The following is a 63,553-nucleotide window of genomic DNA, read 5'->3' as shown; positions in this document are numbered from 1 at the left end:
CAGAAGTGTTTGGCCTGTAGTTGTTGGCGGAATATCTATCATTTTCCCCCGACGTCAACGTCACAATCTCCCATATAATTAATCTATCCCATACCTTTGCGAAGAACAAATACTTATATATATATATATATATATATTAATCAAGCACTTAAATCCACAGCAGGAAAGCCCAAAGAGAGAGAGAGAGGGGGGCGGCGACACGTGTCAAAACCAAGGAGGAAAGCTAAAAAGACTCCACCGTCTCCGTCCGCCATTTTTTTACGTTCTTCCTTCCCTGGAGTTGGAATTGGAACCCCACTGCTCGTACTATGTTTCGTCGCTATCGCCACCTTCTTCGGCCTCGAATTCTATAAAAAAAATTAAAGTCACTTCTTCCAGTTGTTTGATGATAGTCTATTAGTCTCACTTCCTTTTCTACGGCTTCCGTTCGCTCAGCCATAAATGTCTATTCCCTGTAAGAAAGAGGAAGTACCTTTAATTCCGTAGGAAGGTGGAGCGTCTTTAGTACTTGTTTCCTTGTGCATGGAATCGGAATCCTTTAATATTATTGAATCAGCTATCAGTGGGCAGGACCATCCAATCCCATGATTTAAAGTTTTCAGACTCCCTGCCTCCTCGACTTTCCTTGACCCACTTCTGCTCCTCCCTTCCATGGCAGACCTGCTGCCGTTGTGCGGGGTTCTCCAGGCCTTCAGACATAATGCAGCAGCTGTCCTCGGCAGACTAGACCTCTCCACCAGTGCATGCATGGAGACTTATTTCCATCTCTCTGCATGTAATGTTTATGTCTTTGTTCACTTCACAACTTTAAACAAAATTACTTTAATATTAAGCAATGGATAAATCACCTGAACTTTAGTGCAATTTTGGGCATGATGTACAGAAGAATGAAAAATATTATTGGTAGGTTCCTGTTTATATAGTCCATTATTATAGCTGTGTGCACCGAACAACGTACGTAGATATCGCGTATTATCGCATGTTATATGCATAAATCTCAAGAAATATGGTTAATGATATTCACAAAAATCTTGGGATCCACTGTGACTGACATTTAGGCCTTGTTACTAAGATCTTCCAGAAAGGTATCGCTACCGTAGTTACGAGAGAAACGGAGTACTTAAAGGTGATCATATGATGCAATATTTGAAGGTGATTATGTTCTGAATAATATTTGCTCCGAGCTTCTAGCTAGCTGCAGCCCTAATTGATTTCCACCACAATTTTAATGTTGAGTTTTCGAATAAATTTTTTCAATATCCAAATAGGGTCTTGAGGCAAATAAGAATGGTGCAATAACTCACCAACAAAGAGCAATTACTAGCTCCTACTTGCACAATGATATGTAATGGATTACTATGTCAGTTAAGCCTACTCTTCTTAGCAACATAACAATTCATTTTCATTCATTCCTTATTTTTTCCTCTTTCAAAAAATGATTGCTAGACCTACACACATATACCAATATCATGAATATACAAGTAATGCTATCATAAAGCAATTCTTGCAAATTCAAAACACAAAGCTATACAGCTATATTTCAGCACTTTTATTGCTCATTTTATTGAATTAGTATGGTTTCAAGTATGAATTATCGGTCATTGGCCGAACACGAGAGTTAAAACATCAGACATGTAGCATCTTTTTAAGATTATAAATTTGTCAAAATGTAAACATCACATATGTAACCTTCTCATATGAGGTCTCTGTGTTATCCGTGTATATTTTTTTTTTTTTTGGGTTAGTTTTTCACCATCTATGGTAGAAATTATCGTGCATCCCACAGTCTCCTTGCATGCTTATCGCATGAGGAAAAAATTGAAAATGAAGCCTCTTTTCATAACATATGTTTATGAATAAAAGAAAACTTAGAGCCATCCACTTGCATTACATGTATCGAGATCAATATGTATATATGACTCCACACTTTTCACTTTCTGAAGTGACCCACAATTTATTCATGTAGGTCCAACATCTTGCATCCCTATTTACGAATTGGGTCATAGATAGATACATTTCACCTAAACAAGCATATAAATTTAGCATTTTCTTTCTCACACAAGAAAAATAAAAACTTCTCTATTTATAACTTTTATACGTATACTTATTTTTCCATGTTGACGCAAATTTCTTTGCAATAGAATGACATCTACCAAGAGGAAAGTATCATAAGTATATCCTAAAACATAATAAACTCTACTTATGGTAGCGTTTAAAAGCATCTTGGGCTTGGAAGGCCTCAAAGGAGGGTGATGTTCTTGAGGATGCTTCCAAGAGGAAAACATTATCCTTGGAGCAAGTGTCATTGAAAAAGAGACTGACTTTAAGCACACTGTGAGTGTGGATCCTGTGCCCATGCATGTGTATGTAAGTATGCGCCATACATCGAGACATACATCGAGTCCTTTTGCGCTTCCTTGATGTTCTGCGTAGGCCTCGGTGCATGACCCTAAGTACCTAACCTAGACAATACAAAACTTTGTGACCTTATCCTTTGGATTAATTTCTCTATCTATGGTCATTTGTTCCAATGTTTTCAAATCTGGACTGTTCATCAAACAAGAAATTAAAATTACTAGGCTAACCATGGGGTCAACCAAAAATAAACCATGAAATCACCATGATATAATAATATTTGATTCCAAATCCTTTGGTGCTGCTTTTGCACCTTACACAGCTGTGCATATTCGGATTGTCTCCATATCGCCAATCTCTAAAAAGGAGGGTTCTCGCACAATCTGTCTATTCAGCATGTTTGCATCCCAACATAATACGTCCTTCATTTTCAAGATAAGTGACATAGTAGCGATCGATGCATGAAGATGTATTGTAGATGATCCTTGCTTTATATGTATTATTCTAGTAAATTAATTATAAAATAAAAAATAAAAATTATGTATAAGTATGTATTATTATTTAAAAAATAAAAATTTTATAAAAATGAGAAGCGAAAAAAGAAAGAAAGAAAGGATTCACCAGGACTCGAGAGTCATCATGACTAAACTTATTAGGAGCTAATAAGTTGTGGAATAAACAATCATGCGATCATTCACTGTTTTCCCCCCCTTTTTTTTGTTCCTTGGCTGAGGATCATTCGCTGGTTCGAAATTAAGTTTATTAATTTCTATGATCCAATTGAACTTAGTAATAAAAGAAGACCAAAATAGGCTCTAAGGAGCCAATAACAAAAATGCATTCTTCCATCTCAAAATAAGTAAATTAATTAAATAAAAGACTTTATGGAGAAGCTATGAACCCATTTAATTTGTTGAAACCAACTGACATAAACAAAGAAGGAAATAGAACTAAACAGCTCACCATCCACGAATATCAATTTTTTTTATTGATAGGTCTATATATGTGTGGAGAGAAAGAGAAAGAGAACACAAGGAGATGATGCGGGGGAGAGAGATGGAGAGAGTCATCCGTAGAACCTAGACGTGTGTTTGCTGGAGATTCATGGCTCAATCACCTGGTTGAGAAGAGATAAAAAGCAAACCCTCAACAATGAGATTTAGGATCCGGAGAAGAGAGATAAGAAAGCTTATAAAGCATAATATTTTTTTTATAAAAAAGGTAAATAATATATTTTTTGGTAAATCTAATTATTAAACGAATCTAAAATATATAAATACATTTTTGTAAGCATCAGAAAGTAACATGTCTTACAAGTCGGAAAGGATATCTGTCACAGTCATTCGTAGAGTAAGTCTCATATGATCAACAACATATGTCATTATCCAATCTGTAGCTCTATTAGTTTCTCTACAAACAATTCCACTTCAAGAGACCAAAAAAATGTTCCTATTTTCAAACAATTCTGTCTCAAAGAATGAATATTGATCTGTAAAAGGTGTTGAATTAGCAAGCCACCTAATAACAGTCCAAAAATCCACCTTAAGAATAATATGATACATCCTCAAAATTCTAATTATATATACAATGTATAACTAATCATGAGCCGTCTCGAGTTTAAATTATATTCATTTTTTATCATATTCAAGACTAAATCTATTTAAAATTTGATATTTTCTATGTTCAACCTAGGCCGCTGATCAAATGCAATACCATTCTTTCCCGTACAGGATGTTGTTCAGTCATAGACGCTAAAGTATCGGACAATCAAAAAAAAGTTCAACCAGTTTGTCACAAATCTGAAAGCTCCATTCGGTCATTCAACCACTGATATGAGCGGGTTTCACCGATAAGAGCGGTTTTTCCTTTTATTCCGGTTCCAGGGGTTATTCCGGGCCAATTGGTTGTGGTACGGCCTACGACCAAGTTAATGAAGTCCAAACTCCAAAGAGTGGGTTAACAAACGGACCAGAAACAGTTATGGGCGGCCTTTATCTTAAACCTTGTACGAACCCGGAGAGGGGGGCCAATACAATTAGAGGTATAAAACGGACTCACTAAAAAATATATTTTTATTTTTTATTTTATCTTTGAAATCTTTTCTGCAATGGGCAGCCTAAGACAAACTCACTATAAAAAAGACTTTTTTTTTCTATTTTATCTTTGAGGTCTTTTCTGCAATGAGTCTTTGTTGGCCCAGGGTCTGAGGTGCCTCAATCGTGTAAAAGCTGGGCTGTCTTGTTCAGAGGAGTGAATTAATGAACTTATTTCAGGCCAAACATATATTTAGAAAAATTAATAAGGCTGCAAATTGGATGACTGCTTATGCACCAGCTATTCTAATAGTATTCTCTAGATCAATGAGAGGAAGTCGTCTATCACATTCGGTGATATTTTATTAGAACAGGGGCCACGCCTACCATGTATAGGGCTGTTAATGAGCCGAGCTGCTCGGGCTCGGCTCGGGCTCGACTCGTTAGTCAAACGAGCCCGAGCCCAATATGAGGCTCGTTTACACTCAAGCCCGAGCCCGAGCTCGAGCCCAAGCAGTTCACGAGCCCAAACGAGCTCTAGTCTCCCACTGAAAGATCTTATTTCAGCACCATAATTCATAAAAATCTGACCACATAAAGAAAAATAGCTTATTATCGAGCCCGAGCCCGAGCTCGAGCCTGATTACGAGCCTGAGCTCAGACTCGTTTTGGAGCTCGTAATTGAAACGAGATTTACGAGCTCAAGTCCGAGCCTTTGCTTTGCCAAACAAGTCCAAGCTCGAGTCCAATATAGAGCTCGTTACCGAGTCCGAGCTTGGGCTTCTGTAAAATGAGCCGAGCCGAACTCTTTCGGGCTCGGCTCGGCTCGGCTCGTTAACCGTCCTAATCATGTACCAGCGGCACGAAAGGTCGGGTAAAATGAGAAATGTGATGATATCTAGACCGTACAATGAGACTCCCTTCCCACGCAATTCGCCGGATGAAACGCACGCGGGTCTTAATTATGCGCCGGGGCCCGGGCAAGGAAACACGAAAATCGAGGCTCCGAGGCGACGGAAATGACCCGACGGACGGTCAGGATGAGATCATGATCGGTTCCGGCGCGTACGAAGGCAGCGTGATGCGGTACGCCGACAAAAGCTGCGCCGGATCACATGGGATCCGATACGGCGGATCGGATAAATCAAGGAGCGCGAAGCGCATCGGAGCGAGCGCGGCAGGGCAAGTACTTGTGTACACAGCGTATACAGTTGAGTTGATATTATTGTCTCTTTATAAATCATCACACTCTGCCACTGATCAAGCTTTAATCATGGAGAGGGTCCGCTGTGGGGATGGACATGTATCACACCAAATATAGGGGTCTAGTTTATCAATCATGGATCGTCCATTGTATCCCGTGATGGTATATGATTGACCGACATGCAAGACATATATCTTGTTGCGTCCCAATCTACTAGATCATGACCGTTGCATGATATATAGATTTTTATTATTATTTTTTAACAGGTTCACACAGGATGAATGTGGCCAACAAAATTAAAAAATAAAACACTATATAATAGTCTAGCCAACTTCCCACCTAAACAAAATCACCGAAATAGTGGATCACATAGGAGACCACTTAGCCAGTCATCCCATTAATCTTCCTGAACATGTCTCCTAAGTAGTCCACCGGAGTAGTGGACCACTTAGGAGACAAAATCTTATGGATCAATAGTCGACCCTCATATGGATTTTTTTTTTTTTTTTTTTTCAGTAGCTCGAGATTGAGAAGTGGATCTTGTTTAGTTCAGTAGTGAATCTCCCATGATATTGGACTTCTTCTACCAACTTGTAGTTGAAACTTAGATTTCTTCAATTCAGCCGTAAACTTGCACACAATATGACTTTACTGAATCTTGCATGATGCATGTTTTTTTTTTAACAGTCGGTGATTGAAACTTAGATTTCTTCAATTCAATCATATATCAGAGGATTCAGAGCACAATATGACCAAATTTACAATCTCTTAAAATAGAAAAGGCAACATTTTTTTCGAAGAAAAACGTTGAATGACCTAGAGATTGAATATATTGGAGGCCAGGATTCGTAAGAAAATTTTATACTTTAGAAACTTCAGCTTTTTATAGTGAATTTTTGCTATGGTTTTTGTTTATGAATATAGGTCAATAGTCCGAACTATATAAATATTTCGTTCTCTTTTTTTTCTACATTGTTTCATTTTTCTTCGTGTTTCTTGCAATAGAATACGATTCTTGCATGCGACCTAGTGTCAATCCATAGACATAACAGTCCTTTCAAAATGTTTCTTATGATTTTTGAGTGCATATATTTCAGTCTCAATCCATAGACCTAATAGAACTTTCAAAATGTTTCTTATGATTTTTGAGCGGATATAATTTTAGATTGATATTTAGATCCGAATTGGCTAAATAGTTTAAGGTTTTGGAGTGGGAGATACAAGTTATATATGTACGTGCCATCGAAAATTGAAATGTCGCACCTGGTACAAACAATGCGTGATAACCAAAACACATAGTCAAGAACACTAACTTACATGTGAGACATTATCCAAGAACAGTAACTTACATGCGAGGAGATTCTACTTCTCATCTAAAAACAAAGTAGGATGATTGAATATAAGGGTAAAAGTGTTACCTAAAAAACACCACAGAAGCAGCAGGGGAAAGGAAGATATCACCACATGACTATGTTTACAATTGTAGACAAAATATATGAGACTGTAGCCCCTTGCAGTTTCACTCCACAAATAATTTGCTCTCCTGCAAGAATATTTTGATGTTTGCATGCAAAATGGGTCGCAATAATATTATTTGATGCACCTGTTTATGGCGACACCCAGGCTGCCACCTTTTTTCACCAACAGGGGTCAGAAAACAGCCAGTCCAAGAGGCATGGGTGAGATTGTTTAAGGAGTAGATGCAAAAGCTTTGTTAATTTTCCGCTTAAAGTTTGAATAAGGAATGAATTAAGTTTAAATATATAATACCCAGTGCTACCCATCCTATATTGAAATCATTGTGAATTGAGATGATTCCGATGAATGACATGTGTTCCCTGAATCGTAAACTTAAGCTATTAATTAATTTTTTTAAATTTGAGCAGATTAAGATATGTCAACAATGTACAATTGGCTGTATATACATAAGCAATATTGCATGCTACTTGGGTGGTACGTAAATGGCACCCTTAAGATTTCTAAGTTCTCTCGTGTTACAAATCGGCTATATTGGTCAGCTTTGCATGTACCAATTTTACTTATATAAGATTTGAAGGTCAAGGTTTGATTTTCTGAATAGTTTATAGAAAAAAAATGTACCAAAACAACTCTAAATATCATTATATTAGCTGTATGGCAAAATATATTTTTCTTAAAAGAATATATTAATCATTCATTAATAAATGAAATGCCTCTTTTCTCTAATCTTTTTCCAATTGTTGCTTCTCTATCTAATCTTCATTCAGATTTTAAAAGATGGACACATGTGATTAATCTCAACGTAGAATTGGACATGCATCTATCTGATTATACCACATCTTTCTCCAGCATGCAGGAGGCTACACCCATCTCTCTCTCTCTCTGGCTCATCTCGGTTTCTTGCTCTATTTCTCTCATCTACTCTCTCAATCTTCTCTCAATCTTAGATCTCTCCTTACGCTCTCTCATTGAGAAAGCAAGATAAGATTAGCATAAGAGAGAGAGAGAGAGAAAGAGAGGGGGAGGGGAGGGGGGTTATGATAGAATAATACGTCCCCAGGGCTTGAGAGGGATACGAGAGCATGCATGCACTGGAGAGGGACTCCATGCGTGCGTGAATAGCTTGAGTGGAGATGAACGGCATGATGGACGATCAAGGGGCAGGAGTGCATGCGATAACAAATGCAGATTAATTGGAGCGAGATTGTATCCAAAGTTTTACACAGGATAAAAGTCTTTCACATGTTGGGAACCCACAGATCACGATGATAAGTCACATAAACTGATAAACAACCTCTAAAATAGCAAAAAAAAAAAAAAAAAAAAAAACTTTACTTCTCTTTGCCTGTTCTTATGAGGTATATTAGGAAATAATAAGAGAATTTAGCCATTATATATTATATAAAATTAGACAGCCATGAGAAAAAGTGAAAAACTATGAACCGGAGAAGAATCTATTCTAAAATTTAGTTGCCAAGCAAGTTTCTAATTAATGCACTTCGGATCGAGGCATGGCATGGGGTTAGAACGTCCCATCAGCTTTGCTTTTGTTGGAGCGCGGCGCATGGCCTCGGTTGGAGGAGATGTTGTCTCCATCTAGTGGGAAACTCGGTGGTGTGAACCGTGTCACATCAAATCTTGATAAAGATAAAAAGCTATACGTACGTACTGGAATTTGACAGTGTTTGATATTTTTTTATCAGAAGCCAATATATTGACGAGTGATATGCGGAAAGAACCAAGGTAATGCAAGCCATCGAAACAATGAGGGCTGCAACGAAGAGTGCAAATGATTCGAGTGATACATTCTTCAGTCTATTTGTAAACGACCAAGTCATTTAATTGTATTTTTTTGAGAGACTAGCCTAGGTCCCGCTTGCTTCTGCATGCATAGATCAGCAAGAATGCCCCATATTGCTAGTTTTGATAAAAAATTATTCTATTTTATTTTCTACTCAAAATATTAAAAATAATATATTTTTATTTTCTACGCATGCATTCATCCATTCTTATTTTCTTTAATCTTGAGCTAATCACTTTCATTAGGGAAAATCGGCTTCATTGATGCATTAGAATTGATATGTAATACCCAGTTTCATGATAAATTAATTTATGAGCGACATCCTTAGCTGGCAAAGGCTGATTTGGCAAGCCATGAACATACCTGAACTATAGAAAAACAAAAATTAAAGGAAGAACAGCTAGCATTTATTATATTATAGATTAGCCGGTATAGATTTTTTTATTTTTCTGAAGCTTAGGTAGGATTAGAGATGAAAAAGATGTCAGCATTAGCAGAAGATTATCGATCGATCATACTTTCTTGCCTCAGCCATTATTGAGTAAGAAAGATTTCTGATACATCCCTTCGAATGAAAACAAAGATACACCATCATCTTCTGGTTTTTCTTAAAAAAATATAATTAGTGAAAACAAATCACGAGCATTTGTAAGTGAAAATTATGATTAGAAGGCAAGCATGTCAAATGGTACCAATTTATGTTTAGACCCAACTCATAACTGAAGTGGGGACTCGGGAGTCATGGGAGGCATGATCCAAGTAAGGAACTCACCACCATCAGTGCCGAGCGTGGAGATGAAGACGGGTTAGGTCTAGTTTGAGGACATCCAAGGTTTTTATCAGAAATATCTTGAGGACCCAGTGGGTACAATATCAGATTAGGCTTGTAGATCTCTTGGCCTGTGTGTATCCTCGGTCCGGCATGGATCTCACGAAGACTTTGATGGGAACCAGATAGAGGTTTCGAACCAACTTAACTGATGTCATTCAAGTCTAGCTCCTTAAAACTTAGATCCAACCTCCCAAGTGATGGATTATGTCCAGGTTTAAATCTTAGACTAGAAGCTAACTTGGAGCAAGAATTAATTTAAGAACTGAGTTCTCGTAGTTTTCTGCATCAATCTTGCTCAGGCCAGGCATAACAATTTAAAGGAAAGGTTGTAAGCTATTCCTAGCACACAGATCGACCTTATTGATACCTCTCTCTCTCTCTCTCTCTCTCTCTCTCTCTCTCTCTCTCTCTCCAAAAAAAAGAAAAAAAAAGAGTGATGAGTTATTCTAGAAGCTGTAGCCAAACAGAAGTAGGATAATTGGTGGAATAACTATTCCCTTCAAGCCAAACCAGCCTAACAATCTAAGACAGAGATGAGAGAAGGGGAGCTTGCAGAAACTATTCGAGTAGATTTCATGGGATAAAAAACAAGTATTAGGGAATAAGGGAGTCTGGTGCTTACTCACGTATGGCGAAGCTACCCCCGCCATATTAGTGTCGTGCTCTGGATGTAAAAGTTTAGGCATTTAATATCCCCATCCACGCGACAACCTTCCCCTTGTCCCAGTTCAGGGAATGCTTTGAATATATTCTGAACCAGAGACTGCTATTTAAAAATTAGAAGTCACTTGCTGCAATGGAAGGAATGTAGTAGCATATTGGTACATGCCAGATGGATCGTTCTTCTTGACTTCCCTTCATTGAGTGGACCTATGTTTTTTTTTTCTGTAAAAAAATTGTAGAAGACTATTATGGCCATTAGAAGGTGCAAATTCTCCAACAACTTGCATTAATGCGCCAAAGTATTAGTAATTTGTTAAAAGAGCAATGCTAAATTGACCTGCCAATGTGACTTGAGGTGTGTATCCCAATTAATGTCACACCTTTCTGTTTGGCAATTAAAGATTATGCGTTTGAGCAGTATTTGGAATTTTGGATCTGGATAATTATAGTGCAGGTGTATTATCAATTAAAGATCTTCTTTTCTTGGTGGAAGAAGAACAAACATCTAAATGGATAATTTTTTATCCCTAAATCGTTAAAGAGTTTCACACCTTTATTATTATTATTATTATTATTATTTTGGAGAACTTAGCACTTCTTTCCATATGCACAAAATTATTTATAACTATGCACATATTAGGAAATAAGTAAGCAGAGGCTTTGAGGACAAAACTTTGAAACTTGAAATGGGTGTCAAAATTCCGATCAAACAAAATAAAAAATTATAGTCCGATGAAGAAACCAATTATTGAATATACATATTTTTTATTTACTACTTGTCGATGTGCCTTGGGGAGTATATCATTCCCCAAATCATATATACAGAGAAAATAACATTAATATTTCTTGATATGCAGAATATATACACGAGCACTTAGAAATCAGATAAAACATAATATATTTAAACAATTTATCTTGCAGTGCAACTAATTGCTTCATTTGAGCTAAAAGTAGCCTTAAAAGGGTCCCACTTTTACTGCAGAGTTATCTTTCTTTCTTTTTTCCGCTCATGACAGCTTGCATAATTAGCACGAGAGACGCACAACGCAACACACATCCCGACAAATTCAGGGAATGAGACTAAGAGCGAGCGAGCGAGAGAGCAAGAGGACTCGATTTCTTTTTCAACCCTTCTCAAGTTCGAACATCACCATGGAAGACCACAGCTCTTTGAAATGTGACGCCATGGCTGCCATGTAAGCACAACCCCCATATAGAAAACCAAGAACTAACGAAGACTCCCCAAAGACCCAACATAAGCATAAACAAAAAGGAAAAGGAAAGGGCAAATAAATATTAAAAAAAAGAGAGGGAGGAACAAAGGAGGAGGACCCCATTTCACACACAGCTCGAGAACCCGCTCAGGACTCGGCCGCCCTCGCCGGGTTCTGCGCCGCTTGTTTCACCCCCGGCCCCGCTCCTCCTCCTCCCGCCGCCGCCCCCCCCGCAGCAGGCCCACCGCTTCCATTCTCGCCCGGCCCCGCTCCGCCCGTCGCCGCCGCAGCCGCTTGTGGCAGGCGGAGCTCCACCCGACCGTCGATGCAGGCGGCGCACTTGCGCTCGATCCACCCCTCGAAGTCGTAGCCGTACCCGAATATCCTCCGCCCGGAACAGAGCCGCCCTACGATCCCGGCGATCACGCCGAGCACCGCTATCACCGCGAGCACGCCGATCAGCGGCCCGTACGATCCCCCACCGTTCGCCGTCGATGCCGCGTCGTACACCGGCGAGGGTGGCGATGGCGGCTGCTGCTGCTGCTGCTCCAGTGGGTACGACATTTCCTACACGCCAAAAAAACCCAAAAAGATTCGTTTCTTGAATGCCTTCCGACGCGGACGATCCAAAAAAACGCAGAAAGATCCGATTTTTGATGAATTTTTGACGCGAATAGGGTTCCAAAAGGCGAACAAAGCAGAGAAAAAGGGGGAAAGCGCTGGATCTCGAACAAGATTCAGAGGCATCTGGTGATGAACAAAAGAAATAAAACCCGAACTCTCTTCCTTCGGGTTCTTTCGGAGCCCAGAGAAGGGATTAAAGATCGAGAAAACGCGAGAATCGGAGCAAACCAAACCTCAATCCCGGGACGAACTCTTCGAATGGATTTCCGAGAGGAACACCTCTAGGTTCTCCGAGAGCGAAGAGCGAAGAGCAAAGAAAGAGTTGAAAAAAGGGAGGATTTTTAACACTAGTTTTGGGTTGTGGGGGGGGGGGGGGGAGGAGCTCGGCTGGGGTGCAGTACTCGTTGGAAGAGTTCGATCCCAGAAGGGTTTGATGCATGCCACGCGTCCAATCCGACGGCTACGATGGGGTTCCAAGGGGAAGGTGGTACCTCGGCAATAAATTTACTTTATTTGGTCTGGTTTTCGCTTTTCCATTTGGAGCACCGTCAATGGACGCTCCCTCCGTTGCCGCTGCCTTGGTGCCCACCGTGAGCTTTTTGATGATGTATCAGTGTGACAAAAAACGTTGATGAGGTTTGCTTTTTAAATTGCTTACTTTAAAAACACTTCCATTACATTATTTACAGGCATTGTTTCTCATTATATGGGCTCAAGAATGCCCACTCATTGGGTTATTGGACCACATATAGGGAGAGTGGCATACACTAAAGAATTGAACATGGGTGGGTGCGAGGCTTAGACAAAGAGAAATGCTTGATGGATTCATTATTTCCATCACCAACTTCCACATCCTCTTTTGTGGCCTGTAGGTAGGCTCCATTACCTTGTTGGATGAATTCCCTGCAGTTTGTTTATCAAGTCCTTTTAGGCGTAAAAAAATTGCTATATTGGATTGCAAATGATTGGAATAAAGGTGCGAAAGATACTATGATGAAAGCATCATATAAGATGGGAACTGCAGTTGAATCGGACAAAGCTGAGAGATATACTAATAGAAAGATCGGTTAATATTTGATATACATATGCGTGCTTCTCGGACGGATTGGAGGTGGCAAATAGTAAAATAAGTTTCTGAAGTATCGAATCATTTCCACCTAGATTGTAGGAATTGAGTATTTGGTAGGCTGTGACCGACTAGAGCAATAGGGTAAGATTTGGTTTTCCAATTAAAGTTGCACATTGATGAATGAATCGGACAAAATTGAGAAACTTGGGGGATAGTTAGGGTTGCATGTCGGCAAAATAATAGACAACTATACAACATTTCGAGATGTATGCAATGATATGCTTTTTAGAGAACTCGAGGTGGCATGCATAGAGACTGATGGAACGGTCAATTAATATATGCCACGTTGCTGATATGTATACAATATCATGCTTTTTGATGAATTGGAGGTAGCAGACACCAAAATAAGATTCTAAAGGATCAAATCACTTGCATCTAGATTATCGGAGTTGAGTACGTGGTCGGTTGTGACTAACTAGAGTAATGAGCAAGATCTAACTTTTAATTAAAGCTGCATATTGATAATTGAATCAGACAAAATTAAGAGATCTAGGGTACAGTTAAGGTTGTATACCGACAAAATAACTAGCATCTATGTCACATTTTCGATAATGTATGTAATGATATGATTGCTAGAGAATTAGAGGTAGCATTAAGACTGATAGAACGATCAGCTAATATATGCCATGTTGGTGATATACATATAACGACGTGCTTTTTGATGAATTAAAGGTGGCGGATACCAAAATAAGATTCTAAAGTATCTAGTCACCTAAATCTACATTTTAGGAGTTCTATATGTTGTAGCTTGCGACTGCCTATAGTAATAGGATAAGATTCGATTTTATTTATAGTCGTACTAATAAATAGATCGGATATAATCAAGATATTAGGTTAATTAACGTTGCATGTTGACAAAATGATTAGCACATGTGTCATGTTTTTGAGGAGCATGGATTGATGTGCTTGTCATAGAATTAAAGGGGGGGCATAGATTGATAACATGGTCGATATATATATGCCAAAATTTTTGATGTGTATACAATGATATGCTTCTTGATGAATTATAGTTGGCTATCATTGAAACAAGATTCTAAAGTATTGAATCACATATACCTAGATTGTCGGAGTGAAGTACATTGTAGGTGGTGAGTGGCTAGACTCATAAGGTAAGAATTAATTTCTATTTGAAGTTGACACTGATAAATAAGCTGGACAAAATTGAGAAAATATGGATGTTCATAAGGTTGGATGTTGACAGAATGATCAATGGCTGTATCACATTCTCGAGATGAATGTAATGACACGCTTGTTGAAGGATTAAAGGTGGCAAATAGACAGAGTTAAAATTTTAAGCATCAAACCAATTGAACCCAAATTGTGGGAACTGAATACTTGGTAGCACATAGTTATTGAAGTGATAGGGTGAAGTTGAAGCGACCCACATAGTTATTGTGGGTTGCTTCCTTCGCGGCTCATCACTCGGTAGGTTTTTTCTGGCTAGATCACGGGGTTATGCCATGCCTTTGCGCAGTATTTTGCTTTTTGATTTTGTTGGCTGTTTTCACACTCGCCAAATATGAGCCACCGATTTACCAAAAAAAAAAAAAAATAGGGTGAAGTTCTCTTTCTTTCTAAAGTTGCATATTGATGACTGAATTGTACAAATCATAGGTAGGCCAGGGTTAACATTTCATGTTGTTAGATACATGCTACATTGTTGAGATAAATGCAAAGATATGCCTTTTGACATATTGGAGTTAGCAAGCACTGAAACAGGATCTTGAAGCGTCAGATCACTTAAACAAAGGTTGTGGCAACTGACTACATGGTGGTTTGTGACTCACTGAAATTTGCTATCCATTGAAGATTGTGCATTAATTAATAGATTATACAAAATTGAGAAAATCAAGGTGCAGAAAGGTTGCTTGCAAACAACATAAATTGTAGTTGCGTGTAGTTTTAAATACCCACTATGTCATTTAGATGCATGCAATGATATGCTTCTCGAGAATTAAAGGTGGCATGTATTAAAAAGATTTTTAGGCATTAAATCATCTACATCCAAAATTATAGGAATAGAATAATGTCATATTGTGCGATTAGTTGAAGTAATATGGTGATAATATGGTTAAAATTTCTTTCCGCCTGAAGTTTCATGTAGACAAATGAATAGGACAAAATTGGGATTAGGGCACAGTGTAGGTTGTAGGCTATTAAAATGACCTACAATTATGCAAGAGTTGAATATATACCATGTTGTTGAGATAAAAGCAAATATATGCTCCTCAATGAACCGGAGGTGGCAGTGGAGCTGATCGATCATTAGGCAGGCCTCAGGCTTAAACTATATTTATTCTCAGTCGGATTTTGGGCCGAGTTTATTTGAAATTTGACATTTCCAATGCCCAAGTGCAGCCCATGATCAGCTCTAGGTGTTAGACACTAAAACAAGATTTTGAAGTATAATCACCTAAACCAAGGTTGTGAAAATTGACCATGTGGCAAGTTGTGAGTCGTTAAAGTAATAGGGTAATATTCGCTATCTTGCACATTGATAAATGAACTAGACAAAGTTGAGAGAATTAGGGTGTTGCTAAGGTTGCACGCCGGTGCTACGCGTGGCTTGGTATTGCACAATAATAAATTGTTAGACAAAATCAAGAGAATCAGGATGTGGTCAAATTTGCATATACATGGAAGGGTATGCAGCTACGTATAGGTTGAACATATGCAGCATTGTTGCGATCCATGCAATGTAATACTTCTCAAAGAATTAAGAGTGGTACATCACTATTTAATTATAAAACAATGTAGTATCATTCCATTTCTTGAATGAAATGATGAAGTTTTTCACCTAGGAGTTGAACATGCAAAAATGTGAGATTGATTGGAGTGAATGGGTGAAATATTCTCCTATGGAAAGTTGCATGTCAATAAATAAACCAGACAAATTGGGAGTAGGGTGTAATTAAAGTTTTAGGTTATCAAATGATCTGCATCTGTATAAGAGTTGGATACATGCCATGCAATATGCTTCTTGAATAATTGGAGGTGAAGATTATAAAGTACTACATTACTTAAACCAGGGTTATGGGAGTTGAGTATGTGGCAGGTCATCACTAGTTGAAGAAATGAGGTAAAATCCTATTACAATTTGAAGCTATATAGTAAATAGATCGAATAAAATTAAGATAAGTATGGTGCAATTAAGGTTGCGTGCCTATAGAATGATCCATCGCTATATATGGGTTGAATATATGTCATGCACTTGAGAATTGAGATGCATACAGAAATATGCTTCTTGAAGAATCAAAAAAAGTTCATCCCAAAACAAGATTCTTAGGTATTAAATCATCTAAATCCGAGTCATAGGAACTGACTCGGATTTTAAAAGAGTCATAGCATGTGTTCAGTTGAAGAAAATTTTCTTTCTACTCAAATTTGCATATGGTTAAATAAATCAACCAAAGTTGGCATTCTGGTGCAATTAAGGTGGTTGGCTGGTAGAATAATTTGCAGCTTGCAATATATTCTAACTTGCTGAGATGTATGTAATGATATGCTCATGAGAGAATTGAAAGTGTCGCATGCCAAGGCGGCATCTTATGTGTCAAATCATCTAAATCCAAACTATATAAATTCAGAATGTGCTTAGGTTTCTTTCCAAAGTAAATTCATGCGAACTTCCTGCGATCTTATGAATAAAAATTCCATTCTATGTACATACATATTTGCAAATATGTGTACATATTTGTATATGAGTCAGATCTTATTTGTATATGTGTACATATTTGTATATTCCGCAAGCCATTGAACGTTATCATCCGAAATGGACTTGATCCATAGGCAAATAAAAGGCCGAAAGAGGGACATACTTCGTAAAAAAGTTAAGGCCGATTTGAGTGATTGGGCTGAAAATTCTATTGAATTCATAGATTGGGCCAATACAATCATCCCAATCATAGGATTACCCGGTCTTTTTTTGCTTCTTGTGAGATTTGGCATGTCTACTCCAAAATTATTCTTGGATACTTATGAAAATAAGCCTAGCCCAGTCTATAATCCGATAATTTTGCCGGTTGTCATCCAAACAGGCCTTTAAGAGGCTCGTGCCAGGCCAATTTCCCCCGACAATTAATACTGCACTATAGGCCAGGCCAATGTCCCCTTCATTCAATCTATGGGCTAAGGTATGATATTGTTGGGACGGGCCGCACTTGGGCTCAGGCTTTTTAGCACCCAAGGTGATTGTAGATCGGGCCTACTACGTTTTCATGAAGCTTACACAAAGTTAGTCTCACCGTACCAGAGTTGGGTTCACGATGTGCTCAGAGTATAGCTGGTCATGAGCCGAGCTTAGACACAGAAAATATCAAATTTTATATAGATCTGGCCTGAACTCTAATTAAAAATAAATAGAATTTAGGCCTGAAGCCTGCCTTAAAAATCAAGCATGTAAAGCGAAATAAAAATATCGGCAGATAACTTATACATATTTATAACAAGCACTTAAATGGTGACAGTTATGTGACATGTATGTGCACTTTTTTTTTTATGAATATAATGATATTTTTAATTTAAAATTGTATAAATTTACCCTAAATTTGTTCAGTTTCCATTCTCAGATTACAAGGGTTGCAATTGCAATTAATTATTTTTTTGTTATAATGCTGCTATAGTGGCTGTTATTGCAATGATTTCAGTTTAAAAACTGAGACAATTAATGGCCACTGTAATTATAACAATCAAGGTAATAATAATTCTGTTATTGAGTGAACAATGATTTAGACATGCGGTTATTGCTGCTATTTTTAATAATATATAATCTTAGGCCACGTAAGAAACGGAAAATAAAGGTATGTTAATGTAATCAATGTTATTTAAGTCCTCCTTTTAAGAAAAATGCTTTAATAACAATTAGTGGAAAAATTAATAATAATTAATAATTCTTTTATTCAATGATCAAAATATGATTTTTTTAATCTTATATTATAACTAGCAAATGACAATATCTTTTTTTTATTTTTTTAACTATTTTTGAAATGCAACATAACAATGCAACAAATTATAGTAAATAAAAAGTATCATAACCAAATTTTTGTTGCATATTAAGCAATAAGCTTTAATTATGATCGAGTAGAAACTTTCATTATGAATGCTGGCATTCATTTGATAAATATAGAATTCTGCATGAACTGAGTCTCCACATAAAAACTATTATCATTTATACTGTATCATTAATATTATCCCATGCAATGTGTGATATATAACTATTTTTATTTTTTTCAACCATTTCGTAAATATAATATAATAATGTAACAAAATATAATCAATTGAATACTCCAATAAGAATTTGTTGCTCATTAAACAATAAATTTTAATAATAACCAAGAAGAAAGTCATTATTAATAAATGCAAAAGCTTCCGTTCACATGGCAAACGATGACTCAGTCTGCTTGAAACTTCTATCATTAATAGTAGCATCTCTGAAACTTGACCAATGCAATGCATGGTCTAGTTTTTTCTCCTTTTCCAACTTTTCATTAAATGCAATAAAACGATGTAACAAGTTTTAATAAATGGAAGACTTTTCAAGCCAAATTTTTGTTAGTTATACATTAAGTAATAAACTTTAATGATCGAAAAACTTTGTGCAAATTGAACTTGAGTCTACCACCCTTGTGCCTCTTGAGTTTTTACGCCAGTAGTGAGATTCTAAGCATGCCAAAGCCTCAGCCATTAGGCTAAGGAAATGAAACTTTGGAGCATATAAAAATGTTCAATATCATGCTTTCATCAGCAAAGAAAAAATCATGGGAGATCCTCCATTTCAGAATTCTTTTCATCAGCATAATCATGAGGATCGTCAATTGTAATTTTTCTCTCTCGTCCATTTTCAAAGTAAAGAACCATATGACCTAAATTAATATTTAATGATTCACCTGCATGGTTAGGAAGGGTGTGACCACTAGAATATTTTCTAGTTAGCTTAGTAAATAAAGAAGTTGTTGGCACAACTTCCATCATATAATGGCAATAACATGGTTAGACTATTAATATAATATGTTCCTAGCATTAGTGCTAAGAGCATGATAATTTCTTTAATAAAGATAAAGCTATTCTTCCTTTCCAACCTTTCATGCGAGACTCTTCAAAATTATCGAGAGTTTTTGAATATAACTTAGAAATTATCCAATCTAGAGCCAAGGAAGAGGTTTTACTAGTAAGCCTTTTTTTTTGAACAAGAAGAATACCAAATGAGAAGAAAAGCAAAGCTCAGATATAGTTCCAATTATCCACCTTTCCAATCTTAGCTCAATTTGTTATGGAAACCATAGAATAAGCTTGAAGCCATAAATGATGAAGATAAGGGGAAGTATTTGAAATCAAGACAGCTGAAAAATACAAAATTTACAGAGATATTCAGGAAAATTACAAGCTTTTCAGAAAAATGAAAGCCGATAAAAGTTAACCGATATTTTGTTTGCTTTAGTCTCTTTATATACTAATTAAAGAACATATTAGCCACCAATATTACAACACAAGAAGCTTTTATATAATTTACAAAATTCACGATATCCTGAACTACTGATTTAATGGTTGTAGTCAATAAATCAGAGAATAACATGCTTAAATACCATTTCTCCAATATATGTGGTTACAATATGTACACGATGTGAAAGTTTCTTGTGCAATGCTACAACAACTCATCTTTTTCTGTAATAATTTGGTAAAAATTGAAACTTCATTCGTACCCAGAGGAAAAAAGAAGAAAAGAGTTCTTCCCCCCCATGGTTAAAAATATCAGTCTTTTTCCTTGTCTAGCAACACTTCATAGAATTGTTTCTTATTTGCAATTCACAAGCAGATAGCAGGCGGGCTGCCACCTTTTCTTTCAATAAAGGATCGATAAAGGAACATTTAATAGAAAGGAACAAGATTACCATAAAGACTTGCATCACAAACTATATATCTAAAGACTAGTTTTATCTACAGTTAATTACCTCTTCCCTTCCTTCCACAATCACATATAATATCTATGGTTCTATGCACCACCGATGCATGCAAACATCCGACGACTCCCAAACCTTACATCCTTAGCTAAACGGGGACGATCTCCATATTCCTTTGGCGAGTAGAGATCGCCGGAGAACTCTTCCAATGACCGGTACCGCCTGTGTGTCTTGTGGTCTTCATGGAAGGCTTCAAGCTTGTCCGGTGCCGGTGGCAGGAACTTGTGGCCGTTCGCATGGAGGTCGGTCTCGGAGCCGAACCTCTGCGCCATGCCGGAGGAGAGGCACTTGTAGTACCGCCGGGTCTTTCTTCTCTTGATCGTCCTATAGATGAATGGAATTAAGCCTTCCATGTTTTGTAGGTGGGGGAAGGTAGATTGGAGAGTTTGGAAGGTTGGAAACTTGGAGGAGGCTTTTTGTTTTGGTTGGCAATGGAAGTTGTGAGGACCTGTGCGCTCCTACGTCGATTATTTGTCGATGACATTTTGGTACTTATGCTAGGCTAAGAAATCAAAAAAAAAAAAAAAAAAATCTTCCAACTAGATTTTTTGAGTGTAATCCTATATTGTGACAAATGGTATTAAAATAAATTTGGTTCATAGCATATGTGGACTAGAATACACTGCATGCAGCACGAATTCATGAAAGCTGATATGAGCCGATTATGGTGCTTATGAATAGATTTGAACAATTAGCTGATCGATGTTTGTGATTAGATTTGAATAGATTTGAACCAATCTAAATGTATATTTCAAAATTTTTGCAGTATATCAATTAAATTCTGAAAAATTAGGATGCCAGCTAATATATTTTTTTTATCTATTCTAATTTAGTATGCATAAAAAGACTAGATACATTCTCATGTTTTGTTGACAGCTTCTATGCATGTGATCGAAATTAGTCCAAGTTGATGACAGAAAATGAACCGCTGGACTGAGGGCATTTTAGCCTTCGTATCATATTAATTTAGACCCACAAAGTACGGATGCCAAATAATGATTTGTTTTACAATTTCTATATCTGCAGATCTACATGCATGATCATATTTTTTTATAGACAGCTTCCATGTGGTATGACTCAATTATTTTTTTCTTATGGTTTACATGCGACAGGCTGTATCTTTTGAGCAAAAGAATAATTGATCTTCCTTCGCCATATCAAATGTTGGATCGCATTTTGCACGTATCTCAAAATATTCCAATCTCCTTTCATCCATCTGCACAGGTGTCAAAGCAGCAATTATGCGATCCAATAGTTAATATCGTGTGAGCGAGGGTGAATCATTTTTTCTCGCGAAAGATACAATCCGAACCAATCGGTCTAACATGATTAGGATAAATTGAACCACATCTAAGCCAGCATGGAAACTGGGGCCTCCTTTGGATTGGAGAGTACAACTTCTCAAGCATTGCTGAATGATAGAGACTGAAAGTTCTATGGAGACGCAACATGGATGTATTAATTAACACTGCTGGGTCCTGATTAATATAATGGCATTTATTTTTCATCAACAAGGCATCAGGGGACAACATTTTTGTGTTTCTTAGAGAAAAAAAGGTGGTATTATAATCCCAAGTGGTCACTATTTACATAGCTATTCCTTTATAATAACACTATGTTTCTATATGATGAGGTTGTTATTGATAATTTGAGGTTGGTTGCCCATGCCTTCGGCTTGGCACGCTACGTTTCTAGAGAGTCTTCGCGGAGAGAGTCGTGCATGAAAAGACCTCCTTCGTTACCTAACGCGCTTGGAAAGTATCATTGACTACGTGTGATACCTTCTAACCCTCACTCCAACTCTAGTCTAACAATGCATAATATATAGGGTACAAGGTGCAACGCCACCTAACAAAAAAAAAATCTTCACACTTTTAAAATTCTTTTCAATAATGGGATGACACCAAAAGCCATTCATTTTCTTTTTTTAATCAAGTGAATGGATAAAACACGAAACGATTTTATGGCACGCACTCTCTAATGCTTGTGTGTGCTACGAGAAGAGGGTTAATCTTTTGTGTGAAAGAATGATCGATCTTCTTTTGTGATGCCAACCACTGAATTGTACCTCGTGTAGATCTTCAAGCAGTCCGAACTTTTCTTTCATCACCCGTATGGATCTCGAAGTGGCTATTGTGAGATCCAACGATTGATATCATGAAAGAAGGTGAATCATTCTTCGACACCAAAGATACAATCCGAACCCATGAGGCAGGGGGTTGGTGAAGCCCTTAACTATCAATTGATAGAGAGGGTTGACTTATGTTTCATAAGATTTGGGCCAAATGCATGAGGAGAAACAGTCTTAGCAAGAAGAGTTGTTTAGAAGCAGCCAAAACCAGCAGGGTCCACAACCATCCTCATCCCATCAAATACTTCAAATACTGCAAACCTACCACACCATTAGATGAATTTTGCAGGGCAAAAACCTGCAACGCAAATGTTGGACTACCTACCTCTTTGTGCAAAACCTCCTCAAACTCTTCCGCGATTTAGTCGAGTCACTCAACCTGAACTCAATCAAATTCTCCAAACTAGATTGAATTTTGAGTCCGGTTAGACTCATCCATTGAGAAAGTCGAGTCAACCTGAAAGCTCCGTACATTTCAAAGTTTAATTGAGCAATTCAAATAATTGTAGATTTTTTTTTGGTTTTTCTTTCTTTCTTTTTCTAAGTACAACCTTCTCAATAAACATCTCTGTTGATGTCACTTTTCATTTGTTTGGTATTTATCCAAAGTTCTTATGTTGCCTAAATCTAGAGTTAAATCAAGACTTAATCAACTCAGTCCGGCGAAGGAACAAGTTAATCCGTACCTTGAGATTATCAATATGAGACTTGGAAAAAATTTATGATTGGCTCCCAACGTAACATCAATCCATTTGTTTCTTATTTCTATGTTCCTTGACCAAAGCTACGAGGCAGGTAAGAAGGCTCTATCTTGGTGATCTTGGGGTCTAATATTGGAAGTTTGTTCAACGCTGTCTACCACTAATGTCATGGTGGATATGCTCAGATTAAGACAAACAAATGGATGGTGCCAATTGGAAGTATTGCAAGAATAAAGTTGTAGACAATTTTCAATCTACAATCCTAATAAAGTTATAATGAACTTTCTGATCCAACGACTCATGCCTTTACATCATGCGAACAGAGTCATTTGAGGACAAAAATCTATGGTTTTGGAACATTTAGTCATCCTGGTCCACACACTGAGAGAGCCAATGGCTTTATGCTGTAGAACTTGACCAGGGGAGTTGGTATATGCTTGAGAGTTTTCTGCCCTGCACCGGTCAGCTGATCCAATCCAAACTCCAGCATGGATGACAGAAAAAAGGGGGACCCATCTTACCTGCCTCAAGAAGGAAAAATTTATACGGCAGGCTTCAAAGGAGAATTTCTCAAGCAACTGATGCCTCTGTTTCTTGATTTTCCTGGTGATTGATTCCCAGAAGCAAATCCATTCAATCCACAGACTCAAAGAGATAAAGAGGCACAAACAAAAATATATAAGAGCTTAGGCTCTTAAGTTCATGTTAGTTCCAAATCAGTTTGTTCTTTAATTCCTCAATATAGGAAAATGAGTCAAGATGAAGTACACCATAAGTCCCAAGGCTAATTGGCAGGTGATTAAATTCACCAGTCCCAAATCCAATCTTCTGTTCAACTACATGAAAGTAAATAGAAAGGCGATACATGCATCTCAACCCTCAGGACATCAATCAACCTACTGCACCAAATCCACCTGTTGCAGGGTTAAGCATAGAAAATTTGGGGATCACAGGGAGGTAGCATTAGTGACTTCCTAGTCACCCAAACCCAAAGCCGGATGCATCTACCCCACTGAAACTATGTCTTTACTGCCCAACCTAATTTTACCAAATTAAGAGGCGATAACTGGTGCACTTTATAAATGTGGTGCAGGCTCAACAGGAAATGAAAAGAAGAGCAAACCACAGGATTCAGATGCATGAACTACTTAAGCTGCATATCATAAAAACCAGCAACTATATCGAAAGAGGAAGAGATTCTACATCATAACCACAAGGAAATACCGCAAATCTTAATTTTAAAGCATGACCACTTTCCATTTACAATGCAAACAATGACCTGCATCAAATAATACATTCATCCTTTGGCGAGTTAATGCCTGCTGCTTCCTTTCTTTGCCCTGTTTGCTTTACTTTATTTCTCTTCTTCACATTGCTATTTGAGTTACACTACAATTTCAAATGTGTTGCATGCTTGGCACTGGATGTACAAAGCAGTCAGATTAAACATAGTGTGCATGCAGAATTTTGGTGTTGCTCTGCATCCTCTGTCAAGATGTTCTATGTGTACTTCACCCAATCGATCTCGCAGGAAGTCCAGGGTTACCTTATCATTTTCAAGGTCAAGCCGCAGCTTGCAACAAGTACAATAGATGAGATGATAGGCCTCTCGTAACTCTCCTCGTTTGCAGATCGGGCACCATACTCTGTCATTCTTCACAGGATAGCATCAAAATATTGTGTTAGCAAGCAAAAAGTGGCGAAAGGTTTGAAACTACACCATAACCGAAGTGAGAGTAAATGCAGTGCTCTGAAGTACATAATAGGAAGTGGTTTTTGAGGACCAGTATGTGCGGTGGAAAGAAAAAGGGGAGGCAAAGACACAGAGAAGTGATTTTCTTTCAATATAAAGTTCCATTCAATTGGTAACAATTGTTCAGAAGCGGCCAACGGCTGACCCACTACTTCGTACATCATTTAGGGCCTCTTAAGATTTGTCAGCAGTTTAACAGTTCAGGACATTTTCTTTTTGCAGACAATCTGACAACACACAAGTCAATGAATCCTTGTGCCGCATCAGAATGTACATAATCCACATTAAAAAACAAAAGACCGCAAGTTGGGGTGGGCAGAATTTGCATCAGGGAAACAGACATTAGGGATGAGGTCTTTCAAAATCTTGCATCGTCATAGTTTAGCTTCAACGGACCCAAGTGGAAACCTGGTTATAATTAGCAAGTATATCAAAGCATTCTAGATTGAAGATTAAAGATTCATAGCAGTGGGCAGGTGTATCCTGATCCACCCCTATCTTCCCTTCTGGCAAGCTATTATATTTCCTTCAAACCTTTTAAGGTGAAAAGTTGCCTTCTTTTCTTGAAAAATTTAGGAGGTAAGGAACAAACAGGAGCCCATGCTAGAGGAGCTATTTGCCAAAGGAGCAATTATACCTTGTTGCCCATGCTAAAGGCATCTAAGAAGAAGCAATGTTGCCTCAGGATTGGGGATAAATGTGGTATTTAATGTTGTGCAGCTATTCTCTATCAACCCCCCACCTCCCCCCCCCCCCCAACACACACACACACACAAAAAAAAAGAAAAAAGAAAAAAAAGAGAAGCAAGTAATAACAGGGTGGCGTGCCCGTTAGATTGAAATCCTGGAAACTTTCTGCATTGGCTTCATGACATATGGGAGTAAGGTATTAACCCTGAAACTGGCATCCTGAGTTCCAAGAATGATAAGCGAATTTAGAAAAGCTGACTCCTAAATGTCTCGGACAATATGGTATCAAACCTGTGAAAGTGAATCTACTCTTCATGTCATCAACAGTAAGCAAAGTAATTTTTAAAAAAAAGATGAATATGTACATTAGCATGCATATGTTTTACATGGATACAAAATGAATAGGCCACGAGTATGATCAGAGTCCATTTAACTTGCATTTTTGCCACATAAGCATACCTAAGTAAAATATGAAACATAATTTATTGGTTTCTGTACATAGCATTGTTTGAAAGAAGTGACATCTTCATGTAGTTGCTCATAATTTAATAAAGACCCAGATTGCTTATAAGCTGTTCATACCTGGTCATCATTAAGTTGCATGCGTTCAAAAACTGCTCGAGCTAAGTATTCATCCTCTTCCTCAAGAACCTCCAGCTCTGTACATAATTAATTAGCCACTCCTTAAGAGACAGGGATGAGTCATCAAAAATTTTAATCAAACAAGAAATTGAACATCTCGCTGTTGCTGCAATTAGAAAATGATTATTGAAAGAAAAATGCATTGGCAGTACTGATTTGCTTAAGAGTTAAGACCATAGGTTAAGTGCTGGTTGGATGCAGTTGCACACAAACCCAATATATTGATATACCTATGCAGTTGCACGGCAAAGCTATCGTATAGATATTGTAACATTAATTATCTTATCAAGTAATATGGAAGGATGTGTCTACATGTGGTCTAAAACTACAAAACTATAGAGCATACAACTCAAGTTAAAATACTTCTAGAGTTTGAGTAGTCTGGTCCTATTTGCACCTAACACTAACAGGAGTTTGTCGAAAGAAAAAGAATGCTGTTTCAATTTTCCAAGGGAAAGAAAACATTTGAACAACATATTCAAATAGATGCAATTCCAGTGTTATAAATAAAATAGAACTGGGCAATTTATCTTGTAGTAAAATCTGCAGTTGATCCAAGAGAGTGAAGTAACAAGTAATAGATCAACCAGTTGCTGCATAAATGATTGCCCTGTTGATAAATATAATTATGTATGACTATCAATTACATGAAAGAATAGCCCTGGTTGCTAGATGATGTTCAAGCCATTTGCGAGCACTATGTTAACTTTTGATATCATCTCACAGGCCTCACGATTTTATTTAGTTAATTCAGTACCATATTGAGTTGGTACTTCTTAAGAAGATAGGTAGTTCCTCTAATTCACACTAACAATATTGTGATTCATATTTATCGCTTGAATCTTTTCAACAAGTTACACACAAATTCATTTCGATGAATTATCATTGCTTCATAAAAGGAAACAGATTGTTGCTTATTCCTTTAATGGTTATTGACATTTTTGTCATACAAAAGAATAACAGAGAAGAACAGGAAGATATCTCTAGAAATCTAGAATGGGGAATCTAGAAGCTCTAAGGAGAAACTAAGAAACAAGGTCTGACAGGTATTTTGAGGGGAAGAGTAAAGATAAGCTGCAAAGGTGCATGTCACTGTAATGAATGAATTAGAACATGAGCTTACAAAGAACAATAGTATATACAGAGCACTGAGCATCTAAAGCTTGAATTAGGCCTCTACGTATTAAAATGTTCCATAATCTTCCCTAAAACATGACCTCATCATCCTACAAAGTCTGGTATATTTCTTGAGCCTTGATTATGTCAGCACACATGATTAAATAGCAATGCTGCTTGTAATTCCCTCTAAAGCAAACATGTGCAGAACACTATGCATACTTCAACATACTCTAGTGAACAATGCAAAGTGAATAATAAGAGCATGCTGCCAGATTTACCTCTCCTGATCAATTCCTCTCGCAGATCTTCATAAAGAAGTCTCTCCATTTCTAACATTAGCTCCTCACTTTCAGTTTCCTTTGAGCTACTTGTATGCAGACCATCAAATTCCCATATTAGTTCACTATTATTGGGAACAAAGGTAATCTGGTTTTTGCTTGAAGATGACTGCTTAATCTTCTGCAGCTCATCAGAAACTATGTCCCTGAATGCAGTTTCCACAATCTCCTGTCAAATTTGACAGAAGTACAGCACATAATAAGAAAAGAGGAAAAAATTACAAAATTTCATCGAACAAAAATAACTTAAACAGATTAATGAACTGATAATGCAACTGATTTAGCTGCTGAAGACAGTTCAGTGAAACAAAGAGATTTCATAAGCTTCAAATTGGTCAACAGAGGTTAGTGCACTATCTCCAGACTATTGAAGATAAAAGAAACTCTTGAGACTAGAGGAAGCTTTTTTAAAGATTTCAGCAATCGACCAGGACGGAAAAAATCCTTAATGGTTCTATAGATGTCTTTTTTTATTAGTGGCCACATTTGTTGGTAGAAATTGCTAAAGATCAACATAGCCTTTCACAGCACCACTAAAAATTCTATTTCTTTCTCTTGAATTACTAATTATTTTATACTAATGCAGCTCCTTAAGCGTACCCCTATTTGTCTTCTTTGACTTCCTCAAGCTCTGTCTCCCACTTCCCTATCACTGTTTGAAAAGAGCTTTTCACCAGAAGAGAGAGAGCCCGCCATAAGCCCATGATTGGACCTTCTTACCAAGAGGGAGAGCCCACCTTTTCGCTTACAGTATAAAGATCAAAATAGAAGTGCAACAAACTCATACTTTCAAAGCAAACCTACTCATACTACAATTTAACTATGATCTCTTGAATCTGCTTCAAGAAAACTGAAAAAAGAAAAAGAAAAACAACCTTGTGCCTCAAAGCACTTCAGAACCTTAAAAACTACCACTAGTGATGGAAGCTAGTCACAATGTCATAGTCCACCTTACACGCAATTTCATTTTATGTGCACTTCAAGTGCATAAGTATACATATGCATGCTAAATTATAGCATAAATGCTGATCCAATGCCAGTCATTCCCAAAAGAGCCCAGCTTTTTTTGTTATTTCACTGTCCTGAATGTGGATTAAATCACCATAATTACTCAAATATCATGCCTTCACTGGCTAAAAGCGTTCAACAAAAAGAATCTCAAGACTTCCACTAGTGGCACAAATGATCTTGCCGGACCACCCTGAGAACTACAGCCTACTGTATTTTCCAACAAAAGGAATTCATCCATAACCTCCACATTGGCACTCTGCTATGCCAAGTACTGGCATGCAGCCCAGTGTCATGCCAGCACTGCATGCTAGCAAGGCATTTGGTAAGTTCTGCATTTTGCATGCTGCAGTGTGCCTACCACACTTAAAACCATGAATAAGAGTCATCAACCTTCTTCCTGTGCACAGCATCCACTGGTAGTTTATCTCCCTCGGCATGGCATCATTGACACTAAAATGTCTTTTGCATGAATGGCATCCATCACTGAATGCTGCTTACTAATAGCAATACATGCCTGAAGATCTCTAGCACCAGCCGCTGATTCGAGCTGCAATTTCTGTTGCATGTCAGCTTTCATTGTTGCCAATTGTCTCTACAAGCTGAGGTATTTTGTTTACAAACTTCATCAGCCAGCATGTTTACCATCACTTCATCAACCTCCTTATTTTTTCCCATATATATCGCAAAGGTCACAATTTTCAATAAATCCAGGAAAAAATTGTATTAAGCATTCGCACTGCATCAGCTAAATTGACACATCAAACAGCTCATTACCACTCATCCATGGCCACTTGCCATTGAGGATTGAGAATTATCTCGTAACCCTTATAGTGGCACTCGGGCCACCCCTTATTCTGTCTACTCGTGCTTTAATAACTATGCTACCTTGCCTGTTTTCTCTTTTTGTCTCAGTGGATCCACTATCTACTGCATTGCTGGTCTGTTTTTCTTGGTACCAACTCTTGGCGCACCGTCCAACATAAAGGAGGATGTTAGAAGTATCTATATCATAGATTCATAATGCACAGACACTATAACATGTTTCCTCCAGTACACTGTCCACATATGCGTTCAATTACTTTGTATGCATGCCCATGAATTGTATGTGCACTTTTCCCAACATACATGAAACCCTGGTTTTTGTGACATGCTTACTGCAAGTAAATGCATTAAGCATGTAGCTTCGACTTCATGTGCTACTAGAATTGCACCCACTCGAATGCTTGCTTCTCAAATCTTAATACGTTGGTGGAATATTGCTTATCCATATAAGCTGAAAAACAACTAGCGAAATGAATATACATATAATGACAAGAAACTGCCCTGCCAGGGAGAATGAACTTTGGAGTTATAGATTGAAATACTTATGCATGACTTGTAAATATCTGCGTCAGTTTTTTTTTTTTTTTATAACAAAATGTCAGTTGTGTGATTGGCTCACCTAACTCATCAATTAAATGTAAATGAATATGATAATCTATATCAGCAGAATAATTATTATAACATCAAAGTAAAAAACAAGAAAAAACTTCCCACCTTCACTGACTGATAGTCTTAATGATATTCGTAAAGCCTCCAAAATGAAAACAATCCTAATAACTCATCAGGAGGATTAAACCTATATGAAGCTGCTTGCATGCCCACCTTAACAACAAGATATAAAGCAAAAGTACAATTAAGTGGCAAAAGTTAATAAGTATAACAGCAATCACATAACAAACCTTCTCATTCAGAGATTGCTGTCCACTTGACCTGATTTTCCAAAGCAACTGGGCTCTCTCCTCCTGAACTCTTCTCAGGCAATTTTGCCTAAGCTGCGTAAGATACAATTAGATATTATACATTCATGCGATTAAAATAGCTTTTAAGGATTCCCAGCCAAAACAACTGAAATAAGTAGAATCTGTGAGCAAAATGAGAAAGACAGTGATAAGCAGAAGCAAGAAAATTATGGTATTGGTCTGCTTAGAGAGTTATACATGCATGGCCTAATTTGTTAAGGTGAAATGTGAACCAAATCAAATATCATGGAGTGGTAACAATGCCATTGTTTAAAAGAATAAGTTTGTAATTTGAAAGTTGGTTAGATGTTGAAATGAAACAATATTGGTTTTTAGAATGCACCAACTAACTGCAACGGCACAATCCGTCATCCTCACTTAGATGCAAGAAGAGTTTGTCATTTTCAGGGAGACATGATTCGTTTAACCCTCTTTCTTCCTTTTTTTGTGACAATTGTTTAACCTTATTCAAGAACAACAAAAGTTAGAATCATCCAGAAACTATGAAATGACTCGTCCATGAGTCTAAATGAGTTTAAAGTTTGGAACTTGGTAAAGGGATGATCCAGTATTCGCAAAACAAAGAATAACCGAGTACTGGATAACCAAAAAGCAGCACAGAAGTAGCATTTGAATCAAAAAAAAAAAAAAGAAGCGCAGATTCATGTATTCATTGGCATCTTATCAGATTAAAACAACCAGGATATTGTTTTTCAAAAAAAAAAATCATAGAAAACTATTAAAAATTACAAAACCCCCAATCTCAAAAGTAAAAATTAACCAGAGCTCTCGAAATGACGCAGAAGATCAATACCTTCTCCTTCCAATTGGGGTGTTGGGCTTTTATAGATGCTCTTTTGGCTCGATTCCCATCCATGAAATTGGACTCCTTCAGCACTTCAAATCAAAATCCCCTTCTCTTTTAGATTGAGAGAGAGAGCGCGCGCTTCCTCTTCTCGCGCTTTTGGTGGGAAAGCGGAAGACGGGGAGAGGATGGGTCGAGTTAGGGAGCCGATCTCTGGAAGACGACCACCGTAGGTACGCTTACCCCGAGTTAACAACCCTTCGAAGCCCACGAGTTGGCACGGTCGAATAATAGGCTTCCGGCTTGGGCTGTGAAATTTGGTCCACAACTCACAACCGACAAAGCTAGGCCCAGTCTGGTACATCAAAAAAATAAAAAAACAAAAGAGAAAAGAAGGCTAGGCCCAGTATGACAACATATTGGTTTATAAATTGACATATCAAATAAAAAAAATTTATATGCATGACTTCAATCATTGATTTGGCGACTAAATGACAAGTTTGGTAATCGAGTTGCACCAACTTTTCCTGACAAAAAAGAGAGAATAATTTATGCGCATGTACAAGAGCCACATAACATTTCTTTATAAATAATAAAATTTATGTAATAGCAATGTCTGTGTCCAAAAATAATTTGCATCTCTAAGTCATATGCACCTCATTGTATTCAGCACAAAACTCAGCTTACAAAAGGCTCATTTGATTGGTAATAAGCTACCCATATTTTTGAGGTCGAAATCAGATAAGCCAAATATAAAAATTTGAACTTTACTTGTGTTATAAAATAGAGGTGGTTCTAACATATTAAAAAAAAAAAAATCTTGCGTAGCAGCCGGAAAACTGAAAAAAAAAAAACTCCAGGCTTAGAACTAATAGTTTTTTTTTTTTTTTTTTTTTTAACACAACGGATCCAATCCTTGGACAAACATCCAATGGCTAAAGACATGATATAGGCTTTCCGTCTTTTTTTTTTTTTTTTTTTTGATGAAGCGGACGGGCCATATATGCCTAGTATGAATTCATTCCATAATCAGAAAATAAAATATCGTTAAACGTGGTTGAAACAATTAAAAAATTGGTCCAAAATTTTTTTCTACAATGCGCTGCTATAAACGAGGCAATTCAGTCCACTGCATTATTTATAGGCATGCCTTAGTGGCGGAGAGCACGCCTCTGTCATGTGGTCGAAAATCGGCTCTTGTCGACCATTCAGGTGAGAAGGTGCCTTCTATATCAAGTGAATGCGTAGGCATAAGGGAAACATACTTCACCTGCAAGAGAGGCCAGGCATGTTACGAAGTCCCACAGACTACTTTAACAAAATCATATGGAATATTGGAAGGCCTCTGCATTGTAATTATACAAAGTCCACGGTCCCAGAAACTTTTATACAAAGTCCATGGTCCCAAAAACTTTCGCAATCTACTTTCTAGCTTATTTTCTTTTTTGTGATATAATCAAAAGAAAAAAAAAACTTTGACTAGTTGCGTGGTGGGCAGTGATTGTCGATATGCAGTTTACTCACGTAGGTTTGGTTTTTTGATAGCTTTCTGGCTTCTGATACTTTCATCTGGGTAAAATTTGTGATTGGTGCCTATGAAATGAAGAATTAGAAAGTGACTGGAAAAGAGAGAGAGAGAGCCAAAAACTTTAAAGCTAGATTATGTGTTTTAGCTAACTCATGTGCAACTTGTATTGTTACATGAGTTACCTCGTAATACAAGATTGGAGGATGTTGCCTCCCTGTTTTTTATTTATCTATAGTAAGGAATGCGGCCTCTCTGTTAGAGAACTAAACCTCCTTCAGCCTGCATTCTTTACTATCGTCCATGCACAATTTCCTTTCTCATGTAGTTGACATTGAAGAGTTATACTTACTCTAACCATTCAATGGCTAAAACTAATAAAGTTTTTGAAGAAAAGAGGAGAGGTAGAGAAAAGTTCAGTCACACTATTTAGGTTCTTGGGTGTTAGAGGGTAAGCATGCAGAGCCTCGGGCATAATTTAATGAATTCTCTTAGGGTGTTTTCAGATGCACCATCTGCTAATCTTTAAAGTAACTTTATATATGGTAATGTGCTTTTCTTCAAGAAGTCTAATACAGAACTTTTCTGACTGTAATGTTAACTGGCATGCAGCCGGATGCTCTGTTAATTTCTAAGAGCATTATCTATTTACTCCTTGGAAATCTTCATTGATCATAGAATACATTTATTTACCTTGCCCATTGTTTTTATAATCACTGAGTACTTTATGCATTTTTTCACTTTGATGTTCATATTTTACCCAAGCATCAGAAAAGCTCTTTTATTCTCTCTCTCCCCTTTTTTTTTTTTTTTTGTTAGAACAAGAAGTTCAAATTGAACTTTCCTGCTACCTCATGTGAGTGGGTCTTTTCTAAGGAAGCCCTGATTAAAATCCTTAGCAACCATTGTATTTCTCGTTCAATGATATATACAAACTCAAAGTGTCTCAGACAAAGATTTTGGAACATAAAGGATCCCTAGAAATACTAAGAACACAGAGATTTAAAGTGCATCAATAAAGTTCCTGGGAAAGTTATTGTCTAACTTTTTTTTATATCAGTATAATATCAAATAATTTCAATGAAAAGTTTCGACAATTTCATTCAATGAAGCTCCAAAATACGTTGCTTTGCTCAGCCCCTTTTTTTTACAGTGTCAGTCAATTGGCCAATACAACTTAGCAACTACATGATGCCTAGTTAGTTTTCAAACCTTGCAAACTTTTTATCAGCTCAAGTTAGCAGATATGACCTCCGAGGAGAAGGCAACAAAGTTAAAAGATTGCTGTAACTCCCTCACCCTCTCAAAGATCTTCCATTTTTCCAAAAAGAGAGAATCTCACATGGCACTGTCCACATCCTTAATTATAACCTAGAGTGCAGAGCTAAGCTACTTGATGAAGTTGTTGCAACTGCAACATTGTTTGAGATATTAATCATATTATGCATGCATGTGTCCTCTTAAGTTCTTACTGCATTGTTTATCATCCTACTTATATGCTGAATGACCACCGTGCTGATTAATGGGGTAGGGAACGGATAAATTCACTGATCTTTTGATATTTTCTTGGCTTGTTTGATATCATATTTCCCACTTTTAAATTCTAAAACAAAATTTTTGATGCAATTCAGGTTGACATGAGAGCAAGGATACATGGGAATAAGGGCTACTAGGTGGAGTAGGTCTATTGCATACACATGCACCATGAGTTAAAATTTTGTACACTTAATTCAGTTGGAGCAACATTTCTGGTTGAGGAAACAAAAAACATTTACACTTGAGGAAGCTAATTACTGAATCAATTGATGTGGTCCAAGATCTGATCCAAGGTTTTGTTTATTTTACAGTAAATTTGTCTTTCAACATTACAATCCTTATACAACATATTTTGTAATCTGATATCAGAAACAAAGTTATAATTCAGCAATTCTTGCTCCTATTTAAGAGATGGGATCTTCTCACAACTCTGGCCAACTGATTTATCCAGGAATGATGGCCTACCAGCTTTGTAGAAGAAAAACGCCATTATCTTCGACCACTCATCTGCCGTCCGAACCACTGAAACAACAGAAAAAGGTAATCACTTTCAGACTCATTCCAATTATCTATTGTAGGCCATCTAGATGCCCGTAATAATATACCTTTATCGCGGTGCAGTATCTTCCCTGCATGCGTGAAGAGGATTTCAGGGAAACCTGACACCTGCAGAGCATCTACCAGATCATGCTCGACACAAGCATCTACAGCTGCGCACTGCCACCATATAATTCTTGTTAGAATGAGAAAGACGATCACTTCTCTAGTCTTGTAATAGGAGGCAGGCATTTCGATGTCTTACCCTCGGCGAAGGCAACCCAGATTCCCAGAACATCTGCACTGCCCTCTCCAGCTCACTCCTTGCCCTCTCATTCTCTTCAGGCCTGTATACAATATCAAAATGCCTTCAGCGACACACATTTGTCAATACCGCAATGCAGCAATGTGGATCAAAGAGAACAAGAACCGACTTTTTATATCGATGGTGAACAAGTATTATCAGAGGATTGAAGTCCTTAAACACAGTGTCCTCCCACTGCCTTGCAGTTATGTCATGGATCGGCCGGATGTAGTTATCATCCTGCCACACAATCTCCTTATCACTGTCGTAATCTTCATCGTCGTCCTTCCTCACATTCTTGATCGTGATCTTATCGAAGAATTGATCAAAATTGAACCCCCACCCATCGGCGTCTTCGGGCCAGTCAGGATCATCCTCTTCAACAACTAGAGGGTAATCAGCTAAAAGCTTTTGCATCTTAATCTTCCTCTGGACTGGGTCGGTCTCCTCTTCTGCATCCGGTGCATTGTCGAGCACCTCCCTGATCTTCCTTCTCATCTCCTTCCTCTCCTCCTCGGTCATTAGAGACGGGCCATCATCACTGCCGTGGTTCTTTTCTTCCTCGTCAGAGTCGGTGTCTTCATCATCTTTCCCATCGCCGAGGACAACTTCAATTGCTTTGGAAGCTCTCACCTTCTTCTCAGTAGCGGCACGTACAAAGTTCGATGATTCATGAGCCTATGTTTGAAACGACATGCAACACAATGGACGTGGGAAGCAGGAAATCTTTTACCAGTTTTGGGGACGTGGGAACGAAACCACCAGCAATTGGTGAAGGGGGTTTAAAGCTCCCGTGACTCTTTGGGTGGAGAGGAACAGAGCGAGCACATAGAAGTGGGACTTGGAGATGGGTCTCTTCTCTTGGAACAGGCGTCGAACAGTTGAGGAGCAATGGACATTGTAGCGCCATTCTGCGAGCAAAGAGATAATTATAGATACTATTAGCAGCTGTTCCTTTTAATCTCTTGGATAGCTTCAGCGAGGGGAAGGAAGAAGTAATGCCTGCTTGCCTTCGGGTAGAGCTTGAGCCAAATCAAGAAGAGAGCACTCTCGGTGGCTTTGTGGGATGAACAAAGGGTAAGCGCCCACAGCTTTCGAAATGGAAGTTTTTGGCTTTTCAGGAGTGTAGACCAGGTACCGTGAGATCGATTGGATGAGGATTCCAAGTGAGCCGAGTCTAGACGGACTTCACCCGGGCCTCACCTGACTCGGACCTCGGCCCGCTCTCTCTCCAGCACGATACTAAGCGGCATGGTTGATCGTTTTTGAGTTTTTTTTTTCATGAATATTCATCTAAAAATTTAAAATTGTGCCAATACTTTCTTAAAATTTATATTTATTTCTATACCCTAATAAATTCTTTTAATATCATTAATAAAAACCATATTTATTTTAATTAAAATAAAATAGATTTTTTTGGTCCCCCCTATATTTTTTTTTATACTTTTACCCATTAAAGATATTTTAGTAATTTTAATTTAAAATTGTTAATTTTTTAACGACGTTAGATAGCATGAATACATATGCAAAAATAAGAATAAAAAAATAGCAAAACAAGTGTTTTACGAAGATATACATGTAAATATTAAATTTAAGAAAATATTCATGCAAAATTCGATATTTAAAATGGTATTCGTGCAACAAAAAAAAACTCTTTTTTATTATCATTTTGAGTTTCTCTAAAATTTTTTGTGAAATAATTATACTATTTCTTATTCTACTTTTCACTTTTAGGATCTGTGCCACGAAAGCTTTATAAATTTTAGGATCAAAAAGAAAATCATCGTATGTGCTTGCACTCTAATTAATTTTTCTTTTAGGATCTACAGAAACAAAAACAGTACCAAATAGGTCCACATTATCATAGTCCTGTTCCACTCGGATAAGGAGTTTCCGTGCATTTACTTTGGTTCTGGGTTAAACGAGAAAACTCAAGCTACTTTAATCCATTTAGACCACCGTAGTCCCCCAAAATGATAGAAAATTACCAACTTATTCAAAGAAGAAAGTTGATGTTGGCAAAAATTGATAAAACTATTTTTTGACTTCGGATATTTTTGATTGCAAGGAAATCCATAAAACCAAGACAAATAGGACTTTTTCTGGAGAAATGAAAGTTTAATGGAAAACTAGAGATAGTTTTTCCGATTTATATTTTCTAACGAAGCAAATAATCAGAAGATTAGTTTTTTCAACACAAATTAGTTTTGCAAGCAATTCTCTTGGAAACCAAACATACCCCAACTCCTTATAAAAAAAAGTAAAATTTCTAATCAAGTTAATCAGAAGAAATCAACCATTTACTCAAGATCAGCTTATTCTGCAACCAAACACAGTTTCTCTTCTGTGTCATCTGGGGCACATCACTCCCACATGGGGATAGTACGTCTTGCAGAATTTTTATCTGATTCAGAATTGATAGGTCAAAACTCGATTCGAGCCTTCCAAGATCACAGAATGCTTTATAAAAAGCTATTCCATGCTCTGCTTCCTGTTAAGTACAATGTTCTTGTACATACCTATCTTCTGAGTCTGCATATCAACTTAAAAGACTCTGTAACTCCATGGCATCACATCGGCCCTGCTAATGTTTACACTTGCTGCCTGATTTTCTACAGACCAAATAGCATCACTTCTGGCTGTAAAAACAAGCGACCCAGCAATCAAACAGCATACCATTGTCCACACAAATAAGAAGACCACAAATCCCAAACCCTCCACAGAAATGCATGTCTACTGCAATATCCACAAGCAGCTTGGAAAATTCAGCGCTCGCAATACTATGAGCAAGCAAGATTTATTCTCATAACTTTCTTTTTAAAAAAATTGAAAAGATTCACGCAAAATTAGTCTTATCATCTTTACATTATCCATCATTTACTTGAGATGCCTCTCCAGCATACATATCAAGCCAATGATGTTAAAGATTAGCAGCATATATACGTGCCATCAGGAAAACAAAAGAACATATATTATGACTGCCCCGACAATTAGAAAAATCCTCCTAAGTTGGCAGAATTTAAACAGAATATTATGACTGCATTCCACACCTCCCCCTCTAACTCCCAACAACCTTCACTCCTGGCAGAGAGTAATAAGATTACTGATAGCTATCAGGAAGTGATATAGCCAAATTATAGTCAAACACCAAAAAAAGAGAAAAAGAACTAAATGAGTCGCACATTAGAAGAAATAAACTAGAAAATTTTAAAAATCAATTCCATTTGCTTCTGAAGACCAGCTGAAGAATGACACTACTCTGACATATATTGCACATCTCTTGTGCTGTGATCAGGTAAGAGCCAAGTTAAAAACCCGACATTAGCCTCCCCACTTAACCTTTGGAATGAGTATTCAACTATCATGCTCCACAAGTCACCCACCGTCCATCCATGCAGCAAGATCCATTGAGTCACCTGATTTAATTGTCATTGTGAAATCCACCACTAGCACTATTTTTCAAGAAAATTTAAACAGTAAGATATATAAACCACATCAGCGATCTTATTGACCACATTCAGTACCACAACAGTTAAGGAATACATATTTGAACAGAGGAATGAGTTAAATCACCATAATCCTAAGCTCTCACACACACACACACATATAATATATATATATATATATATATATATATATATATATATATAGAGAGAGAGAGAGAGAGAGAGAGAGAGAGAGAGAGAGTTGTCATTGATGCTGACTGCAAACATTTTTCCAAGTTCATGCAAGATTTCCATCATAAGATATGAATTTATCCAGTGTACACGTTGAGATTTTCATAATGTCAAGCTAATATACTGTATAATAACAATAAAAGCAGCAAGCTTACCTGTTCTAGTCTCTGCAAGGCTGCTTCTCCAAATGTGTAATAGTGGATGAAAGGTCTTAATGCCTGCAACATGAGGAAAGAAAAAGGAAGGGGAAAACATTATAATCTCATGATCTACTAGCCTTTCATTCAAAAATACATGATAACTAAGACAGTCTGCAGACATCTAAAGCCACAGGAATACAAGAATTGGACTTCAAATGGAAAAGAAAATGAACTAGAAAACCCATAACTTTTATTGTTCTAATATTTTGTAGAAGAATGCATACTGTGTGAATGGCTAGGACTACAAATGTCATCAAGTCTATAATGAACAATGTGAAGAACTATGCGGTGTCATCAGCCACCAGATTATACCAGGGGAGAAATGAAAAGTCATTCCTGCTGAAAGATGCATGGTTCAGGAATATATTCCACCATTTACAACTTTCCCCAATAATACAGACTCAAATGCGATTATCATTAGATAGCGGCAGAATCTCACAAAGAGGATACCTGCGATGCAGCCAGCCACTGGATCATACTCTTAATTTCAGGGTCTCCACCAAAAGCTCCACAGCCCCAGTTTCCAGTTGCAATCCCAATATCCTCCTGGGAGTCTATTACCTGACAGCTTTTATTTTCAGTATTACCAATCAAGTCCAAGTTGCTTGCACTTTCATTTTCAGAAATGTCCGGATCTTTGACTTGTTCAGTAGTAGTAGTAGTTTCACAAACCTGTTCATGAAGTAGATCAAAGCATGAGGCAGTTACTGCAAGCAAACAACATCAGATTAATCAAATTCATTATAAGGCAACTGCATCATCTGAGCATGAATAGACTTCTAGACAAAACATATGCAGTCCTTTAAGATATCAAGGTTAAGTTTTGTTTGATTGCATGCAGAAACCAAAAAAAAACATAATGATGGACAGGAAAAAGGCAAAACTTTGGCCAAAATGTGTAGGAATAAGAGAACCTAATAGGACAGGCCATCTGGTATCAAGAAAGCAGAAAAGGAGAAAAGGGACTTAGCCCAATTAAATCAATTTGTGGAGCCCCTTTATCAAGGATATTTGAGAACTAACCAAAGTAAACATCTTATTGACAATTCTTACTGGAAAAATGTTGCGGTTAGCAATGGAAACTTCATTACTGTTCTCATCAGCATCTTGAAAAATCTTCAAGCAGTGCTGATATATTGAACTATCCAGAAATCCACAAAATGCTTTATTTGTTTCCCTGTTCAACAAAAATAAAAAGAAAGGGGAAAAGCTTGAAGTCAAGAAAGCAATAAACAAGAACTCTAGTTAGGGATACAGACGACACACAATCAAAAGATATGTTGATGTATCAAGACAACATTGAAGCTGAAATAGGAACAACACTAACCATGTTCTTATCTAAGGATATAATTCATACAAACACCATGACAACATTCCAAATACGATGTCAAACAATTGATGTTTCAGGAGTGAAGGAAAGAAAGTACTACAGAAAAAACAAAGACCAACAGTAAGACATATTACAAAGACGTGTAATTATTTTGGCCTTCTCTGCCAGGGAAACACATAAATTTAAGTACGGGTATTTTTCCTTACACTTCATGCAGAACTTTCCTGCATGAATCAAAAGAATAACAAAAATTATAAAAGTTTGACATATTGTAGGTTCAAGGCTGACAATTCTTTAGATACAACTGGTTACATTTTATCCTAAGCATATATAAGGAACAAAGGTAAACCACAGAACTGAGTTTCATTGATCCAATTTTTGATGCTTTGCACCTTGACATTTTTCTATTCATTAATTGCTAGGTTTTTACAATTCTAAATTTCTTCTACATAGCCCAAATTTTATGATTTTACCATGTTCTTCGTTATTACATTGACACTTCTTCACTTTCTAAATGCTTATTAAGCTTTCCTCTTCTTTTCTACATTATCTTACATTAGGTCGATCTGGAAGTGACTTCAGAAATCAGCCTTTGACTATGCAGATAATTAATAGTTTGTGGATGTCGTGTGTTTTGTCTTATTGATTCAAGATGACTCAATTATGCTAAACTTACAAAATCTAAATGTTGAGATCTTTTTTTTGATGAACAAAGGTCAAAGGTCATATTAAAGAGATGAAGGAAAAAACATTATAGGTCTTCATATCAGAAGCCATTTGATGACAACAAATGTCCTGAAGATAGCGAATATACTAAAGCATGACAAAACAAATGTCCTGAAGATAGACAATATACCAGAAGCCATTTGATGACAACAAATGTTCTGAACATAGACAATATACTAAAGCATGACAAAACATCTTCAAGTTGGTATATCCTAGTAATTTCGACTGATATGCTTTTTTATAAAATATTGTCCTGAAAAAGCTATTATACCAAGAATAAAAGTTTGGCATACCTAACCAGACAATCAACTTCATACTGCATCATTCTTGGACTGCATAAAGCATCTATTGCAACAATCCTTGTCTTTCTCCTGCCTATTGAATCAAATAGCTTCTTATCCAGGTAGTCACCCGCAAAACAGAACGAGGAGCCATACCTACAATACAGTACCATGACAATGGGCAGAATTTCAATCAAGCAGCCACTATGTAGCTGTAACATTTAATAAATTCTTAAACTCAAGGTAACAAATGTAACAATACAAAATAAGATTAAATTCAATAAATGTATAGGTTGCCTGCGAACACGACACATGCATTACATTCCATATATTGAACGAGTGTTGGCTAAAACCAAATGATTAATGTTTCAGAAAGATTATGATCCTTGTGTATCTGACCAACATTTGTTACCCTACTCGACCATTCATGCTTGTAATAAAGTCAATTTGATCTGAAGCCTTATCTTAGATAAATTAATGTTATTTCCAATATATCCTTTTTTGAAGCAAGGCTTGTGGGAAATCGACTAAAGAAGCATATTCTCAGCATTGTGGGTGAGGGAGGCTGAAGGGCCAGACTTGATATAAGTGCTCTGGTGCAGTAAGGAATCACATAAATCAGATATAAGTAAATAAATGGGAAAGGAACTTCAAACCTGGAAGGCCTCCTTAATTACAAGTAACTCAAAGGGCCAGACTGATGATGTTTCACCAGTCGCACATTTATAGTGTCAGACTGTAGATACCATGAGTAACTCATTGCAGCCTAATGCAGGGCCCATTTAATATCCATCTTGAGATTCTCACCTATTTTGAGGAAGGTGAGCAGGGCAACTCAATGGGCAGACAAATGATATGAAGGCTACTTTGGTATGATCAACATGCAATATACGTTAGATCAATCCATCAAAAGGCAGGTTCCTCACTTCAAGATGCAGATTTCAATTTGAGCATAATGTCACATTCATAGTCATGAGACACAATCTTAAAAGGAGATGAGGTGATCATGAAGCCATGCTAGCCATAATACCATAAGGGCATAAGGCATAAAAGGTATTAAAAAATGTTTAAGCCTATTTCAAAGGCATTAGAGCTCAATATAACCAAATTTTAGAGTTGGAATTTATTTGTCTGGCTTCTCTCTAGGCATGCCACAGAACTTATTGACCTACTGGCATGAGACACAATCTTGAAAGGAGACGAGGTGATCATGGAGCCATGCTAGCCCTAATACCATAAGGGCATAAGGCATAAAAGGTATTAAAAAATGTTTAAGCCTATTTCAAAGGCATTAGAGCTCAATATAACCAAATTTTAGAGTTGGAATTTATTTATCTGGCTTCTCTCTAGGCGTGCCACAGAACTTATTGACCTACTGGCATGCCACCAGCACTAGAGCAGCTAGAAAAGGAATAATCGAAGGGAGGATATAAGAGTAGCATGGGTCTAGGTGCCTTGATCTTCAAGGATTTTCGCCTCTGTCACACCACCATTCGAAGAAGATGGATCTGGTTAAAGATAGGGTATAGCTTAGGCTACAGTAGTAAATATCTAAATTAACAATACTCCTAAGGTAGAGTCCTACTAGTAAATAAAGTATAAGGTAAAATAAAGCTAAGATAGGATAAAATAGAATTCTGATATGTTGGATATCCAAAGGTTTTTTCGGAGTACAACTCTACTTATTTATACATAACAAAATAAATGTAAAACAACTGCTGATCTCTGTAAACTGCCCTGTTGCCACAAACCTCAGCAGTTCCAAAGGTTCGCTCCCATGATCCCACGTGTAGTATAACTACGAACCAAACCACAAGCTAACATCCTTCGGGCTGTAACTCGCACCCGTGCATCGTGGTTGATCATGACCAGATTTTGATCCTTCAGCCTATTTATCTATATCATAACCGAATTCTACGTCTTCAGCTTGTGCCTTCACATTTGGTGAAATTTATCACGGCCAAAACCGGTTATCTCATCAAGGGTCATGCGACTTTCATCTGCTTTGAGCCTGCCTAATTTTGTCCACATGGCGCTTGCCTACAGTCTCCAGCTAGCTTGTTGAGATGGGATATAAACAGAAGTACAAACAACAATCTATTCTATTTGTCTTGGTTCTGTGAATTAGATCACAGGATGCACACCTTTCCAGGGAAAGGTGCTTCAAAATTCTTTCAAATATTTTGGCTAATAAATTGTTCATGCAGAGCAAAACTACTTAAGAGCTATTTGAGAGCATATTTTAAATAATACATGGAAAGTTGGCATCTTTTAATATTTTAAGTGTTCATTTTGCAATAAAGGTAGCTGATCTCCGCTTACCATTCAAAACTTCCAGTGTTTATACTCCCATGAATTTATCCAAGGCACATTCTAGTTTGAGCTTAAGTAGATTTAAGCCTTTGTAATGTTGAGTTTTTAGTACATAACAACTTAAAATTTCAAACTCTATTTTCACATGTATCCGTGACATCTAAGAAAAAAGAAAATGTATACCATCAATAAGAATGGGAGTACAAATTAAGCTTAACTAGAATAGGTCAACAACAGCAAGTTGCAGAAAATGGCATGAGGGCTCAATACGAGAATAGTCCACTCCCAAAATACACTCTCAGACTGATATTCCTTTCAAATCCATTTCTGACACTAGCAACCTCACTAATGGGAACTAACCATTGCAACCATTATCCCACTTTGCAAGTATTCCCTCAGTAATGGAAAAAAATTGGTTCCTTTAATACAATACATGAAATGGCAAAAAAAATGGCAGCCCCGTCAACCCAAAATACCTCAAAAAGTATAGGAGAAGGGAAGCGCAACAGACAAACACAATCCCCCTGGTCTGGCTAATTGAACATGCAATGATACAATAGCATATGTGCAATGGAACTCAGAAGGAACTCTCTAAGCTGCTGAGTATGCTATAAACAAGAGACACAGAGTTTACCCATTAAAAGTTCTAGGATTACACATGCTACGAGAAAAAGGCAGTGCTAGCAAACATGAAGACTACCACTTGTACAAGGTGCAAAAAAGAGGTGTATAAATAGCCATCGCATTAAAACAGGAAGGTTAAGTCATAATGGAGCTTGGAAAAAGAAAGAGTTACAAGCACAAGGTTTAAGATACTCAATAGCAGAAAAATGAACACAATATGAAACAACTCCAGAAATAGAAAATATCTTTGAAATCAGTCATATGGTCAAACCAGAGGTGGTCTATGTCATAATTTAAGTCTCCTGTTTTGTTTTGGCCATAGATCAATTTAAGATCATTCCTGCGCTTAATCAAATAAAGCCTGGAACCGCCATTAGCAGTTTTAGTTAGCAAACCAAGGTAAGAAGCACCACATTATTGAACATGCGTCACCATTATGTGCTAAAAGAACTCTGCATAATAAATTTTTGGAAATGAATGAAAATGTTTTAAGCACATAAAGAATGATCACTTGCACATTCCACCTAATTCAATTAAACCACCAAATCACTTGCACTAACTCTATACAGAACCATGTCAATTTTATGTTTAGTTCTCAGCCAAACAGTCATCCAACAACATGTATTCTTGGTGCTTTTACAAAATTAAATAAAAAGAACTTACCCCACATAACATGAAAACCTTTCTACACCAACAATTTCTATTGCCTCATTATAACCCATGGAGGCCATGAAAAGCATGCCAATAATTAATTCTGGGTTGATCATAAATCGAATCTCTTCCTGCATAAACAAGGCAGTGAAAGAATATTTAATTTAAAAGAAAAGAAAACAAATGGCACATTTATATGAAATGTCAGCCTTCGACTAGATCAAACCATGGCAATAGAGAAAAATGCTTAGTTATATTTGCTAGGGAAAGGAACACTGATGCTCAAAGGATTTTTTTTTCTTTTTTTTCACTCTTTTGAAGGGGTAGGGGGGAAGGTTTCCGAACAGGGCATATTTGGGTTGGATACAAGAAAGATCCAAAAACAATCCCGATAATACACTAGAGTTCTGATTCAGATTCAGATTTTTCCTACTACATTCAGGTTGAATTCAGATTCATAATAGGATATCCATTAGTTCTATAACAAGTTTCTGTAATTATTTTTTTATCAATATTTTTCCCAAAACTAAATATTGTTAACCTAAAACAACATTATAATGGTAAATCTATTAACCCAATGCAATTTTCAATTTTTCAATGTCATTTGTTTGGTTTCGATAACACTAACAGAAACCAACAATAATAGCCTTTCATACAAATTGTAGGTTTCATTATCTTATATTCCATAATTTGTATCTAAACCAGAAAATGGATTTTATAACGAACTGGCATGCTACAAAGTGCATATATTGGCCTAAATGATACACCAAACTGTATGTGCACAGTTATCTGTAAATTATAGTCAGATTAGTCATCTGAATACTGGTTTTGACAAAGTCCATATCTAAAATTGATCTAGCAAGCTTATAGGTTCTAGAAACTTGTTTTTTTCTGATCATTTCTTAATGATTGAGTGCCCGGCAATTGTGTTATCCTCCAGGGTTGGGGTTCCTCCACTTCCTCCAGAGCCATTCAGGGTATTCTATTGTTGGTCTAACTTCTATAATGTAATTATGATGATGTATCAGTGATACCTAGTCTCATGCATCCTGAAGTGCTAATGAAGATATGTACAAAAATTAAACCCATTGTCAGCAGGAAAAAATATTGGAATTAAGGCATACCTTTTCATAATATGGACATCATGGCAGTTTAGGACATTATGACAAATGAAAATATCCTAAAATTTTAGGAGTAAAAAGTAACGAGCTAGACTTTCTCATATTTTCATGATAGCAAGTCCATAACTTTAAAGCTCCCTAAGTAGAGAATGTTGCATCCTTGACTTGCAGAAATGCCCATACTGTCTAGAAAATCTATAACAGAAAGCAAGACAACATTTAACAAGTAATATACCAGAGAGAGACTTTCCAATATGCTTAAGATAATTGCTTCAAAACAAACATCTGACAACAAGTCAAAGCAATGGAAAATATCCACTCAAGTTCTTGAAACATCAGCATCTTTAACAAAGCAAGATATCTATACTGATTTATATTTGATATGGAATTGATGCAAGATCAAGGGCATCACTGTGCATACAGTATGTAACATCTAGATTCAAAGTAGCAGGTTAAGGTCTCAGTTTGGCATGACTCAAGTACTGTTCCTTTTAAATTCATGTCCATGACTGGACTCAACCTGACACCTGTTATTTACCTGGATCCTTCAGTTTACCACAAAGGACCTGCACCCAACACTCATGAGTATGGGTCTGCAAGAAGAAGTTCTTAATGATGAGAAGAATCCAACATGTACACCCAACACTCATACCTCAATCCATGTAATATAGCACACAAATTTGATGAGCATATTCAGGATATATCCAAACATTTTGAACCATCTTCATTAAGTCATATTCAGGATACAACTCTTCTACCTAAGCATAGACAATTCAATTTAGAAGTGAGATCAAGCTTTAAAGACCGAAACCAAACACATGAATCTTATAAATAGACCTAGGACCACCTCGATGAAGTTTGGGCTGAAACAGTTTGGGCTTCAGGTAGATCCAAGCCTACATTAAAGCCCACAAATGATCTTTGGCCACAATTCAGCCACCAATGGCTCGATCCAAACCTGGCAAGAGACCTGGCAAGTAACTACGTAGAAATAATTGTTATTTATAATGATACCTACTCTCATAGTTTAGAATAGATGCACTCCTCCTTCTATGTAAAAGTACAGACACAAAGGAAGTTCTCAAAGGATCAAGTCACTGTACACTGCCAGCCCATACCATGTGAAACATATTATGCTGGAAAAGTACAGGAAAAATACAGACATTTGTACCTCTAAATTGCATCCTGGTCCATGTTGGTCCACATCAGCCTGTGCAGGACTAGCAGACTGATATGGACCAGCATAAATCCATTTTCTTCGTCATCAGCCATGAAATATGCCTGAACATGCGATTAGCAAGGCATGGCACAGCATGATATATCTTATCGTGCCAGCCCAGGACTGGGACAAATTTAGCACATAAGATACTTTAATCCTAGGTCCTCGCCAATCACTACCCAACTATTGTTAGACAACATTAGGTTGTCATCCTACTGCTAGGCCACCATCCTTCCACCTAGCAATCATATTGTGAAGATGCTATCATTATGCTCCAGCCTTCATATTCCTACTGTTGTCTTTTCTACCCTCTCTCATTCACTCAACCAATTAGGCATTATTCATGCTAGGCTTGTGCTTAGGCCTCATAATGGAATGATGGGCCAAGCCCATGCTTGCCTGGAATTTTTATAATGTTCCTGATACAACTATGGGAAAAAATCAATTATTGTAATCTAAGACCAAGCTTCAAATGAATGGGCCCAAGCCCAGCATGTTTATAGGCCTTGTCATTAGTATGACTTGCATAATATAAGTCAAGGATGATCTTATAACAATAGGTAACATCCTTATACCAAGAATATGTTTGAAATCTCATTAGATCAAATAAAACTTGCAACCAGCACATGACTAGGAAAGCATTTAAGAATGTAAGAATGAAATATCACGTGTCCATATATAAATCTCTAATTCTATTTCTCAACTTGATCAAGCCCAAAAAATTAATTTAAAGAAAAAATAGCAAAAATACTAAAGTTTATTGGTTAAGGATATATTATTCAGCAGTGAAAAGTTTAAATGATGACTACCATGTTCGTTAAAATCGGCAAAAGACTACCCACACCCTCAAGTAAACATAAAAACTGAAGTTCTGTCATTTCTGCCTAACAATGTTTTGTTTGCATTATTGCATTTGAATATTTGTTCCAATCTATGTACTAATCAAGTTGGTTAAAGGAATTTGAATGAGTTTCATTGATTACAACAAATGTGCAGTAGTAAATCTCCCTGTTTTGTAAAAGAATATAAAGACAGAGCAAAGTGGCATCTACCTATTCAAAAAGTTCAAAAGGAAAACCTGCACACAGCCCCTGTTAAGAGCACCTCCTCCCAAATATTCATTTGCAAAATCTACTTCAAGAGCTTCACATTGTTGCTCTTCAATCAAGCCAGAAGAAAAGACCTGACAAGAAAAGGAAATGATTATGGTGGTCAATGTTTGGAAGAAGGAAAATTCGTTTTGTTTTGCTTTCACAAAATTTGAGCAACAAGATCGTGGCATAGATGCCTAAATAAAAAGCATCTGAAGTCTAACAAGCACGAGAAAGGGGAGTGGAGTATCCGAAATTAACTGTGTCCCACGAAAAAAAGGAATATCCCAAAAAATTACAAGAGACATCCACATAATACTTGCTCAACTTGCATTTGCCTTCAAAACTGTTTCCAATTGTTTTGCAGGCTCAGGAGACTGAATTTAATTGAATTAAGAAAATCAGGCAAAATGGTAATATGATTTCTTGGTGGATACGCTTATGAAGGCAAGTGTTTGAAATACAACTTCCAATTTACCTCAAACGGGCAAAGAGAAACAGTAGATTTCCTCCAAAAAGCAGCCTTGGGATATGATATGTCATGGCAACTTTGTTTCAGAGGAAGGGATTTCCGTTCAAAGGAAACAAAACCTGTAGGCATGCAGTGGCATATCCTCTCAAAATAGTGAACAATGCACTTTATTTTCTGTTCCTGGCTCTGTTTACCATGAGGATGAAGGGCCCTGTAAAGTGTGATAATGGAGTCACTTATAGCTTTCGCAAAAAATATTGCCTCATGGATCTACCAACAATAGATGAGGTGTATCACGTAATAACCAAAGTGATATTACCATGTCTACACAAGCTCTGCACATTTCAGCTTAAAAAGGTATCAGGTACAGAAGGCAAAGAACTCAAGGCTCAGTTATACAACCTTTTAGCACATAATACAATTCAGTAATTCATAACATTGACAATAACAACTATTTTTTGACAATGTAAGCGAATATGGCATATTTGCATGGATGTGAGAAAAAATATATGCCACCAATCTACGCACCTCCTCTGCTACCAAGACAGGACTAAGCCAATGGAATCAGTTTTGGGAAACACAATTAGCCAGCTAAATATCAACCACCATTTCCTTTCACTTTTGAACAGTGTTTTGGACAACTTAATCGCAACATTAGTGGGATAGGTTGTCATAGTAGACTCTTTCTTAATTGCATAAATTGACTATACAAACCTTTGTAAGTTCTAACCAAGACAGAGCATGTTTCATAAAAAAAGAGCAAGTGCATAACTGACGAGTATGTTCGCATAATACTATAAACATCCAAGGAAAAACAACAACTGCAAGAGTCAGGGAGAAATGGCTTACGCAAATAACTGATCGAAGTTAATGAGTGGAAGATATCTGACACTCCTTTCACTGGTGGCAAACAAGCAAAACAGTGAGCATGCAAGAAGAGCAGCTATTAATTCCTGAAATAATAACAAGATGTGTCAGTATAATGGGAACCCACAAAATATTTAAACAGTTCTAAACAATGTGAGATTTAAAAAAGAAAGGACAGATAAAAATTCGAGGGAAGAGGACATACTAAACCATCAAGAAAAGCAAACCAACTGCTACAAAACGCATGAAGACAATTGAGTAAATGGGCTAGACACCTCTAAAGCCATTAAATTCTTACAAAACATCGATAGATTGATCATAAAGAGAAAGCTCACCTGACTTAGAAACACAATGCCTGCTTCTTGTGGGCCCATTATGCGAAGCCCAGCTTTTCCTTCACCAAAAACTTCATCGGCATTCTGATAATGGGCTTCCAAAAGAGAAGGCAACCGCACCAACAACTTTGCAAGGCTCGGAATGACCTCTCCAAACCACACCCTCGAATCCACCCTAGACATCAGCTACCCAAAGAAAAGAAAAACAAGTCCACAATTTACTCCCAAATTGCAAACTTTTCTATAATCTTTTTGACCTTATTCACTAAACTAGTCAAATCCCAATCTTTATTTCACGAGAAAGCATATTGCTCGACCTAATATTTCTTCGAATTATCGATTCCCAGCACCAAAAAAAGAAAAAAAACATAAAAACAAGGGAAAAGAGAGTCGAGAGGGGGGGAACCTCGTCGAAGAAGAGGGCGTATCCATCGGCGGCTCTGGAGGCTAGCCGTTCGGAGGAGAGGCCGATGGCGTCCCTGAGATCGAGGATGGCGTCGAAGAGGACCTCTCCGGAATCGACGCGGCTGACGTCGGGGCCGAGGGCTAGGGCTTTGAGAGATTCTAGGGCTTTCGAGGGCCAGAATAGGGAGGAGGAGCGAAGGATGATAGGAAGAAAGGGGAGGATGGAGTTCAGATCCTCCCTCTTCTCCATCGCTCGCGAAGAAGACAAGGGGAGCAGAAGGTTAGGAAATATATGCAAGACTATCGCGGGAGTCTTGAGAAAAGAGCAGAAGGACGGAACTGCGTTAAAGAACGTGGTTTAAATAACGGCCACCATAACAGTTTCGTAGATGAACCGTTTCGTTAACATGTACGAATATTTAATTATTTAATCATTATCATGTCGATGTAAAAATTCAAACTTTTTACGGTGAAATGCCGGTAATCAAATTCCGGTCAAAATGGACTAAGCACAAAGTTCCATGCAATATGATCCAAGGAAATCAGAGCATTTCACCGTATTGAAGTAATATGTGGTAAAGATGCGATGTAAAATTTTTTATCAGGCATAGCGTTGAGGCATTTGTAGATATATACATATGCAAAAGATGCATACTTTATGCATTAGCATGATAGTACCATATCAATGCATTACTAAAAGAGATAGACCGAGTGAACAGTGTTGGTTTTCTCTATTTTTGCCATCACTCTTCCATCTCCTATTCATTTTATGAATGACTGATTTGTAACATTTATGAAAACTCCAACAACATAGAGCTCTTGTCCCTGCCGTCTCATCTCACTCTAGGCTTAAATTAAAAATCTAGTAAAAATTAAATAGAGACATGCTTTGAACCTAGCCTAGCCCAAAAGTATACCCCAAATTAAGTTGATTTAAGCAAAATATTCTTGGGCTAGGTTCGGATGAGCCCAAGCGCATGCTCGAGATTTAAATCTTAACTTGGTTTTAGGCTTGAGCTTATTGATAACCTAAACTAATTTTCATTCTCTTTTTGCATGTAGACACACACGTATGCATTCCATGTGCGAAGAAATATATGATATAATAATAATTCAACATGAGAGTCGAGCAGTGTCATGTTTAAGTCTACATAGCTGATCTTCTTTTTTTGGTACAACAGCGGCTCACACAGCTCTTACGTGAGTATAATTAACATTGTTGAGAGAAAAAAAATGGCGTAGAGGGAGAAGGGCAGCTATATAATACGTTTAAAATATTTTTTTCGAATGCCGCGCAATAAAGAAGACGATTCAGTCTCTAATCCTATTTGCCTCTCAACACATATGAATGGCTTTAAAAAGCCACAATCTTCCACCAACTTGCGGATGTTACTGGGCAGCGGGTGTCCATCTCTGCGTTGTTTCCGCTCTCACCATAGCACATTCTAGCGGGGGAATAAAATTGAATTATAATGTAAAGAGTTCAAATTCAAAATCCAGCATCCTCCCTCCGTCGAACGGCCGTGCTCGTCCGTGATTAGTTTGCCTCCCGACAGCCATTTTAAGCGGTTATCGAAAGGAGAGGCAGAACGAAGAAGCATGGCCTTATTCGCAGCAACCGAGCTCGGCCATCTCATTCCACTGCCTTCGGTGGCACCAAGGAACCCTCGATCTACTCTTTTTCTCTGCTGCCATTCTCCCGAGAGTTCCCTCATCTCGTTCTCGTCTTCTACTCGAGGTGCGCTTTTGCCCTCCTTAGCTCTTTATCTCCCGATTTATATTAGTTCCACTGTTTTTTTCCCCCCCAATTTTCTTAGTTGCGATCCGTCCAGCTCCTTCCGCCACAGCGGGCTGTACTAGGAACGGCCGACCGCGGTGCTTAACTACGATGGCCGCCCAGAACTTGGCAGGATCTTTGTCCGGAGCTGAAAGGCTGCACCTTGGAGTGGTGAGGTTTTGTTCTTGTGGTTTTAATTCCCAGTGCAGTGTTTCGGCGTAATTTTTTGGATAGGGACTTTATGAGCATAATTTGTTTGCTGAAATGCCACACCAAATCAAATTCATGACTTTTAGCTAGGGGTGGCAATAGGATTGGGTTGGGTTGGACATAGGTCAAGTTGGATGTGGGTCAGGTCAAAAATTCGTTAACCCGGACCCGACGTGCTTATTAAACAAGTCAAACTTTAGATACGAACCCATCCTGTTTATTAAATAGGGAACCCGATCTGACCTGCATAACATATTTATTAAACATGTCAAGTCAGGTTAAACAGATTAACTAGGTTAAGTGGATTTTTAACGGGTTAAATGGATTTAAGCAGGTTAAACAGGTTAAGCAGGCCAGGTTAAACATGACAGAAACAGGTTAAACAGATTTTAAACAGGTCTTCAACGGATTAAAGGAGTTAAACAGATTAAATAGGTTACCTGACCCAACTTGATCCAGATATTAAACAGGTTAAATGAGTCTGATGTTTGAAATCTGAACTTGACTCGAATGTTGAACAGGTTAAATGGGTCAACCTATTTACGACTCGAACCCATTAAGTCCAAACTCAAACCTGCTTATGGCATGTCGAACACAGATCGGGTTGACGTGTTGGGTCACAATTGGCCGGCCTTACTTTTAGATGGTGTTTGGATGCTAATTAAATTGTGGAAAGTATGAAGCTATCCAACTAACCAGTCAAAAGCTACTCAAAGAGTGATGAATAAACTTATTCGGTCGATGGGTGAAAAAAATACTTAACCGTGTTAAAATTATTATAGGGGAGGGTGAATTGACTTTAATCACCCAAAGCTCATTCTCTCCCCCCTCTATTTACCTATTCGCTTTTTTTCACAACTTTACCACACTAATTATAGGAGTACCAACTAAACAGTGAACAAAATTTTTCCCTGGATAGCTTGTTAGGGGGTGGGTACCAATAGATAAAGTTATTTAAGAGGTGCTTAGTTATTCGACATCCAAACACAGTATAGATTTAAGGAGAAATGTCTTCGAGTAAAAGTGGTTGTGAAGATTTTGCAGATATCTTTAGATTGAATGGCTCTGAAATAGACTCTGGTTGATGATTTCTAAACTAGTTTTTCACATTACCTGTTTAACCCCTCCATTTCCCCAACCCCACACCTCCCCCCCCCCCCACCCCCACAACACACACACACACACACACTCACCTACAGATACACTTAACAGGCCATAAGATGTTGACGAAGCAAGCAAAAGCTTAGATCGTAACATGACACTAACTATATCTGACGGGTCATGTAAGAGAAGTGGAAATGCATGCAGAGCAATTTGAGTTTAGGGGTTTATGGAATAGGAAATCCAAGTTGGATCCAGGGCAAGAAACTAACCTGTGTTTAAGCACACAATAGGGCTTGAAAGTTCCTCTCGCCTAATAAAGGGATCGAGTAGAAATGAAGCATAATACCAACAAAGAGAGATACTTATCAAACTGTTTATGGATAAAGAGGTTGGAGGATAGCTACTGATAAATCAACACCTCCACTGAAGAACTTGCTTCTTGATTCATACAGGATGCATAATGAACTGTTGGTTCATTTCTTCATGTCCTGGTCTACATTACCACTTGGAAGTTTCACCTAAGAAAATCAGGCTGGGAATGCAAAAGAAATATCCAACCTATGGCACTCCACTAATTGTCATTGTTTTTTTGAGGTGTTGAAACCATCTTTGAAATCTTAATTGCTAGCCTCATTTCCCTTATTTGACCTGAGTTGCTATAATTTGAGTATGTTGTCAGTTGCATAGTCTTATATTGGTGGTGACACCAAGAGATTATGCCATGAGAGCTGTGAGAGGAATATCACATTAGTTATGGGATCAATTGCTAGTTAGATTGGTGAAAGAACATGGAGATGAAAACTTGTTTATTTTGAGAATTTGCATAATTGAGATGCGACAGATTAATCATGCTTCTCATTACTATTACTTTTTGTTTATTGGATATGAATTTTTAATATCTATCCTTTTGATTTTACCAAATAATTTTGTTACACATTCATATATCGATGCATTGTAGTTGGGATTTTATTTTCTATTAATTAAAGGATTCTAGTTAACTTTCTAAATATCGTATATTTATAGAAAATGCTACTATTTTTTGTAGCAAAATATAGCGGAGGGAGTTGATGCATCACAAACAGCTTGTAACCAACAAACCTCCCCAAGTACTGGAAGTCAACAAACTTGCAAAAAATTTAAATGGAACCTGGAAATGTCCAAGTTTCTTCTAAGATTCCTAGTTGATCAGGTAGCAATTGGCATGAAAGTAGGCATGTCATTCAAGAGAAGTGCTTTGGTAGCTGCTGCAGAATCTGTATCTCAAAAGTTTAAAATAAAATGTGATGAAACCGATGTGGAAAAAAGATTGAGAACTTTGAGGACCCAGTGGAACAAAATACAAAAGCTGAAATGTCTAAGTGGAGCCAGTTGGGATCCTGTTGCCAAGATGATTAGTTTGGGAACTGGTGGTTACCAAGATTATGTGCAGGTAAGCAACAACCTTTTACTATTAAGTGCTACACTTCTATTATCAGGACACTTATTTTATTTTTATTTTTTTTAATATGTTGCTTTGCAGGCTCATCCTAGGGATGCTTGGTTGCTGAATAATTCTATAGATTACTATGACGAGCTAGCTATCATATGTGCTGACGATCAAGCCATTGGGAAGTTCATTGAAGATGGAAATCAATATATTGGCTCTATTGATAGAGAAATTGAGGAACAACATCAGAAGAATATGCAGTGGCCAGATGATATTGAAGAGGTTGCGAAGGCTTCAAACAGTCAGGTTAGAGGTCTATGTCAGCAAGAGCCAGCCGTTTCTACACCCGCTGCATCTCCCAATTCATCGCCTGAGTCACGTAGGAGGGCCACATCCTCAAGGACCAAGAGGCAACAGGCTGCAAATGTTGACATCCAGAGCTTGGTTATGAAGATAGGAGAGTTAATAGATGTGATAAAGACATTAAAACCTAGAAATTACAGTGAGGATATATGGGAAGCAATAAAAGCATGTGGTTACAATGAACGGCTGTCGGTAACAGCCCTTGAATACTTATTAAAGAATGAGATTGAGGGAAAGATCTTTCTAGTCCGTAGTCCAGAATCGCGCAAGGAGTGGTTATCTAAATTCTTCTCTAGTTTTCTATGACCTTTTGACTGGTTTTATTGTGCTCTTGATTTCCTTTTAATTTTTCCCCTCTTGTATTCAGTTGCAAACTGCAATTTTGTCATCTTGCTCTTTGACGTTAACTTGATCATTAAAAGGTTATGGTAGTTATCGGGAGACTTGATGTATGTTCTGATTTATTAACCTTTACTGTACGTCATTCTCTATTTGCTTTGTAATATATCGCTACATATGGCTGCATGGAATGTAATGCTGACCCAGAGTTTTATATTAATCTCAAACTGGAATCAGAAAAATGATGATGGTAGATGTCAGAAAGTGATTTTATGACAAGCATGACCTTGGCTGAATTCATGGCTTGACAATGCTTTTTCTAATATTGTCATCCGGAAAGAAATACCAGCAAATGGTGTCTGCTCATTTCATGGATATGATTGGATGGGGGGTGCTAAACAAGCATATAAAAAGCTAATGTAGAATGCAATTGATTCTTTTTCCTGGGGATATTGGCTGATATCGTTTCTATGTCGGATGAGGTGAAATACAGTTGAAGCTCTATTTTTAACGGTTGACATACATATCAGGAATTTGCTTTATATAATCATAAAGACAACTGCAGATATTTAATTTAAACTATATTCGAAATAACAAGAAGTTTAATTGCTATTCGATATACAAAAGAAATGAATTATGCAAATCAATTGGCTTGCAGAAAGTCACAAGGAATCAATCTCATGTTTATTTGGAGTTAAAAGAAAATGGTAGGGCAAATCCAATGGATTTTCAAATATCTTCATGGCTTGTAAACTTGCTTCCTAGAAGATAGCTGTAGCAGTTCTGCAGCAATAAGACAATCCATCTAAATTCCTCATGCTTTAAACATCATCTAGTTGACAATCCATCATCAAGGAGTAAAGCCTCCACCTACTCATCACAGTCGAGTAAAATTTTAACAGAAAAGAGTTCAAATACTTCCCAAGCTCGATCCACATCCAATGCACAATCCACAGAAAAGCATCTCATGATTAAAGAGGTCCTGCTCACTAAACAATCCAGTTTAACACCCAAAGGGCTACCTACCGATATCTGTATAGTTTAGATCCAAGTAAGTTGCCATCCATCTCTGTTAATTGCTCTGGATCATAAATAATGGTCTTGGTCAGAGACACTAAAATATTCTATTAGATTCAAGACCCATTAGAATGTCTTTTCCCATTAACTTATCTAGATTTTCGATGCATATACCCATTTCAACTTCTTAGCAGTCCCAAACTTCTGTCTATATTACACACATTGGCTCATGATGGATACCTTGTACTGCATGCTTACTTTTTGTGTTCTTAACTGCTCACTCTGCTTGCTCTGTGTTGACATTAGTTATTTTCGTTCATCTTGCTTTGTTTACATCATGCTCCCTTGACCAACCTTTAACAGTGTCCCTCAAGATCCCAACGCCGGAGTTAACTTCCTTTATTCCTTCATTCATATTCTAGGCATCACCACCAAGCAAATATCCAAAATTCCACGCAAGCACATGAGTTCATCCGTAGAAATGTGATTGTATCACATGTAGACAGTCTACTCTAATGGTGACGATGATGGAGGATCCAATTCAAGTAAGCTACACCCAGGCAGCTTACCCACATTCTTCTGCTTCATGAATTCCCTCACTATCTCTGCATCGATAAATCTACCAGCATCCGCATACATGTTTGCTAAACTCATGTAGTAACCGCTCTTGCTTGGACTCATTTCCATTAATCTCCAAGAAACTCTTTCCCCCAACTCCACATTGCCGTGCATTCGGCAACCTGCCAATAAGGCTCCCAATACAGCCTCATCAGGCACCATAGGCATTTCCTCTATGAACCTCTCAGCCTCCGCCAATTGCCCTGCTCTTCCCAATGCATCAGCCATGCAAGCATAGTGTTTCAACTCTGGTTCAGTTCCACATTGCTTCATCCTATCAAAGAAAGCCCAGGCCTTTTCCACCATGCCTGCGTGCGCGCATGCCGACAACACCCCGAGAAAGGTAACAGAGTTCGGCTGTATCCCTTCCGCGCTCATCTCCTCAAAAAGCTTCAGAGCAGCACTGGCATGCCCATTCAACCCATGACCCAATATCAAAGCACTCCACGAGATCACATCTCTATCCGGCATCATACGAAACACCATCTCGGCATAGCCAAATGCACCACATTTAACATACATGTCTGTGAGAGCATTCCCTAAACTCAAAGGGAGCCCCAAGCACCTCCGAACGCAGCACCCGTGCACACTCCTCCCGTGCCTTAGCCATCCTAGTTGCCCGCAAGCCAATAGCAAGCTTACCATGACCACCCCATCCAGCTGAATTCCCTCACTCACCATCTCCCTGAAGAACCCCAAAGCCGACTCTGGCTCTCCGCTCTGCGCATAGACGGAGAGCATCGACGTCCACAGGACTGCATCTCTTTCAGGCATTTCATCAAACAGCCTTCGTGCAAGAGAGATCTCAGACAAACCACTGTAGCAGAGGACCAGCGCCGAGGCAACATAAGGATTACGCTCCAGACCCAACTTCACCGAGAGGCCATGGACTGACATGCTGGCAGGAGAGGAGTCCAAAAGGGCGCAAGACCGCAGGACAGGCGGAAGGGTAAATTCATCAATCGGTATGCTAGAAGACTGCATTCTGAGGAAGAAGTCCATGGATTTGTGGGGAAGGCCAGACCTGGCGAGCTCGGTGATGAGGATATTCCAGGAGTAGGAGGTGCGGCGAGGCATGTGGAGGAAGACGGAGAGGGCGGAGGGGAGGAGGCGACAGCGGCGGGAGTAGGCGAGGAGGAGCATGGTGGAAAGGATGGCGTTAGCGTAGAGGCCGGTGCGGACGAGGCGGGCATGGAGGTGGCGGAGGTGGTGGAGGGAAGGGGAGGAGTGGAGGAGGTGGAAGTAGAGGGAATGGCAATTTTTGATCCAAACCTACAATCAATCGAAGTATTTTTTGAGTCAATTGGTAAAAATTCATGTACAAATGCATGTAACAAAAATTAGAAATCGATAAGAAGGAACAAAGAAAGGATGGAAGTACATGATTGTGGAAGTTTTGTAGTCAAACTTAGAAGCAATCTTATTGTCCTGAACTCTCTTGAATTCTCTTGTCTCATTTTGGCATGCAAAAAAAAACCTTTTGTGAAAGCTTTTATATGGCATGGAGCCTACCATGGGATTATAGAACTTGATTCTTCATTGCGGTCTCTTATTTTCCTTCCTTTGCTCCTCGTCTGTGCTGTGCGTAAGATTTATTGATAAGATTAAGTATGGGATCTTTGAGCCAATAGAAAGCAGCAAGCGTGCTAAATTATGTTGCTAGAAAAGACAAGCTACCTTCTGAAACATATCATCAAACACTTTGACTGCATACTCAGCTACGTTTGCAGCCGCAGATGAAGGCCAATGCGAGGCTTGCTGTCAGCATTTGGGCAAACGTAGCGTTGTCGGAGATCAACGAGGACCGAGGTTATGGTGACTGCGGGTAGCATGCGGGTAGCGTGGTCGGATGGACCAGGTCCAGTAGACCAGTCCAATAGTTACTCGCCATATTAACCCCCCCGGGGCATTCAGATTGGTCCCCTGGACCCGGTCCATAGAATAATTTCTCCTGAACCCATCTCTCCGCTGCCAGCCTCGTCCCCAGACGAAAGTTGCTGGATTTTTTTTAAAAATCAGAATGGATGACGTGGCGACTTTTTATTGGATGGTCCACAATCGAACAGTTCTAACCAATAATATCTCGAGATCGGCGATCAATCTTCCAATCCTTCTTTCTCTGGGTCGGGAGGAGGCTGTTTTAAGCAGGAGAAAATTGTAGAACCCTCTCTGCAAAAGAAGAGAAAAAGGAAAATCAGAGACGGGAGAGCCAACGGCTAGTTTGACCGGCGGTGTTCGTGAGGCGATCGGCCGGGAAACTTAGCTCCGGCAGGTCGCCGTGGTCCACTCGACTGCTGGGGTTGCGAGACCGGGGCTCTGAATCCCACTGAGCGGTTCCGACTCCCTCAGCAAGTCGGTCAAGGGGCCGAGCGGAGGAGGGAGATCGCCGGCGCCTAAGGGGATCGGGCCTGCGGTATCCTGAGAGTGCAGACCTTCACGGCTGCCATAGCCGGGAGGGATACTTGGTAACTTGGCTATTACTTGCTTATATTGACCTCTGTTTCAGGTGGACGGCCGTAATATGGATCGGAAGGGGAAGCAGCCGGCCACGACGGAGACGAAGGAGGCGAGAGGCAACGGTAAGCAACCGGGTCGGGGGGGTCGTCCTGCGGCCTGGTCGAGGCCAGGGCCGTGGGTTACCCATTGGCCCACGGCCGAGGAAGTGGACCGCCTGAGTCGACGCTTCCCGGATGTCTTGCGGCCTCCGGAGGAGCCGATTGAGGCGGCTCGGCAGTTGTGGGAGGGCCGGGCTCTGATTGCCCGCAGTTTTGGCCGGCGGAATGGGTGGCCAAGGATGTGGCCGCCCGCACTAAGCTCAAGGAGGTAGTGGCCGTCCCGCTTGCGGACGACTTCCTGGCTTTGAGATTCCGGTCGACGGAGGACCGGGATCGGGCTCTCAGTGAGGGGCCGTGGGTGGTGGCGGGGCAACTCCTCGCCATGAGCCCGTGGGTCCCTGATTTCGAGCCTGGGGACGACACGGTGAAGAGGGCTTTGGTGTGGCTCCGGTTGCCGCGGTTGCCCCCGGAGTACTGGTCGACCTCGACCATACTTCATATAGCGGCGCGGGCGGGCCAGCCGGTAGCGGTGGACGGCGTCACTGAGCAGCAGGCGGCGATGGGTTTCACCCGAGTAAAAGTGGCGATCGACACCACTGAACCACTGCGGCCCGGCGTTCTGATACAGGGGAAGACGAAGGTGCGGTGGCAGCCCTTCGTCTTCGAGAATGTCCCGACCATTTGCTCTCGCTGTGGGCGGATGGGGCACGTGGGAGCGGCGTGCCGTTTTCCGGCGGAGTCCAGCGCACACAGGGAGGCGCCCCCGGTGGCTACGGAGATGGGGGGAATGGCGGATCCACCGACCCCGGGTGGCGGTGAGGAGGCCCAGGGGCCGGTCTACGGCCCCTGGATGGTGGCTACGCGGCAGAAGATCCCACGGGGTGATTTGCTGCCGCGGCCGGGGGTGATGACCGGACCCGATCCTGGGGCTGGGTCATCCTCGAGACCACCGCCATCTCCGGCGAACCAGCAGCTTGCGCCGACTGCTCCGGTGTCCCCGGCGGACACGGAGGGCTGGCAAAAGCCAGCCAAGTTGGCGCGCCGCCGGTCGCCACCGGCGGCGGAGGGGGATGGGCTTCTTTTGGCTCCTCCGCCTGCTTTTCCTCAGGACGACCCGGCCGACTGGCTCGGGGACGACCTGCTCGAGCCGACAGACTCGGTACCGAGTCTTGACTCGGGGATGAGCTCTGAGCTCGCACTGCCGCGGGCTGATCCGGGGACGGGTGGATCAGCTGCGGCCCGGGCCCAGTCACAGAAGAGGCCCAGGCCGCCAGCGGCCCAGGGCCTGCAACGGGGCCCGGGAATGATGGGCCCGCTGGCCCACGCGCATCACGCGGTGGGCCAACGGGCTGATCTGGTGCCGGCCCAACGCGCCCGGGCCCAGGGGACGGGGCGCCGGGGTCGCAGGCCGGCGGGTGCGACCAGAGGCGCGCCCGCAGCACGGGGCGCGCAGCGTGCCCGTTCAGCCCCGGGCCTGCGAGCTTCTCCAGCGGTGGGGGAGCGGGCCCGGGACCTGATGGGCCAGGCAGCCCTGCCTGTGAGGTCTGAGGGCGGCCCATGGGCCCAGGGCCCACACGCCCAGGGCACGGGAGATCTACGGGTGCTCCTCGGGGCGGGCCCGGAGGCCCAGTTTCTGTTGGGCGATCGCTCTCAGTCTGACATGGGGGTGGGGGCCCACATTGCGCCTGACCAGCAGGCCGGCGGCAAGACGACTCCAGTCTTCCGTTTTGGGCCTCTGCCTTCAGACTTGGGTCAGCCAGTGGATGCGGCCTCATGCGGACACGAGGCGGGGGGTCTTTCCGCCCCTTCCGCGGAGGCCGAGTCACTACTGTTGGGTGGGGGTACGGACTTACCCACTGTTGTGCAGCGTGTTAGGGCAGCAGTCATGAGTGCTGCTCTCTCTGCACACGGGGGGGAGGAGGAGGGGGGCGGCCAGGGCGTCGAGCCGGTGGCTGTCCCTGTGACCCTAGGGGAGGATGGGTCAGAGGCCGACTACGTGGACTGTGACCCATGATGATTCTAGCTTGGAATTGCAGGGGGCGGCCAAGCCGTCTTTCATGTCATCCTTTAAGCGATTAGTACAGGTTCACTGTCCGGAGATCTGTTTCCTATACGAAACCCGATTATCCGGTGAGGGACTTGGACGTTTGAGGCGACGTTTGGAGAGGGATTGGGAGACCTACGCAGTTGACTCTCGGGGGTTGTCGGGGGGCATTTTGGTCCTCTGGAGGCGAGGAGTGATGACAGTTGATGTCTTCCACAATTGCCCCCAACAAGTAGTCATGATAGTATCAGAACCGGGAGCGGCTCCGTGGGTGCTGTGTGGTGTGTACGCGAGTACAGATTACAGGGCTCGGAGAGTCCTCTGGCAGGAGATCACCAACCTTGCTACCCAGGGTGTCCCGATGGTGATGGTTGGTGATTTTAATTGTATTCAGGGTGAGGATGAGAAGCGGGGGGGTGCCGCCTTTACAGATAGGATGGATAGGAGGGAGTTTCGCGATTTTATATTGCGGAACGGCCTGGTTGACCTAGGTTTTTCCGGACAAAAGTTTACCTGGTGCAATAACCAGTTAGGTAGCGCTAGAGTCTGGGAGCGTTTAGATAGGGCCCTTGCATCCCCTGATTGGGTCCTCCGTTTCCCTACTTCCCGGGTCAGGCATCTGCCCCGGATTGCTTCAGACCATTGCCCCTTGCTTCTATCCACTTCATCGGCACATACCCACCATAGCCCCTTCCGCTTTGAGAAGGTTTGGCTATCGTACCCCCAGTCGTGGGACGTAGTTCGTGACACATGGCGTACTCCGGTAAGTGGCGATGCCATGCAGCAGGTGTCGCGCCGACTGGAGTTGACTAAGAGGCGTCTCCGCCGCTGGAATCGTGTGGTTGTGGGCGACATATTTCGGCGTGTGGAGGGGGTAGAGTCCTCGATTGCGGAGCTGCAGAGGAAAGAGGACCTGAGGGGTGTACTCTCGGAGGACGATATGTCCAACCTCCGGGGATTGCTAGCGACTCACCACTCCCTACTACGGCAGCATGAGATCTTCTGGCGTCAGAAATCCCGAGTGCAGTGGGTGAGTGAGGGCGATCGCAATACCAGTTTCTTCCATCGGTCGACGATTATTCGGAGGCAGCGGAGCATGATTCACTCTTTACGAGATGAGTCGGGCCACCGGGTGGAGGGCGAGCAGGCGGTCCGACAGACCTTATTTGATTTTTTCCGTGCCAGATGGACGGAGGATGAGGAGGTCAGTGATGGTTACCGCCCCCTGAGGGTGGAGACGGGTATTGGTGATGTCGAGAGGGCATCCCTGATCCGACCGGTGTTGGCGGAGGAGGTGCAGGAGGCGGTTTGGGCGCTGGCAGCAGACAAGGCCCCAGGGCCCGATGGTTTTCCACCTTTTTTCTTTCGACAGTACTGGGGCATTATCCGCCGAGGTGTGGTGGAGGCTATCCAGTGTTTCTTTTCTCGGGCTGCTATGCCTAAGGATTGGAAGGCCACTTTCGTTACGCTTATACCGAAGCATTCGGATGCGGTTGAGCCCAGTCAGTTTAGGCCCATTAGTTTGTGTACGACTTTATATAAGGTTGTGGCAAGAATAATGGTGGGCAGGATGAAGCCCCTTTTGCCAGGCATCATTAGCCAGGAGCAGGGGGCGTTTGTAGCAG

The 63,553-nt window shown here is 39.4% G+C and overlaps 7 protein-coding genes across 13 annotated transcripts; 2 read left to right on the top strand and 5 right to left on the bottom strand.

Moving 5' to 3' along the window:
* Positions 1–11,456: 11,456 nt before the first annotated feature.
* Positions 11,457–12,557, bottom strand: LOC103721828. The gene is made up of 2 exons (XM_008812184.4): positions 12,439–12,557; positions 11,457–12,148 (listed from the first exon to the last, which is right to left on the bottom strand). Exon 2 carries the CDS (start codon positions 12,143–12,145, stop codon positions 11,729–11,731), a length of 417 nt encoding a protein of 138 aa, XP_008810406.1. The 5' UTR covers positions 12,146–12,148; positions 12,439–12,557; the 3' UTR covers positions 11,457–11,728.
* Positions 12,558–24,269: 11,712 nt separating this feature from the next.
* On the bottom strand, positions 24,270–31,490 carry LOC103706074 (RPA-interacting protein). Its single transcript, XM_039134452.1, has 5 exons — positions 31,271–31,490; positions 30,397–30,489; positions 27,605–27,833; positions 26,148–26,224; positions 24,270–24,776 (listed from the first exon to the last, which is right to left on the bottom strand). Exons 1-5 carry the CDS (start codon positions 31,331–31,333, stop codon positions 24,507–24,509), a joined length of 732 nt encoding a protein of 243 aa, XP_038990380.1. The 5' UTR covers positions 31,334–31,490; the 3' UTR covers positions 24,270–24,506.
* Positions 31,491–34,568: 3,078 nt separating this feature from the next.
* On the bottom strand, positions 34,569–36,361 carry LOC103706075 (thioredoxin-like fold domain-containing protein MRL7L homolog, chloroplastic). 4 transcript variants are annotated; one of them, XM_008790055.4, is made up of 6 exons: positions 36,166–36,361; positions 35,897–36,074; positions 35,294–35,799; positions 35,125–35,206; positions 34,928–35,039; positions 34,569–34,844 (listed from the first exon to the last, which is right to left on the bottom strand). In XM_008790055.4, exons 2-6 carry the CDS (start codon positions 36,071–36,073, stop codon positions 34,723–34,725), a joined length of 999 nt encoding a protein of 332 aa, XP_008788277.3. In that variant the 5' UTR covers position 36,074; positions 36,166–36,361; the 3' UTR covers positions 34,569–34,722. The 4 variants fall into 4 exon arrangements, with proteins under 4 accessions (XP_008788277.3, XP_038990373.1, XP_038990369.1 ...); XM_039134445.1 differs by having other exon boundaries at positions 35,294–35,796; positions 36,166–36,351; XM_039134441.1 differs by having other exon boundaries at positions 35,294–35,796; positions 36,174–36,349.
* A 1,616-nt stretch (positions 36,362–37,977) lies between these two features.
* LOC103706076 (poly(ADP-ribose) glycohydrolase 1) lies at positions 37,978–50,806 on the bottom strand. The gene is made up of 11 exons (XM_008790056.4): positions 50,477–50,806; positions 50,071–50,256; positions 49,718–49,821; positions 48,875–49,079; positions 48,384–48,488; positions 44,978–45,096; positions 41,390–41,533; positions 40,094–40,217; positions 39,491–39,712; positions 38,996–39,058; positions 37,978–38,579 (listed from the first exon to the last, which is right to left on the bottom strand). Exons 1-11 carry the CDS (start codon positions 50,723–50,725, stop codon positions 38,418–38,420), a joined length of 1,683 nt encoding a protein of 560 aa, XP_008788278.2. The 5' UTR covers positions 50,726–50,806; the 3' UTR covers positions 37,978–38,417.
* Positions 50,807–51,869: 1,063 nt separating this feature from the next.
* On the top strand, positions 51,870–55,947 carry LOC103706077 (L10-interacting MYB domain-containing protein-like). 2 transcript variants are annotated; one of them, XM_008790058.4, is made up of 4 exons: positions 51,870–52,213; positions 52,308–52,423; positions 54,612–54,995; positions 55,086–55,947. In XM_008790058.4, exons 1-4 carry the CDS (start codon positions 52,075–52,077, stop codon positions 55,659–55,661), a joined length of 1,215 nt encoding a protein of 404 aa, XP_008788280.2. In that variant the 5' UTR covers positions 51,870–52,074; the 3' UTR covers positions 55,662–55,947. The 2 variants fall into 2 exon arrangements, with proteins under 2 accessions (XP_008788280.2, XP_038990360.1); XM_039134432.1 differs by having other exon boundaries at positions 51,889–52,213; positions 52,293–52,423.
* Positions 55,948–56,260: 313 nt separating this feature from the next.
* On the bottom strand, positions 56,261–59,309 carry LOC103706079 (pentatricopeptide repeat-containing protein At4g14170). Of its 3 annotated transcripts, none has more exons than XM_008790059.4 (3): positions 59,007–59,309; positions 58,842–58,908; positions 56,261–58,601 (listed from the first exon to the last, which is right to left on the bottom strand). In XM_008790059.4, the coding sequence occupies exons 2-3, from the start codon at positions 58,842–58,844 to the stop codon at positions 57,219–57,221; spliced, it is 1,386 nt and encodes a 461-aa protein (XP_008788281.2). In that variant the 5' UTR covers positions 58,845–58,908; positions 59,007–59,309; the 3' UTR covers positions 56,261–57,218. The 3 variants fall into 3 exon arrangements, with proteins under 3 accessions (XP_008788281.2, XP_008788282.2, XP_038990355.1); XM_008790060.4 differs by having other exon boundaries at positions 58,842–58,903; XM_039134427.1 differs by lacking the exons at positions 58,842–58,908; positions 59,007–59,309 and adding an exon at positions 58,711–58,822.
* A 957-nt stretch (positions 59,310–60,266) lies between these two features.
* Positions 60,267–61,898, top strand: LOC120112997 (translation initiation factor IF-2-like). The gene has a single exon (XM_039133315.1). The coding sequence runs from the start codon at positions 60,267–60,269 to the stop codon at positions 61,896–61,898; it is 1,632 nt and encodes a 543-aa protein (XP_038989243.1).
* The last annotated feature ends 1,655 nt before the right edge of the window (positions 61,899–63,553 follow it).

Source organism: Phoenix dactylifera, chromosome 1 (genome assembly GCF_009389715.1).
Source record: "Phoenix dactylifera cultivar Barhee BC4 chromosome 1, palm_55x_up_171113_PBpolish2nd_filt_p, whole genome shotgun sequence".
In the NCBI taxonomy this organism is placed as follows: Eukaryota; Viridiplantae; Streptophyta; class Magnoliopsida; order Arecales; family Arecaceae; genus Phoenix; species Phoenix dactylifera.
Note: the sequence above shows the minus strand (reverse complement) of the source record. Positions and strands in the feature narration are given on the sequence as shown.

Excerpts from the sequence above, each read along its gene's own strand:
- LOC103721828 (XM_008812184.4), bottom strand. The coding sequence starts at position 12,145 with ATGTCGTACCCACTGGAGCAGCAGCAGCAGCAGCCGCCATCGCCACCC.
- LOC103706074 (XM_039134452.1), bottom strand. The coding sequence starts at position 31,333 with ATGGATGGGAATCGAGCCAAAAGAGCATCTATAAAAGCCCAACACCCC. Across the intron at positions 26,225-27,604 it reads AGAGGAATTGATCAGGAGAG|AGCTGGAGGTTCTTGAGGAA; the intron begins GTAAATCTGGCA and ends AATTATGTACAG. Across the intron at positions 24,777-26,147 it reads TGCAACTTAATGATGACCAG|AATGACAGAGTATGGTGCCC; the intron begins GTATGAACAGCT and ends TATCCTGTGAAG.
- LOC103706075 (XM_008790055.4), bottom strand. The coding sequence starts at position 36,073 with ATGGCGCTACAATGTCCATTGCTCCTCAACTGTTCGACGCCTGTTCCA. Across the intron at positions 35,800-35,896 it reads TTCCCACGTCCCCAAAACTG|AAGGTGAGAGCTTCCAAAGC; the intron begins GTAAAAGATTTC and ends GCTACTGAGAAG. Across the intron at positions 35,040-35,124 it reads CTGGGTTGCCTTCGCCGAGG|TGCGCAGCTGTAGATGCTTG; the intron begins GTAAGACATCGA and ends ATATGGTGGCAG.
- LOC103706076 (XM_008790056.4), bottom strand. The coding sequence starts at position 50,725 with ATGGAGAAGAGGGAGGATCTGAACTCCATCCTCCCCTTTCTTCCTATC. Across the intron at positions 49,822-50,070 it reads GCATTGTGTTTCTAAGTCAG|GAATTAATAGCTGCTCTTCT; the intron begins GTGAGCTTTCTC and ends TTATTATTTCAG. Across the intron at positions 41,534-44,977 it reads AGGTTTTCATGTTATGTGGG|GTATGGCTCCTCGTTCTGTT; the intron begins GTAAGTTCTTTT and ends ACTGTATTGTAG.
- LOC103706077 (XM_039134432.1), top strand. The coding sequence starts at position 52,075 with ATGGCCTTATTCGCAGCAACCGAGCTCGGCCATCTCATTCCACTGCCT. Across the intron at positions 52,214-52,292 it reads GTTCTCGTCTTCTACTCGAG|TTGCGATCCGTCCAGCTCCT; the intron begins GTGCGCTTTTGC and ends CAATTTTCTTAG. Across the intron at positions 52,424-54,611 it reads AAAGGCTGCACCTTGGAGTG|CAAAATATAGCGGAGGGAGT; the intron begins GTGAGGTTTTGT and ends TATTTTTTGTAG.
- LOC120112997 (XM_039133315.1), top strand. The coding sequence starts at position 60,267 with ATGAGCCCGTGGGTCCCTGATTTCGAGCCTGGGGACGACACGGTGAAG.